The sequence below is a fragment of the Dioscorea cayenensis genome, chromosome 12, assembly GCF_009730915.1.
Source record: "Dioscorea cayenensis subsp. rotundata cultivar TDr96_F1 chromosome 12, TDr96_F1_v2_PseudoChromosome.rev07_lg8_w22 25.fasta, whole genome shotgun sequence".
NCBI lineage: Eukaryota > Viridiplantae > Streptophyta > Magnoliopsida > Dioscoreales > Dioscoreaceae > Dioscorea > Dioscorea cayenensis.
In genome coordinates, this window is record NC_052482.1 from 8788295 (window position 1) to 8860383 (window position 72089).

Here is a 72089-nt window from a genome sequence, read left to right on the forward strand (position 1 = left end):
ATAATACTTTATACTTTCTAGACACTACTGATGAAATTGATGATGAATATATGCAGGAAATGTTCAACCCAGATCTGTATAAAGGATTGTTCGACCAAGAGGAGGGCAATGAAGAAGTATTGATGCTTGGATCGACAGAAGAAGTACCATCTACTCCGGGGATCTTAAAGAAGGTACTCCGAAAAATGAAAAGGGCTAGGAGACGCCACCGGAAACGTTCTAAGGCTGTTGGAGACGTGCGTGAACCAAAGAAGATGGATGAACCATTGCTCGGTGGTCCCAAGCCTGATAGTACACTGATAAGTTCTTGTGTGATATGAATGCGAAGCATTCTTTCCTTATGTTGAGCATTACTTTTCTCAGGTTTTTACATTAATATGTGTGTTTTTATGTTACTTTTATGCAGGTATGGTTGTGAGGCTGAGTATGAAGGATATAGGCCAATGTGGATCATAATGCACCTATTTTGGAGAAGATCTTGCTAAGGTTCAAACGCGAAGACATAGGACAGGTGTGAGATGCTAGAGTGTGTGCCAACCTCCTCGCATTCGAGTGAGTACATCCATTTGGAGGGGCACAAAGGCAGTCACACTCGAGCATTCCGTCCACCAACATATATATCATTGAAGAAGCAAGTGATCCACGACTTGAACATGTGCCCGTTTGCGTTACCCCGATGAAAATATGGAATTGGGAATTATTCAGGTCAAAGACTGTAGCAGAACAATGTAGTAACACTGTAGTAAGTATTGTAGCAGCACTGTTTACAGCCGGCCGAGAAACCAAAGAAACAGAGAATCCACACGGGCGTGTGGAAATTATCCACGCCCGTGTGGAAATTCCGCATGGGCGCGTGTATCGTCCACGCCGTGGAGTTGCCCGATTCCAGCCCTATTTAAAGCCGATTCAGCCCCGATTTTTGTATTCTTTTCTCCATCTTTTCCCCCACTTGCGAGAGGGCTTTGGCTAGGGTTTCGAGGGGTATTGGCTAAGGTTTTGGAGAGGTTCTACAGCTCCGATATTGTGATTCCATTAGGAAGAAGGTTGGTAGGGGAGCTTCGATCGAGGCGTATCCTATACCGGACGAAGGAATCCTTGGACGACGAGTAGAGGACTTTCCACAAGACCATCGACACGGCCATCGAGGGGGTTTCTTTATGGATTCATTGCTTTTCCATTCAATTTCTTTGATTGTACTTAGCTCCATGGAGAGCTAAACCTCTAGTGGGTACTTGGGTGATTGTGAACCCTATACGATGTATTCGTTTCATTGAACTTCTTTATTATGCTTCCAATAAATTGATGTTTATTGTGAGTTCCAACCTTGAATGCTTGATTGTATGAACATTTCCCCTAGAGTGACACTAGGGTTGAGAGTTCTTATCGGTAACCTTGTGAGTGAGTGACACACCACGAGCGTTAGACAAAGCTAGGTTGGAGAGGGTTGAGAGGGTGAGTCGAGAGGTACAGGAGCGTCCCCTTTCCCCTCCGATGTGATAGATTCTACCTCCGTTCCTCGAGTTCTCTGTGGCCATAATAAAGTGAATGGTCTAAGGAATGAACCTCAGCTGGGGCCTAGTTGCGAGTGCAATGGAGTGAAGCGTTGAAAGGATCTTAGTATCTATGGCTTAATTGTGGCTAGGGACCTTCCGCCTAGACCAAACGGTTAGGTCTAAATCTAGGAAGAGATTTATCACTTGGAATCCTTAGAGCTCATTGCAACTCTATGCGAGGGCGAGGTGTTGAGATTGTTCGATTTCTACTCGGGGACATGAATTGAGTTAGGCATAGTTGATCTTAGATTTGGGACTATGTATGTAAGGATTTCCACGACTCACCATTGCATCGATTAGGAAGCATAATAGAGGGTTCTTGCAATTGAAATGATTATCCTAGGTGAAGCATTATCCGAGTACCCCATCTTTATCGATTGCCTTGCCTCCTCCTTACTTTTGCTCTCTTACTTGTTGCTTTTAATTTCTGAGAATTGAATCATTATCACACTTATCATTGTTGATACTCCACATAGCTGAGAACCGAATTAAGTGTCTTTACTCCCTACTCCCTGTGGATTCGACCCCGCTCACCCGGGATTTTTACTTTGACAAACCCGTGCACTTGCGGGATATAAGCAAGGGGACCTTGTCAAGTTTTTGGCGCCGTTGCCGGGGAATAGGCGTTTAGAGATACTTTGCACTTTGTTTTCTTAGCTATTTCACTACACATTCTATTTCATATCTTCTTATTCTATCATCATTCTGATTTTCTTTTTCCTTATTTTTGGTGCAGCTCCAGGTTATGACCTGAGGGAATCCATCAATACTGATTGAAGAAGACCCTGAGCTTGAACGTACACTTCGAAGGAAAGGGAGAGAACCTGTAAAAGAACAACCTAATCCAGCTGATTTGGAAGTAGAAGGATCTCAAAACATGGCAGAACAAAATGAGCAACAACGAACACTATCCGATTATGCCAGACCTTCAGTGTTGGGGACACAATCAAGTATTATGCGTCCCCCAATTATAGCTCAGAATTTTGAGCTAAAGCCGGCATTCATCCATATGCTACAGCAGTCCGCACAATTCAACGGTTTGGTCGATGAGGATCCAAACAGTCATATAGAGAGCTTCCTCGAGGTGTGCGACATGCTGAAGATAAATGGTATGACGAATGATGCCATCAAATTGAGAGCCTTCCCTTTTTCCTTAAAGGGGAAAGCGAAGCACTGGCTATACTCATTACCTAGAGCATCAATCACTACATGGGAGGAGATGGTAGAAGCTTTTCTAGCCCGTTATTTCCCTCCCAGAAAATCAGCAAAGCTTAGGAATGAGATCTCATCCTTTATGCAATTGGAATTGGAGTCTCTATTTGAGACATGGGAAAGGTTCAAGGAACTCCTGCGAAAGTGTCTGCAACACGGATTCCCGGAGTGGATGATTGTTCAAACCTTCTACAATAGTTTGAACCTGAGTACAAGGCAACTCTTGGATGCGGCGGCAGGAGGTACCTTAGGTAGCAAAACCCCCGACGAAGCACGTCAATTGATTGAAGAAATGGGGTTAAATAGCTACCAGTGGAACGCTAGTGAGAAGAAAAAGGTGGCCGGTCTCCATGAAATTGATGCGGTAACTTTATTGGCGGCCCAAGTGAAGAGTTTGAGTAAGAAACTAGATCTTATAGCTTCGAATAGAGTTGCTGCCGTGACCAATTGCACCGGTTGTGGTGGAGGACATGCTACCTCCGATTACCCAATCGTCATTGGTGATGTTTCTTCAGTTGAGAATGTTGACTTTGTAGGTAATGGAATGAGACCTCAAAGGAATCCATATAGCAACACCTACAATTCATATTGGAAGAATCATCCCAACTTTTCATGGAGTAATCAAGGACCACAGAAGACCATGGGGCCATCGGGGTTCCAACAACAACAACAAGTCCCTCAAGTGGAAAACAGAATTTCAGGTTTGGAAACACGAATGACAGATTTATAGAAGCACTTGGCTAGATTTGTTCAATCAGCAAACACAAGGTTTGAATCAGTCGAGGCTACACTTCGCAATCACACCGCCTCCTTGCATAATCTTGAAAATCAAGTGGGACAAATTGCGAAGTCTCTCTCCGAAAGGCCACATGGGAGTTTACCAAGGAACACGGAAACCAACCCGAGAGAACATGTGAAGGTGATCGCTTTGAGAAGCGGTCGTGAGGTTGAAGGGAGGCTTCCGAGTGAGAAGCTGAAAGAAGACGCACCCGAGGTTGTAGAGGTTGAGAAGGGAGCAAACAAAGAGAAAGAGGTGGCACCACCACATTTCAAGCCAAGAATCCCTTATCCCTCTAGATTGAAGAATGACCAAGGGGATGAACAGTATAAGAAGTTCCTGAGTTTGTTCAAGCAACTCCACATCAACATTCCTTTTGTTGAGGCTTTGGCTCAAATGCCTAAGTATGCGAAGTTTCTGAAAGACCTATTAACCAACAAGAGGAAATTGGAGGAGAGTGCTTCAGTGGTACTTGATGCTTCATGCTCGGCGGTGTTGCAAAAGAACATGCCAAATAAGAAGAAGGACCCGGGAAGCTTCATTATTCCGTGTAACATCGGCAACTTAGGTGAGGAAATGGGATTGGCGGATTCAGGGGCAAGTATCAACATCATGCCATATACTTTCTTCCAAAAGCTAGGCTTGGGTGAGCCTAGGCCTACTCGGATGACTTTACAATTGGCGGACCGAACGGTACGACATCCGAGAGGCATCATTGAAGACGTGCTTGTCAAGGTGGACAAGTACATTTTTCCAGTTGACTTTATAGTGCTAGATGTCGATGAGGATGCTGATGTACCCTTGATACTTGGAAGACCATTTTTGCGGACTTCCAAAGCATTGATTGACATGGACGGCGGAGAGCTCACATTGAGAGTCGGAGACGATAAGCTTATTTACCACCTTGCTGAAGCCATGCGGCATTATCTCAATTTTGATGACACTTTGTATTTTCTAGACACTACTGATGAAATTGTTGATGAATATATACAGGAAATGTTCAACCCGGATCCGTATGAAGGTTTGTTCGACCAAGAGGAGAGCAATGAAGAAGTAATGATGCTTGGTTCGAATGGAGAGGAAACATTTACCCCGGGGATCTTGAAGAAGGTGCTCCAGAAAATGAAGAGGGCTAGGAGACGCCACCGAAAATGCCCCAAGACCGTTAGAGACGTACATGAGCCAAGGAAGTTGGACGAACGATTGCTAGGTGGTCCGAAGCCTGATAGTACACCCTCTACCCTCAAGAGACTTTGCTCATCATGCTTTCAAGTTATGGGTAAGAGGGCAACCTTCATTCATGAACCCCCGTGAGGTAAGAAAGATACGTCAAGCTTAGTGACGTTAAACAAGCGCTTCTTGGGAGGCAACCCAAGTGTTTACTGTTTTCGTACCTTTTAGTTTAGTTTGTTTGCATGAATAAATTGTTAAGTGTTGGTGTTTTAATTTTTGAGTGCTTGTGATGTGATTTTATTCTGGGTTTTTAAAAGAATTCATTATGTGTTTTGTTGTGAATTGGCGAAGTTTGGTCGTTTGAGCTCTATTTTGTGTTTTTATCTGGTAAATTTTGCATAATAGGGCAGGCTCTGAGTGTGTCAACATGTTCAGAATATTTCTGCAGAGCCTGCAGGTTTTTCTAAGTCATCCAGAGAAAACACACGGGCGTGGGGACTTTCCGCACGCCCATGGATGTGTACTGTAAACTCATCCAGAGAGGGCACAGGGGTGTGCGGCTACCCCTGTGGATGACCATGCGACTGGCGCACGCCCGTGGGTAATTTCCGCACGGGCGTGTGCCTTCCTGCAGAGTTGGGCAGATTTTCCCGAGAACACACAGGGGCGTGGACTCGCCCCTGTGGGTGACCTTGTGAACCACACACGGGCGTGGATAATTTCCGCACGCCCGTGCGAAACTCTGCAGGTTGCTCCCTCCATCCCGAGAAAACACAGGGGCGTGCGGCTGCCCCTGTGAATTGGGCTTGTGAATGTCCACCCCCGTGTTGAATTTCCGCACGGGCGTGTGGAAGACTTGATGTCTTTCTCGGGTGTCCAGGGAAGCCACAGGGGCGTGCGTCTGCCCCTGTGGGTCTGGCGCACGGGCATGGATATTTTCCGCACGCCCGTGTGATATCATTCTAAGTCAGTGAGAGTTTTTCCCGAGAACGCATAGGGGCGTGTGTACGCCCCTGTGGAGTTTTTGAAGTGAGACACACGGGCGTGGGGAATTTCCACACGCCCGTGTGGATGCACATAACATCAAAAGTCGCGAGTTTTGTTTAAAAGAGGATGATTTCTCTCCCTCTTCACGACTCCTTTTTCACTTGAAAACACTCTCACAATACTCTCCTAGTCCATTGCGCCAGTTTGGTGTGATTTTAGCAAAGTTTTCCGGCCGAGTCTTCATTTACTCACTTCTCCTCGTCGGTAAATCCTTTTTCATCATCTTCTTCGCCAATTCATGATTTCTATTGATTAATCTGGTCAATAATGCTTCGTTTCTTCAATTGGAACAATGATTTATGTTTAGAACGAAGTTAGAGATATTATTGAGTTATATTTTTGGATTGTTGATGCCTGACCGTGCGGTTCTCACGCCCCGTGAATCTACACGGGCGTGCGGAAATTCCACACGACCGTGTGGCTTTCTGCTGTATTGTTTTATCAACTTGTTTAACTAATTTTGTTTAAATTTGGCAGATCATGGCACCTAGGTTAAAGAAGCAAGCTGATAAGAGGCCACGTGAGTCATCCTCTGAGTCCGAGGGCATGCGATTTGCGATTCCCGAACATCAAGTCCGTTATGAGCGCTTATCGAGACTCCGCTTCGGACAAACTCGATTCCTGGACACGACTATACTACGAGATCTTCAGCAGGGAGATGAGTTCGCTGATGAGGTTGAGGACCTTGTTTCAGATGGTGGTTGGCGGCAGTTGTTGATGATTAGAGAGCCAGCCATCTGAGAGTTTGCACTGGAGTTGCTCTCCTCTTTTGAGTTTGATAGAGCGTATGCGAGCTTCAACAGTTTGGGCACCATTCAGTTCAGAGTGTTTGGACGCCACCATAGCTTGAGCATTACGCAGTTTTCCGTACTACTTGGCTTATACGAGGAGGCATTCACAGATACAGAGGAGTATGCACAGTTGTCTACTGATTATCCTGGAACCTTGACCCCGCAGAGAGCTTAGAGAGTGCTATGTGGTCAAGGTCAGTACGAGCCAGGGGTATCCAAGGCCACGTGCCGTTCCAAACCTACCTACAGATATTTGCACGCCATCATGAGTAGGTCGGTGAATAGCCGTGGCGACAGTACTGGTGTCTTGAGCCGTCAGGAGTTGCTGTACTTGTACTCGATGGTAAAGTATGTACCGATCCACTTAGGGCACATCTTGGCTGATTACATCAGACATCAGGGACAGTATGGTAAACTGGGAGCGATCTTCTCGGGCCCTTACATTACGAGATTAGTGCTGGGCATGGGTCTCTTGGATTCGATTCGCGGTGCCGAGAAGATGAGTGTACCTGCTACCCTGGGCCTAGAGACGATGCGGTTGATGGGCATGGTCCGCAGGGTTCGGACAGGGGTTTTTGCGTTAGTCCTACCAGCCCCAGAGATAGCTGAGGATGAAGGTGATGACGCCAGAGCATCTCAGCCCGCCCCCGAGCCTCAGCCTGCATCGATGGAGACCGAGGCACCTCCAGCGGCCGAGGAACCATCCCGAGTGCGTATGTTTTCACCATCTCGAGCCAATGATCACTTTGAGAGGCTCGAGAATGCTATAGGAGTGGTCCGAGCCGAGGTTGCCAAGATTAGGGCTACGCAGGCTACTCAGTACACAGAGTTCATGGCACGTTTCGACATATGACAGCAGATCCTAGATCGAGATGTTGCCTTATCATTTGTCCTACAGCCGAGGACTCTTCAGGCCCTCTCAGTTTCTCCAGCACCTCCCTCATCGACCCCAGCACCGGAGGACCCACTATATGCTTCCACTTCAGCAGCAGCAGCAGCGGAGCCCAAGAGCGACTCCGACACTTTACCTTTCTTTTACTTTCATGCATTTTACTTTATCTTATTTTCTTGTTTTTAGACTTGTTCACTCAGAAGGGATTTTCCTTCTGAGTTTATGTTATTTTGCATTATCGAGTTGTATTCATTGCTTCATCTTTTATACACTCAAGTTATTTTTGTTTTTCTTGAGCTTCACTGAAACCCCTCGTGTATGCGTGCAGATGGTCTTGTCTTCCTGGAAATTGAGACTTAGTCATGGGCACGGTCAAGGTGGTTTGGCACTTGACCGTGTGAGCTTCACAACCCGTTGGAACACTACTGCCATGGAATTTGCTTCATCAAACGCAACACTAGGAGTTAGGGTAGTATTGTTTTGATTGTTTCTCCCACATCTATTTTTGAATGATATATTTTGAGTGAGCTTGCATGAGTACATTGAGGACAATGTACAACTTAAGTGTGGGAGGAAGTTTCATAGTGCACACATCTTGTCTATTGTTCTTGATTGTTATATGCTCAAATAGCCAATGGCAGTTCACCTTAGTTGCAATGTTTGTATTCTTAAGTCTAGGAGAATTGTTAACATTGAATGTTTTCATGCTTGAAATTTTAGGAATTTTTGCCCGATTTACACTTAGTGCACTACTCACTCTTTGAACTCTACTGGAAACTCATGTTTGATGTTAAAGGGACTAGTTAGGTTTAATTTTTGTGTTAAACTCTGAAAAAAAAATGAAAATGAAAAGAAGGAACAAAATAGTTTTATTGTTATTTGTGTTTGTTGGGTGGAAAGAGCTACCACCTATGAAGTATGAAGCTACTCTCACAAGTCGGATACTAGTTATGCCCTAATGAGAGAAAGAGCTATCTCATAGGATGAGTGAAAGCTACCACTCGGGTAGAAAGAGCTACCACCTCGAAAGTGTGAAAGCCACCTTAGCGGCCGCTTTGGAAAGGGCCACCTTAAAGGATGTGTGAAGCTACTACCATCTTTTAAAATTTTTATCACTTTTGTAGATAAATAAGTCCCTTGTACTTAGAACTTTTAGGAGTATAACTTGGGTTGTTTTCAGTGAGTTCACACACTTGCACGAATTTCGGGTTTGTTGTCCTTTCTGATTCAAGTTTTTAGGTAGAGCATTGATTTTTCGTATTTAGTGTTGAAATTTTTCTTACTTGTAGAATGCTATCTTTGTATACTTTGGTGAACCTAAGGCCAAGCACTTTTAATATTTTCTTCATTGATGCACAGAATGTTTAATTTTTGCTTGAGGACAAGCAAAAGCTTAAGTGTAGGGGAGTTTGATAAGTGCTTGTGTGATATGAATGCGAAGCATTCTTTCCTTATGTTGAGTATTACTTTTCTTAGGTTTTTACATTAATATGTGTGTTTTTATGTTACTTTTATGCAGGTATGGTTGTGAGGCTGAGTATGAAGGATATAGGCCAATGTGGATCATAATGCACCTATTTTGGAGAAGATCTTGCTAAGGTTCAAACGCGAAGACATAGGACAGGTGTGAGATGCTAGAGTGTGTGCCAACCTCCTCGCATTCGAGTGAGTACATCCATTTGGAGGAGCACAAAAGCAGTCACACTCGAGCATTCCGTCTTATGCATATAAGAACAGGAGCTCCACCAACATATATATCATTGAAGAAGCAAGTGATCCACGACGTGAACTTGTGCCCGTTTGCGTTACCCCGATGAAAATATGGAATTAGGAAGTTATTCAGGTCAAAGACTATAGCAGAACACTGTAGAAACACTGTAGTAAGTATTATAGCAGCACTGTTTATGGCCGGCCGAGAAACCAGAGAAATAGAGAATCCACACGGGCGTGTGGAAATTATCCACGCTCATGTGGAAATTCCGCATGGGCGCGTGTATTTTCCACGCCCGTAGAGTTGCCCGATTCCAGCCCTATTTAAAGCCGACTCAGCCCCGATTTTTGTATTCTTTTCTCCATCTTTTCCCCAACTTGCGAAAGGGCTTAGGCTAGGGTTTCGAGGGGTATTGGCCAAGGTTTTGGAGAGGTTCTACGGCTCCGACATTGTGATTCCATTAGGAAGAAGGTTGGCATGGGAGCTTCTGTCGAGGCATATCCTATACCGGACGAGGGAATCTTTTGACGACGAGTAGATGACTTTCTACAAGACCATCGACACGACTATCGAGGGGGTTTCTTTATGGATTCATTGTTTTTACATTCTATTTCTTTGATTGTACTTAGCTCCATGGAGAGCTAAACCCCTAGTGGGTACTTGGGTGATTGTGAACCCTATACGATGTATTCGTTTCATTGAACTTCTTTATTATGCTTCCAATAAATTGATGTTTATTGTGAGTTCCAACCTTGAATGCTTGATTGTATGAACATTTCCCCTAGAGTGACACTAGGGTTGAGAGTTCTTATCGGTAACCTTGTGAGTGAGTGACACACCACGAGCGTTAGACAAAGCTAGGTTGGAGAGGGTTGAGAGGGTGAGTCGAGAGGTACAGGAGCGTCCCCTTTCCCCTCCGGCGTGATAGATTCTACCTCCGTTCCTCGAGTTCTTTGCGGCCATAATAGAGCGAATGGTCTAAGGGATGAACCTCCGCTGGGGCCTAGTTGCGCGTGCAATGGATTTAAGCGTTGAGGTGATCTTAGTATCTAGGGCTTAATTGTGGCTAGGGACCTTCCGCCTGGACCAAAGGGTTAGGTCTAAATCTAGGAAGAGATTTATCACTTGGAATCCCTAGAGCTCATTGGAACTCTATGCGAGTGCGAGGTGTTGAGATTGTTCGATTTCTCCTCCGGGACATGTATAGAGTTAGTCATAGTTGACCTTAGATTTGGGACTATGTATGTAAGGATTTCCACGACTCACCATTGCATCGATTAGAAAGCATAATAGAGGGTTCTTGCACTTGAAACGATTATCCTAGGTGAAGCATTATCCGAGTACCCCATCTTTATCGATTGCCTTGCCTCCTCCTTACTTTTGCTCTCTTACTTGTTGCTTTTAATTCCTGAGAATTGAATCATTATCACACTTATCATTGTTGATACTCCACATAGCTAAGAATCGAATTAAGTGTCTTTACTCCCTACTCCCTGTGGATTCGACCCCGCTCACCCGGGATTATTACTTCGACAAACCCGTGCACTTGCGGGATATAAGCAAGGGGACCTTGTCATACACCCTCTACCCTCAAGAGACTTTGCACATCATGCTTTCAAACCATGGGTAAGAGGGCAACCTTCATCTATGAACCCTTGTGAGGTAAGACAAGGTACGTCAAGCTAGGTGACGTTAAACAAGCGCTTCTTGGGAGGCAACCCAAGTGTTTACTGTTTTCTTATCTTCTTGTTTAGTTTGTTTGCACGAATAAATTGTTAAGTGTTGGTGTCTTGCTTTTTAGATACTTATGCTGTAATTTTATTGTGGGTTTTTAAAGGCATTGTGTGTTTTCATGTGGATTGGCGAAGCTTGGTCGTTTGAGATCTATTTCATGTTTTTCACTGGTAAAAATTTGCATAATAGAGCAGGCTTTGAGTGTAGAAACACGTTCAGAAATTTTCTGCAGAGCCTACAAATTTTTCTAAGTCATCCAGAGAAAACACACGGACATGTGGCATTTCCGCACACCCGTGGATTTGCACTGGGAGCTCATCCAAAGAAGGCACAGGGGCATGCAGATGCCCCTGTGGATGACCATGCAACTATCATATGCCCGTGGATAATTTCTGCACGGGCCTGTGAACTCCTGCAGAGTTGGGCAGATTATCCCGAGAGCACACAGGGGCTTGGAGGCGTCCCTGTGGGCGACCTTGTAAACCACACACCGGCATGGGTAATTTCCACACGCCCGTGCGAAACTCTGCAGAGGAGTCCTCCCCATCCCGAGAAGCCACAAGGGCGTGAGGCTGCCCCTGTGAGTTGGGCATGTGAATGTCCACGCCCGTGCGGTATTTCCGCACGGGCGTGTAGAACACTTGGCATTTTTCTCAGATGTCCAGGGAAGCCACAGGGGCGTGCGGCTGCCCCTGTGGGTCGGGCGCAGGGCGTGGGTATTTTTTGCACGCCCGTGCGAGAGCAGTCAGAGTCAAAGAAGTGTTTTCCCGAGAGAGCACAGGGTCGTGGGTACGCCCCTGTGGTTCTCTTATAATGAGGCGCACGGGCGTGGGTAATTACCGCACGCCCGTGTGGATGCACAGAACGCCAAGGGTCACGAGTTCTTTTTAAAAGAAGAATAGTTTCTCTCCATGGTCACAACCTCTATTCGTCTGAAAACACTTTCACATCATTCTCCGATTTTATAGCGCCCATTTGGTAGGACTTTTGCGAGGTTTTCCGCCCGGTTCTTCATTCTTTCCATCTCATCTTGTCGGTAAGCCCTATTTATCGTTTCCTTTGCCAATTCATGGTTTCCATCGATTAATCTGATTAATAATACTTTGATTCTTCAATTAGAAAGATGATTTATGTTTAGAACGAAGTTAGAAGTATCTTTATATTGTATTTTTGGATTTTTGAAGCACGGTCATGCGGTGTTCACGCCCCATGCATCCACACAGGCATGCGGAAATTCCACACGACTGTGTGTATTTCTGCAGCGTTGGTTTATCAACTTGTTTCATTGATTTCGTTTCAAATTTTGCAGATTATGGCACCTCAGTCGAAGAAACAAGCTGATAAGAGGCCGCGTGAGTCATCTCCTAAGACCGAGAGCATGAGTTTTGTGATTCCAGAGCATCAGGTTCGCTATGAGCGCTTATCGAGACTCCGTTTCGGGTAGACTCAATTTTTGGACATGACTATACTGCAAGATCTACAGCAGGGAGATGAGTTCGCCGATGAGGTCGAGGATCTCGTTGCAGTAGGTTGTTGGCGGCAGTTATTGACAATTAGAGAGACAGCCATCCGCGAGTTTGCACTGGAGGTGCTATCATCATTTGAGTTTGACCGGTCGTACGCGAGCTTCGATAATTTGGACACCATTCAGTTTAGAGCACTTGGACACCGCCATAGCTTGAGCATCACTCAGTTTTCAGTTATACTTAGCTTGTATGAGGAGGCATTAACAGACACTGAGGAGTACTCTCAGTTACTAACTGATTATCCCGGAACCTTGACCACGCAGAGAGCTTACAGAGTGCTATATGGTCAGGGTCAGTACGAGCCGGGGGTGTCCAAGGCCACGTGCCTTTCCCGACCTACATACAGATATTTACATGCCATCATGAGTAGGTCGGTGAATGGCCGTGGTGATAGCACTGTTGTTCTGAGTCGACAGGAACTACTGTACTTATACTCGACGGTGCAGCATGTACCGATTCACTTAGGACACATCATGGCCGAATACATCAGACATCAGGGGCATTATTCTAGACTGGGAGCGATCTTCTCGGGCCCTTACATTACGAGATTAGTGCTCGGCATGGGTCTCTTGGATTCGATTCGCGAGGCCGAGAAGACGAGTATACCTTCTCCCCTAAGCCTAGAGACGATGAGGTTGATGGGCATGGTCCGTAGGGTTCGGACAGGGGTTTTTGCGTTAGTGCTACTAGCTCCAGAGATAGCCGAGGATGAGGGTGATGAAGCCGGAGCATCTCAGCCCGCTCCCGAGCCTCAGCCAGCACCGATGGAGACCGAGGCACCTCCAGTGGCAGAGGAACCACCTCCCGTGCGTATGTTTTCACCATCTCGAGCTTATGATCGCTTTGAGAGGCTCGAGAGTGCTTTGGGGGTGATACGGACAGAGGTAGCTGAGGCTCGAGCCGAGATTGCAGAGATTAGGGCTACGCAGGCCATTCAGTACACAGAGTTCATGGAACGTTTTGACGTATTACAGCAGATTTTAGAGCGAGACGTCGCCTCATCATTTGTCTTGCGGCCGAAGACTCCTCAGGCCCCCTCAGTTCCTCCTTCATACCCATCCTCTACCCCGGCACCGGTAGACCCACCATGTGCATCAGCACCGGCAGCAGCACCAGCACCAGAGCCCGAGGGCGACACCGACACCTGAGTTTTATTTCTTTTTCTTTTATGCATTTTATTTCAGACTTGTTTACTCAGAAAGGATTCTCCTTCTGAGTATATTTTCATTTTGCATCTCGAGTTGTATTCATTGTCTATCTTTTATATATACTCGAGTTATTTTGTTTTTATTGAGCTTCACTAAACCCCCTCATGTATGCATGCAGATGGTCTTGTCTTCTTGGGAATTGAGACTTAGTCATGGGCATGGCCAAGGTGTTTCAGCACTTGGCCGTGTAAGCTTCACAACCCGTTGGAACACTACTCCCATGGAATTGGCTTCATCGAACGCAACACTAGGTGTCAGGGGAGTATTGTTTTAATTGCTTCTCCCACATCTATTTTTGAATGATAGACATTTTAAGTAAGCTTGTATGTGCACATTGGGGACAATGTACAACTTAAGTGTGGGGCAGAGTTTCATAGTGCACACATCTTTTCTATTGTTCTTGATTGATATATGCCCACATTGCAAATGGCGGTTCACCTTAGTTGCAATGATTGTATTCTTGAGTTTAGGAGAATTTCTAACATTGAATGTTTTCATGCTCTAGTTCTTGCTTGAATTTCTAGGAATTTTTGCCCGTTTTACACTCAGTGCACTACTCACTCTTTAAACTCTATTGGAAACTCAAGTTTGATGTTAAAGGGACTAGTTATAGTTGTTTCTTGTGTTAAATTCGTGTTAAATTCTAAAAAAAATGGAAAAGGAAAAGAAAGAACAAATTAGTTTCATTGTTTATTTGTGTTTGTTGGGTGGAAAGAGCTACCACCTATGTAGTATGAAGCTACTCTCATAAGTCGGATACTAGTTATGCCCTAATGAGAGAAAGAGCTATCTCATAGGATGAGTGAAAGCTACCACTCCGGTAGAAAGAGCTACCACATCGAAAGTGTGAAAGCCACCTTAGTGGCCGCTTTGGAAAGGGCTACCTTAGAGGATGTGTGAAGCTACTACTATCTTTTATATTGTCGTCACTTTTGTAGATAAATAAGTCCCTTATACTTAGAACTTTGAGGAGTATACCTTGGGTTGTTTTGAGTGAGTTCACACACGTACACAAATTCAGGTTTGTTATCCTTTTTTATTCAAGTTTTTAGCTAGAGTATTGATTTTTCGTATTTAGTGTTGAAATTTTCCTTTCTTGTAGAATGCTCTCTTTGTATACTTTGGTGAACCTAAGGCCAAGCACTTTCAATATTTTCTTCATCGATGTACAGAATGTTTAATTTTTGCTTGAGGACAAGTAAAAGCTTAAGTGTGGGGGAGTTTGATAAGTGCTTGTGCGATATGAATGCGAAGCATTCATTCCTTATGTTGAGCATTACTTGTCTCGGGTTTTTACACTAATATGTGTGTTTTATGTTACTTTTATGCAGGTAGGGTTGTGAGGCTGAGTATGAAGGAAGGAAGCCAATGTGGATCATAATGCACCGATTTTGGAGGAAATCTTGCTAAGGTTCAAACGCGAAGACATAGGTCAGGTGTGAGATGCTAGAGTGTGTTCCAACCTCCTCGTACTCGAGTAGGCACATCCATTGGGAGGGGCACAAGGGCAGTCACACTCGAGCATTCCGATATTGCACATAGAACAAGAGCTCCACCAACTTGTATATCATTGAAGAAGCAAGTGATCCACGACGTGAACTTATGCCCGTTTACGTTACCCCAATGAAAGTATGGATTTGGGAAGTTATTCAAGCCGGACTGTAGCAATATTGTTCAAAGCCGGCCGAGAAAACAGGAATCCAGAGAATCCACACGGGCGTGTGGAAATTATCCACGCCTTTGTGGAAATTCCACAGGGGCGTGTGAAACATCCACGCCCGTGTGGTCACCCGATTCCAACCCTATTTAAAAACGATTTAGCCCCGGTTTTAGTATTCTTTTCTCCATCTTTTCCCCAACTTGAGGGAGGGCTTCGGCTAGGGTTTTCAGGGGTATTGGCTAGGGTTTTGGAGAGGTTCTATGGCTCTGACATCGCGCGTCGTTTGGAAGAAGGTTATTGGGAGAGCTTTCCTCGGCATCGATCCGGCGAGGTGTATCCTAGGCCGGGCAAAGGATCCCTTGCGATGAGTAGAGGACTCTCCACAAGACCATCGACACGACCATCGAGGGGGTTTCTTTATGGGTTCATTGCTTTTACATTCTATTTCTGTGATTGTACTTAGCTCCATGGAGAGCTAAACTCCTAGTGGATACTTGGGTATTTGTGAACCCTAGGATGTATTCATTTCATTGAATCTCTTTATTATCTTTTTAATTAATTGATATTTATTGTGAGTTCCAACCTTGAATGCTTGATTGTATGAACATTTCCCCTAGAGTGACACTAGGGTTGAGAGTTCTTGTTGGTAACCTTGTGAGTGAGTGACACACCACGAGCGTTAGACAAAGCTAGGTTGGAGAGAGTTGAGAGGGTGAGTCGAGAGGTACAGGAGCGTCCCCTTTCCCCTCCGACGTGATAGATTCTACCTCCGTTCCTCGAGTTCTTTGCGGCCATAATAGAGTGAATGATCTAAGGGATGAACCTCCGCTGGGGCTTAGTTGCGTGTGCAACGGAGTGAAGTGTTTAGGTGATCTTAGTATCTAGGGCTTAATCATGGTTAGGGACCTCCCACCTGGACCAAAGGGTTAGGTCTATATTTAGGAAGAGATTTATCACTTGGAATCCCTAGAGCTCATTGGAACTCTATGCGACTGCGAGGTGTTGAGATTGTTCGATTTCTCCTCCGGTACATGTATAGAGTTAGGCATAGTTGACCTTAGGTTTGGGACTATGCATTTAAGGATTTCCATGACTCACTATTGCATTGATGAGGAAGCATAATAGAGGGTTCTTGCACTTGAAGTGATTATCCTAGGTGGAACATTATCCGAGTACCCCATCTTTATCGATTGCCTTTCCTCCTACCTTACTCTTGCTCTCTTACTTGTTGCTTCTATTGTTTAGAATTGAATCATTGTCACACTTATCACTATTGATCTTCCACATAGCTAAGAATCGAATTAAGTGTTTTTAACCCCTACTCCCTGTGGATTCGATACCCGCTCACCCGGGATTATTACTTCGACAAACCCGTGCACTTGCGGGATATACGCAAGGGGACCTTGTCAGTCACACTCGAGCATTCCGACTTATGCACATAGAACAAGAGCTCCACAAACTTGTCTATCATTGAAGAAGCAAGTGATCCACGATGTGAACATGTGCCCGTTTGCGTTACCCCGATGAAAGTATGGATTCGGGAAGCTATTCAGGCCGGATACTGTAGCAAAGTACTATAGCAACACTTTTCACAGCCGGCCGAGAAAACAGGAATTCAGAGAATCCACACAGGCGTGTGGAAATTATACACGCCCGTGTGGAAATTCCACATGGGCGTGTGAAATTATCCACACCGGTGTGGTCGCCCAATTCCAGCCCTATTTAAAGCCGTTTTAGCCCCGATTTCAGGATTCTTTTCTCTATCTTTTCCCCAACTTGAGAGAGGATTTCGGCTAGGGTTTCGAGGTGTATTGGCTAGGGTTTTGGAGTGGTTCTATGACTCCAACATCATGATTCCTGAGGAAGAAGGTTGGTAGGGGAGCTTCCGTCGAGGCGTATCCTATACCAGACGAGGGAATCCTTGGACGACGAGTAGAGGACTTTCCACAAGACCATCGACACGACTATCAATTGGGTTTCCCTATGGATTCATTGCTTTTACATTATATTTCTTTGATTGTACTTAGCTCCATGGAGAGCTAAACCCCTAGTGGGTACTTGGGTATTTGTGAACCCTAGGATGTATTTGTTTCATTGAATTTCTTTATTATGCTTTCAATTAATTGATGTTTATTGTGAGTTCCAACCTTTAATGCTTGATTATATGAACATTTCCCCTAGAGTGACACTAGGGTTGAGAGTTCTTGTTGGTAACCATATGAGTGAGTGACACGCCACGAGCGTTAAATAAAGCGAGGTTGGAGAGGGTTGAGAGGGTGAGTCGAGAGGTACAGGAGCGTCCCCTTTCCCCTCTGATGTGATAGATTCTACCTCCGTTCCTCGAGTTCTTTGCGGCCATAATAGAGTGAATGGTCTAAGGAATGACCCTCCGCTGGGGCTTAGTTGCGCGTGCGACAGAGTGAAGCGTTGAGGTGATCTTAGTATCTAGGGCTTAATCGTGGTTAGGGACCTTCCACCTGGACCAAAGGGTTAGGTCTATAATTAGGAAGAGATTTATCACTTGGAATCCCTAGAGCTCATTGCAACTCTATTCGAGTGCGAGGTTGAGAGGTTATCTAATCTTTCCTCCGGGACATGTATAGAGTTAGGCATAGTTGACCTTAGATTTGGGACTATGTATTTAAGGATTTTCATGACTCACCATTGTATTAATTAGGAAGCATAATAGAGGGTTCTTGTACTTGAAACAGTTGTCCTAGGTGGAGCATTATCCGAGTACCCCATCTTTATCGATTGCCTTACCTCATTCTTTACTCGTTCTCTCTTACTTGTTATTTTTACTCTTGAGAATTGAATCACTGTCACACTTATCACTACTAATCTTTCACATAGCTAAGAAGCGGATTAAGTGTTTTTAATCTCTACTCCCTGTGGATTCGATACCCACTTATCCGAGATTATTACTTCGACAAACCCGTGCACTTGCGGGATATACGCAAGGGGATCTTGTCAGACACTTAGCCCTTTTTACTAAGAGATTCCAAGAAGAGCACGGTCTAAGCACGACTGTGTTGAGACCGTGTCAATCCCGAAAGCTCCTTTTTTTAACTCCCAGATTTAGGGGTTCTTACTATCTTTTGTTTGGGAGTCTTGTTCTCCAGTATGGAAGCTCTCAAGAGAACAATGATCAGCCATCACCACACGAGCTAAGGAGATCAAGCGTGAGTTAGAGATGCCGGGGAAGTTGAGTTACCCATTCCATGGAGTTCTTGAAAGACATTTGAAGAGATCATGTGAAAGGGAGAAGTCTAGATATATCCCTTCCTTATGTTTGTCCTCTTCTCTCATTTATATGAATTCATGAGGGGCTAACCATTCCATGGTGCCCGGGGATTGTGAACTATGTTGTCTCTTATACTTTGACTACTTGAGTTTTTAATACATATAGAGTTCTATTGCTTTCTTGTGTTAATTCATGTGTTGCATAACTTGGCGTGCTTGATTTGCATAAATGCTTGCATAAAACTTGGTGTGTGTGGATTACCGTAGTTTTTATTACCTAGTGTAGTTGCAAAACTTGGCATGTATGAAGCATGTAGTTACACTTGAAGAACTTTGGGTATTTGATAGCGGTAGATATAACAAAGTTTTTGAGCACCCACAAGGATCTTAGATTGTACCTTGGTAGGCATTAGACTCAAGTCGGTATTTTGAGCACATAGGAATTTTCTTGGGACATTGCTCTCTTGTTAACCCTAATCTGCCTGGTTCTTCCACCCCTTTGTTCCTTAGTCTTGTTTAGTAATTAACTCTTTTATCACCCTTTCGGTTTGACTAGACATTAGAGGATCAACTAGTACTAGAAGTCCAACCCCTTTGGTTCGACAACCCTACCCCATTGCTGGTAATGATCCATGCACTTGCGAAGAGTACATCACCAAGAAAGGACAAATGGCAAGAGGATTGAGCTACGCTAACTCAATTAACATAATCCCTTACCAAACACAATATAGTAATATGAAAAAGTAGCTTCTCCATTCATTTGTGAACTACTTTGTGATGGATCTTTAGAGTCTACCTACTATTCCACCCACTTTAGAAGAGAACAAATAGGTTGAAGTCATGTTGTTTATAGGTTATGTTAGGGAATATTTCCTCAATTAGTCATTTTTTATATTGGTCATATCATTTATTTCTTTATTTATTTTTTATTATTTTACTTTGTTCTTTTATGGCATGGCCATTATATTAAAGGAAATAGATATTGTAACTTAGAGGAATAACACGAGGAGAGGGTATATAATATATTTTAGAGTGTCATATGTCACGCATCAACTCACAAGTTGAGGACATAACTATTAAGAGATGTTACAAAATTATACAAATAAAAATCAGATGAATCCGGAAGCAAGGAAATTTAATGACATCAACTAAATGATTTAATGAACACCTTAATTTAAATAATTTAATAAAATATAAGTCTGAAAAATTACCTCTGGATGTACTAAATTTGTTCCTTGGATCATCCTAGATCTTCTAGTGTCAAACAAAGGTCCCATTCCTCTAGATCACATGTAGAATTTCAAAAACAATCTCTTCTTCTTTTCTAAAATAGTGAGGATTAGAGATGTAGAGAAAAATTGTTAATTAATCTCACAAGAGAATAGAATTGTTCATCTAGGGTTAGAGAGGAGTCATATATATAAAATTCATAAAACATTATTAACATTATCCTATTATGAAGTCATGTTATAAATATGAGTCCTGAAGCAACTAAAACAACTTTTGTCTTCAAACTTTTATAATTCTGATTAATTATTTGACTCCATTAAACTTTAATTAAAATTTAAACTTAAAACAAAACCCTAGACAAATTTACAATTTAACTTCATCCGATGAAGTAAAATTATAAATTGAAAAATTTATCCCTATACTCAAAACGATACTAATTCTCAATTATTTTAAGGTGACTCTCTAGCTTTGTCCCTATTGGTAATGGGAGAAATACCAAAAGAAGTACATGACACCTAAACAGCCCTATGGCCCATTTCGTAGCCCAATCAACATGAATGAATAGATCATTCATATATGTATAAACCCTTCGCTCTTGTATTCCAACCGAATGAGAATCATGGTAATCGTCAAACTCACTAAACTCGACATATGCAAATAACTATACTAGAGTAAGATTACTAACTACTCTTTGTGTCTCACACAATTAATTTAACTACCTTCAGCAAGGTTATCTAATCTCACCTACTCATGATTGTATAGGATACTAACACATTTACTTCCGATATAACAAATTCTTTCTTAGTGATCACTCACAATTGTTACTTTTTCTACCGACGGATGGTTTATGTGGTGTGTGAATTATGCAAATATAAATATGCAAATAATATTGCAATTGACCCGTTAATACTGCAAGTGTACGGATCATCAAGTAATACCTCGTGGGTGAGCGCGAGGGGCGTATTTCCCCAGGAACGGCGAGAGTCTCCTATTACTTCTTTTTTACTCAATCAATAGCCTAAACATTTATGTTCTTTCTTTAATCTACTTCTACAATTTATTACACAATACAATTGGAGAATCGTTAAGCGCAATTGGAAGGAGTTGGGTGGTTGTATGGCAGTTATCTTGATTATTACTTATGGTAGGCATTGAGTGTGACAATCATGTTTTAAAATTGGACCGGGGGAATTCAAAGGCCTACTAGTCCCAATCTCTTGGCAACCAGATCTAAATCACTAGGAACTTAAGGTGAAATCTCTTCCTACCCCAGCCTCCTATTTTTGCCTTAAGTACAAGAACTCCTCTAGAAGTGGCAAATCAAACCCTAAGCCTAAAGGGTAATCGATCCCTAATCTAGAGATCTAGCAATAGCTAATCTCTTAGAGCATGCATAGATCTAGTAGAGCATGGGTCTTCTAATATGGGGGCATATCTTCCTCATCCACATTAACAAGAATATCATTCAAGCAAGAATTCAATGATTCATGAAAACTAGAAAGATTTATTGAATATATCAATTAAGGTTATAAACTATAGTTGTAATACCTAGACATGCAATTCCTCTCGAATTGGGGTCCTTCAATGGATGTAAAAGAATATAAATCAATTTATATCAATCATCCATAGGAAAGTATATCAAAAGAAATCCTAGACTAACTCCTTCCAATAGGTCTACAAAGGTTGAGGGTGAAAGGATCCCAAGATTGACAAGATGACGGTGAACGGCTTCACGCACCCTCCTCTAACAATGATCGTTTAATTATCCTTGAAAAACGCACTTGAATTTGTTGGAATATGGAAGAAACTCATCTCTAGCCTCTTAGATCTCCAGAACTCTGGCCGCCCTACCTTATTCAGCAAAAAAATCTCCCAAATTTTGAGAAACCTAGAGTATTTATAGGATCAAGTCCGCCACAACCTCACCACGGGCGTTGTGATACCCATGGTGAGTAAATTATTACTTGGGCTCCAAGTCATGTCCGAGCATGACACTCTGGGTGTTGTATGGCTTGATCACAGCTGTTATCACTACAAGAAAGTAACCATTTACCCACGGACAATTTTGTGGGTAACACTATAAAAATCCCTGGGTAAATCTGTTTACCCAGGAAATACCCAGGGATTTGAGACCCTAGCTAAATCGCTCGTGGGTAAAACATTACCCACGGAATTTCATATCCCTAGGTAAATTACCCACGGATCAATCTCTGGGTACATAATTGATATCCATAGCTAATTAATTCCTGGGATTTAATAAAATACCAGGAATTACCCATGGATTAATCCCTGGGGAATCTCTGGGTAAATGTCCCCAAGAAACATCCCTGGGTAAGTACTAGGTAAGTATATCTTTAAAAATAGAAAATCCCTGGGTAAACCCTGGGTAAATATCCTATTAATAATATAAAATCCCTGGGTAATCCCTAGGTAACGCTTTTGTGAATTATAAAAATTCCCTGTGTAATACCTGGGTAATTTTAATGTTAAAATTTTAAAATTCCTGGGCATTCAATAAACAATTAATTGAACATACATCCATTCAATCCCAAATTCAATATAATTTAAAAATAGCAATCTCTAATATTTTTATAAATTATACTATAAATAAAATATAGCAATCCATAAGTATTTAGGATATCAACAATACCACTACATAAGAATGTAAGACATCAACAAGTAACAATACAAAAAAAATACCCAAAGTTAGACAAGCAAAAAAAAGTAGCAATTAAAGCACAAATATTTATAAAAGTCCAGGATCTTCATCACCATCTCCATTTCCATCTCTTGTGCCTTCACTCTCCTCTGGTTGATTGTTACTTGAATTTTGTGTTCCATGTAGAGGAGGCATACCAATGTGATTACACAACATCTCAATTGTTCTTTTCAAATCAACTATCAAATTATCTTGAGCCTCTATTTTCTTCTTCATAGTTGCTAACTCAGTTTGAAGCTCCTCTTGATTTTGTGATTCAAAAGAGCTAGTACTTGATTTGCTTGCATTTGTATTACCACCACAATAATAAGATGCTTGAGATCCAAGACCATACACCCTTCTCTTTTTCACCACCAAGCGCCTCATAATAAAGTGCGACCTCATCTATTGGTTGAGAATTATCATTTCTAGATCCGAAATTGTTTTGATGTGCCTCTCTCAAGCTCAATACTTTTATCCTATATGCATAATATAAAAATATGTAAATAAATAATTACAAATAAACTATGAAAAAAATGAAAAAAATCTTAATGATTTAAAAGACTTTAAAAACTTACATTGAGTGATTTAGACTTTTCATCAATAAAAGTTTGTCCATCATGCTTCTTAGTGTGAGTAAAAAGAAACAACTCATGTGGTGTAGGCATACGGCCTAATGAAGATGCCTATAACACACAAAAATATACGCTTTTAGCTATGATTATTTAGTTAAGAATAAAAAAACATATGAAATTTTAGATATTAATAAAAACCATATGTAAACAAGGTTTGTCATCATGCTTTTTTTAGTAGTAATAAATATAACCACTCATGGTGTGAACACATTCATCCTAATGAAGATGCTTATAACGTTGATAACATATACATTTTTCACTAGATATAATCATTTAGTTAACAATAAAAGCAAATGTAATTTTTAGACATAAATAAAAAAATATAGTACTTTTACCTTATACTACAACAATCGTAAACTCATATAGCATGCAAGTTAATTTTATTATATTGCATTCATTCATCATACAAATAAATTCTATTTATACTTACTAGTCTTTTGCCATGTTCAACATTAGATATTGACCCTCCAGTATGAGATGATGGTCCTGCAATGCTCCTTCTGTTATTTGAATTTTTTTCTCGTTTCATCTTAAATTCAGGTTTATCCCAAGAGGCTTTCCAATGTCTCCAAACATCATCAGACATGTATTCTAGTTTCTTTTCAGAATTTCTTATATCTCGCAAAAAATCACTGTATCGTTGTGAAGCTTTGATAACCCATGCCACCTTCACTTGAGCCTCCATTGAAGAATCCCACACACAATGATTCTGCAAAACAATAAACTTGTTGATATTCAATAATGAAAATAGAATGGAATAAATAACATGAATTCAAAATAAAAATACCCTAAACTCCTCAAAATAAAAATCTTTTGTAGCTTGTGAAATTGTTTTCCATATGTAGCCATTAGTGTCCACCTTTTGCTTGAACACCTTTGTTATCACACGTGAACATTTGCTAGAGGGTTCTAACCTGTTATAATTATAAACATGTAAATGTGTTCATATATTATAACATATAATCATATTATAAAAAAAAAATACTTACAATCCATTCACAACCACGATGCGAAGTCTACCTCCATTAGCTATTGCATCAAATGGATCATTACTAGCTTGGGATATAGTAGGAGTTGAAATTGTATGATTTGGGTCATTGTTTGCAATATCACATGATGCATTTGTGGGATTAGGGGCCTCAGTTGCTATATCATTAAGTTGAATGGCATTTACAGGATTTGTTAAGTTCTCTTCATTTGTAGGATTAGTGTACATCCCGCAAGACCTTTCTCCTCGATATGGCCCAATCCTTCCTTTACCTCTAGGCATGTCTACAAAAATGACTAAATTGACATAATAACAATAAACAAATTCAAATAAAGCATTGCAAATACATAATAATATCATAAAGAAAAATTTAGAAAATCCTACATAAAGTTAAAAGCAATATACTCTGTAAATTAAAACATAACATAGAAAATGCTACATAAGGTTTAAACCAAATTATACTCAATAGATAAAATAAAACTTGACTTGAAAAATGCTACGTGAAGTTAAAAGCAAAGTATATTTAGTGCATTAGAACTAAAATAACACTATTCACTATCAACAGACATGTCATCATCTTCAGCATCTTCATCATCTTCCATTTCTGTTTCTTGTAAATTAGGTTCAGCGGCATCTTCTAAGTTAACATCATCATGTCCATCATCTACATCAACAAAAGCACCATTTGAATCATTTAAAGGTATTATTGCATCATCAATCATATCAATCGAATGTACTTCTACTTCATCATCTTGGAATGGAAAATTAGTTATAGGGATCTCAATAACTGATCTTGATTTAATTCTACACACAACCCACCAATCAACTTTGTCACGCTTCATACTTGGATAAGGTGCATAATAGACTTGAAGTGCTTGTTCCGCCAAAATGAAAGGTTCATATTTGTTAAACCTTCTTTTATGGTTGATATCAACAAGATTGTAGTCCTTATGAACTTTCTTCCCAACATTTGGAGTTGGATCAAACCAATCGCACTTGAAGAGGACAACCTTTTTAATTAGAAGTGCTGGATACTCTAATTCGATAATTTCCTTTAAAATACCATAATAATCACTTGATAGCTCACTATAATTAGAACCTTTGATGCAAACTCCACTGTTGATGGTTGATTTTCCCACACTATAATCGCTTGTATGGAATTTAAACCCATTAACAAAATATATAGGATAATTGATCACATTTCTTAAAGGCCCCAAAGCAACATCCTTGATGATTTGACTAGTGACATTATTGTTTGGATCATGTACCTATTAAATAAATATAAAATTAATATCCTGAAAACATAAAAAAATAATAAAAGAATTATAAGTTACTTACATAATATCTAAACCAATTGGCAAATTCAGTCTCGAGCTTCATATCAACTTGCTCATCAATCATATTTGGCACATTTACCTTTAATTCTTCCACAAATATCCTTCAAATTAAGAATCTTAATTAATAAGAATGAGTGTAATAGAATTATATGTTTATTAAATTACTGCTAAGAAGCTTACTTGACGTAATGTTGAATCTCATCACAATTTAATAAGACATAAGTTACTGCAGCATTATACTCTTCATCAGTCAACCATCTTGATTTCTGTCGTCCATAAGATCGACCGGGATAAGTAAATATAGAAAGATTTCCTTCACATGTTTCCATCTCACCTCCGTCATCATTACGAGGTACTTTTCTTAATTTTGTGTTAATGTGAGGCTCAAAGTAATGAGAACAAAAGGTAGATACTTCTTGAACCAAGTATGCATTGCAAATTGAACCTTCAACCCTTGCTTTATTGGTTACTTTTAACTTCAATTGCCGCAAGAACCTAGCACATGGTTAAAAATGTTTATTAGTTCAAAAATTAACATTTTCATAAATAAAAATGATAAATTATTAACTTTCACATACCTTTCAAAAGTATACATCCAACGATATTGAACAGGTCCCCCAACTCTTGCTTCATAAGGTAAGTGAATAGGAAGATGCTCCATAGAATCAAAAAAGCTAGGAGGAAATATTCGTTCTAGTTTGCACAAAATCATAGGAATATTTTCTTGGAGTCTAATCATATCTTCTTCTTTAATCACAGTGCATGTAAGGTCTTTAAAGAACAAGCTCAACTCAGTTAATGCTTTCCACACAGACATTGGCAATAATTCACGAAAAGCAATTGGAATTAACTGTTGCATAAACACATGGCAATCATGACTTTTCATCCCAAACAACTTATATTTGTGCATGTCCACACACCTTACCATATTTGAAACATACCCATCTGGAAACTTGAGTTTTGTCACCCAATCACACACAACCTTTTTTTCTTGTGTGCTCAAACTATAACAAGCTTTGGGATATTTACCCGTTGAATCATTTTTCTCCAACTCCTTATGCTTGCAATAAATTTTTATATCCTCTCTTGATTTTGCATTATCCTTTGTTTTTCCTTCAACATCCATCACTGTATCAAACACATTCTCAAAAACATTTTTCTCGATGTGCATGACATCAAGATTATGACGGACCAGATTAGTACTCCAATATGGCAAATCCCAAAAGATACTGCGTTTGTTCCAACCACATGACTTACAAATAGGAGCATTCCATTGTTCAACACCAAGATCTGTTACTTTCTTCAATTTTAAATCCTCAATTTGCTTTAAAACTTGTTTTCCAGTCAACATAAGAGGAGATGGAGAATCTTCAATTCTATTCTTCATGAAATCATTTTTATTTCTTATAAAGGTATGATGTTCTGGTAGAAATTGATGATGACAATCAAACCAAGAAACTTTTCCACCATTCAAAAGGCTAAATGCTTTTGATTTATCCATACAATATGGACAAGCTTTTTTGCCTGCTGTACTCCACCCAGACAACATTGCATATGCTGGAAAGTCACTAATGGTCCACATAAGTGCAGCTCTCATTAGAAAATTATGTCTCTTAGAAACATCATATGTGAGAACACCAACTTCCCAAAGATCTTTTAATTCTGCTAGCAAAGGTTGCAAGTACACATCTAACTTCTGTTTCGGATTTCTTGGGCCAAGTACAATAATAGTCAAAAACATGTAAGCCTCTTTCATGCACATCCATGGTGGCAAATTATATGGTGTCACAATAATAGGCCAACAAGAATATTGCTTCCCTGATTGTCCAAATGGTTGAAATCCATCCGTACATAATCTCAGTCTTACATTTCGAGCCTCTAATGCAAAAGATGGATTTGTTCGATCAGATGGATGGCACATAACACCATCTTTTTTATTGTGTTCATCATGCCACCTCATATACTTAGCTGTCACTTCTGAAGCATACAATCTTTGTAGTCTGGGTGTAAGAGGAAAATAGTACATCTTTTGATATGGTATATCAATTTTTCCTCTTGGAGATGCTCTTTGTCTATTTTTATATCGAGGATGATCACAAAACTTGCAACTTCTTCTAATAATATCATTATTCCAGTATATCATGCATCCATTGATACAACAGTGGATCTTCTCACAAGGAAGACCTAACTCTGCAGCAAACTTCTTTGTTTCATAAAAACTACCAACCAATTTATTATCCGTTGGTAATGCTTCATTCATTAATTGCAATATTGCATCATAACACTTCTCAGACATATGAAACTCAGATTTGATATTCAACAATCTTGTCATAGCTGACAACTGTGAGTGCTTAGAACAACCTGCCCACAATGGCTCATCGGCTGCTTGAAGCATGGCATATAATCTTTGAGTTTTTGGATCTGGTGTTTCCTCCTCATTTTCACCATAATTTGGGTCAAAATTAGAACCAATGGCACCCATGACCATGTTGTGATATAGATTTGATCCTTCTACTTCTCCTGTAAAAGATGAATTGCATTGTGTTTGCATAGGATTTGATATATCTAAAGGTTCCCCATGGCAAACCCATTGATAGTAATCCTTGACAAATCCATCTCTAGTAAGGTGCAACTTGACTTCATCAGTTAAAAGATACCTTCGGTTTTGACATTTACAACAGGGACACCTTATTTTATCACAATCCATAAATGCTGGTTGATGACAAGCATATTCAACAAATGTCTCAACTCCAACCAAAAATTCAGGATTAATGTATCTACGCCCATCTACAAGTCTATTATACATCCACTCCCGATCAGTTCTCATTTTATGTCTTCTACAAATAGGATAAAAATCAACATAACATTAGTCAATTCCCTCCTAATAATGAAAACCAGTCCTTATGTCAATCATCTAAAGATAGATGCCAAAAATACATGAACATAGCATTAATTAATACCACTTTGATTATCAATTGGGTCCATGTATAAATTTTGTACAACTGAATGCGCTAGGGTGGCAATTATTGATTCCTATCAAAATATTACCCTTTATTTTTTATGATTATTTGAAAATTAATTAAATCTTATTGGCTGGTAGAGTATTCTTAGGACAAATCAAAATGTATAGGTCCTTTAGCTTATCTCAATCTTGTATAATCTGTTGCCCCTAAATAGACATGACTAGATGAATAAATAAGCCCATCTAAATAACATAAAAATAATAATTAATTATTTTACTTTTTTTTCACAAATACATCAATGATATATATAGTCAGAGACATGCCAACAATTGGAATTAATTTTTTAATACAACTCTCATATTGATTGCTCCAAAGAAAGAAAAAAAAAGTATATTTTCATTTGAATCAAATTAATAAATGAACATTTTTTTTAATCTAAACAAATGTTAGATCAAAATAGATTGGGGGAGTTGTTCTCGACCACGACAATCTTCAATATTATCATCTTGTTAGCATATTTAGCATGCAAGTTTAGACCATTTAGTACATCTGTTTGAAGAAACATCTACAAGATAAAAACAAGATGAACTAATTAAGTGCATGGTTTTAACTGTGCCTTTTCATAGAATACTTATGTTGATGAATAATTTTGACATAAATATATTTTGGTAATTAAAAAAAATAAGAGGATTATATCAAGGAAAAAAAAGCTGGATGCAAATCATACATATATAATAGTGCTACTTTCTTCATATCCAACCAAAAGGTGCAATTTTTTTTGTCAAAGTGTCATGAATTTAAGTAGCCCTTTCCATTAAGCAACAAACAGTGGCCTTCTTCCCTAAATCCCCCATAAAAATAAAAATAGGGTTAAACTTAAGCATGATCCAACCTTTTTCCATGTCAAATCATATTAACTAATTAATGTACTTAAACGTTACAATTTACAATAGATATTGATCATCTTATTCAACTTCAAATAGAAATACAAAATAACCTGTTATATGTATTTTATGGGAATGACAAATTTTGAGAGAGTAATTAATAATTATAGATCTTATTCATGAATTGTATGTATTTGTCATGCTCTCTAAAGATTCACAAACTGAGTTGGATGTAAATGTATTACCATATAGAAGCAAGAGGAAAAACAAATTAATGATATGACAAGGAGATCATAGCAAGGAATTAAAAAAAGAAAGGAATTTTGGAATGTCATTATTATAACCCTATAAAGCTAATTTGTATTTTTTTATGTAAAATTGATTAGTCATTCCTTACTAAGTGTCACATACATTGGCTTCTCATTGAAATAATGTATAAATCAGGGGGGGAAAAAGCAAATTGATGCCAAATGCATCCTTATCATTTTGGGCCGCTGATTTGGATCCCATTGAAATAATGTATAATTTATGAAAACAACTTGGTGTACTTTTACAAAAAGCTATGAGCATGAATGAAATAATAATAATAATAATAATAATAATAATAATAATAATAATAATAATAATAAAAAAATGATGATGAAATAAAATGGCAAGATGAGAATATACGGCACCAACCAAGATAGTATTTCATTCAATTCCAAATCAAAGTTTTATCATGATCTGCAAAATAAATTAATTGTTTTATTTACATCACAACCAACGAATTATTCTTTTTAAAAAAATTAATTTAATTATTTCATTGATTAGGACTAGACTTTAAAGTTTCAAACATGTAACAAAATACTCGCCATCGTTTTCTCCGTCCTAAAAATGAAGATATCCCAAAGATTGTTCTTCGATTCATAGTCGAAGCCAATTATCATGAATTTTGCATGCATATTTCCATTGATACATATTCAAACGGACTTAAATAAATAAACCTCGCATGAAGAGTGAGTTGAGGCAGGTGGTTCTCACGTGGGATTCCCGTGCGTTTTTCCTACTTAGCCTATCCAATCCAATCCAATCCAATCTTAAAACCCACTTAAATTATTAACCATGTCTCTTCCCAAGCCATAACACAAGTAGGCCAAGCAGGGAACCTGTCTCCTCAAACACTCATTCTTCATTAAACTATTTAAATAAATGCCATCTCAACAACTATTTTTTGTAAAGACATTAACTACAACCCAAAACCTTAATAAACTTAATAAATATAAATAAAAATGTAATATTAAAAAAAGTACTACTATTGTAACAATAGACCTAAAATTGGTTCAACTTGTTTGATTGCACATCAACATAGAGAGCAATTCTTTTTTAAAAAATACAAAAATAATCTCTAAATTATAAAAAAACAAATGAATAGTGGTGAGGTCTGTTATATATTGTTATTATCATCATTGTTTGTTGACTCTTTAATAACCGCTACGCTAACTATTTTGAATGGTTCTTAGGCATAAAGATCCAACTAAATAGTAATATCCATAAATAAATAAAAAAACTCTCACCAAACATAGGAGAAAATCATTAAATAAAACAACTAACACATCAATCAAGTTTAGTAAGATGAAAGAGTAATTAGAGAAGCTCATAAGAAAAGCAAAGCCTTTGGAAAGCATGCATAATGCTTTACCATATTCTCTTTGAGAATGGAAAGCTAAGCAAAGTGGGGGGAAGATTACAAGCTTAGGAGCCAAGCATGCTTATTCTCTCCAATGAAGCCAAACACTTAAAAATTTATAGTGACCCACTTCCTCTAACAAAAAGGAAATAGGCCACACACTATGTCCTCTATTCAATCATGGTCTAGGATTCCTTTCACTAGAGAGGTTCATTAACACAATACACATAGCCTTGAATTCAATATCCTATAAATATCTGTTGTTTGGCTGGCATCCATATTTGTTCAACGAGATTAAGCACTAATTAGGAGAGCTGAACTGAATTCATTTGTACAAATGCAAATGCTAATAATAAAAAGGAAAAAGAAAACAACTTCAATTGTTTATTGGCCAAGCAATTCAAAAAAGGTCAATTGTCTGATTGACAAGCTGCTATATTCTTTGCTTCTTGCAGGTGATGGGATGTGATATTTTGCTGGGAAAAATCAGCTGCAGCTGTTCTACTATTCTTAGCTAATAATGGAAAGATTCAAGCTAATATATTATTTTCCATACCACTAATACTCTAATCATTCTCAGCTTTTCTCTTTTAATGTCAGTATCAACTAATGTTGTGAGCAAACAAAAAGAATATATAGGTTGAGTGAAACTAAGCACTAAGAATTCCTAATCCTTTGTGCACAAGAAAGAAAAGAAAAAGTCTTATAACTTTTGTATCTAATCAAGTAGGCATGAATTTGAGATTTGATTGGTCATCCCTTTCAAAATATATCAGGGTCAAATATGCAAATCGCCGGCATAATATAAAAAAAATGATCTTCTCTTTAAATTAAGGAACAAATGGACAATGTCTGGAATTTTTAATAATAAACACATCAAAGGACCAAAGAGGACAGTGAGGCAAGTAAGGCAATTAAAAAATAAAAAACAATTTCTACATGCAAGGCCACTAATTTCTTTGTGATTCTATTGCTATCATGATGCAGCTAAACTTAGGTTGAGGATTTCTTATCAAGTCAACTTTCTCTAATTCCTCATGTTTCAATAATAGTTCAGTACACTTGGGCAAGTTTCTTCTACATCCTAAAATAATAGAAGACATGACTTATTTCATGCAGTCACTATCAACTACTGATTTTTTGTTTGTTTTGCAAGAGATGCCAGATTATTCAGCTCAAGATGTTTGCTAATGTTGAATGGATAAAACAATTGAAGGAAACTTAAACATAATGATGCATATAAATAAAATAAATCGCAATTTCCAAGTAAAAAAAGTTGATTGCGATCTAGATATGAAAGGCATTATTCTATGGTCTTCATTGCTCAAATCATTCATATATATAAAAAAAAAAAAAAGGTGTATACTTGATGAAGCTTCATTGTATGCAGTCCTCTTCATGACAATATTGAAACATCCGAAATGATTCAGTGTTGATCAAAGCTAGGAGATCACCTAACTCCACATACACAAAACTACAAGATGCTACTAATAATGGGATAAAGAAAAGAGTTGTTTTCACCACAAGTTTCATAAACCATACACAGCTCACCAAATCAAAAGGAAAACAGTAAATACAACACCCCCAAGATTCAGATCAAAACTACCCCAACGCATAAAATTCATTAATCAACAAACCAAGACAAACCTCGCCAATTTTAACAGATCATCAGTTTCATTGCAAAATATTTCTTCTTGTCGTTGAGTTCATTCATACATTAAGCACTGTTGTGGAGCTTCCAAAGCTGATTGAATGAAAATGAGAAGGATTGTGATCTCACCTGTCACGACCAGTGACTTCTCAAACTCCGATGAACTCCAGTCCTCTCCGCGTCTTCTCAGTGATAGTGAAAACTAAATGAATTGCTAGGTTAGTTTAGGGAATCGGCGCTGAAGAAAAGAAGAGATCAAGGAGAAAGTCATACCACCGAAGCCGATGAAGTACAAGAATCGGATGAGCTTTGAAGCAATGTTTAGGCACGAGGCAACGCCGGAGAGGTTTGAGGCGGCGGCAACGCCGGTGGTGACTCCTGTGAGTCCTAAACAGAGAGAGGAGCCCGGTAGAGAATGCGACAATGAGGGTGAGCGGCAGAAGCGACGCAGTGAGCCAGAAACAGCAATGGTCTTCCCCGAGGATGACGAGGCGGCGGCCGAGCGACGCTCCGGAGAGAGAGAAAAGGCGGCAGCAGAGGCGACGCAATGAGCCGAAACAAATGAGCCGAATTAGGGGATTTGAGGATAGTGTTTTGTTGGGGGTTAATGAACTTAATAAAAAAAGACAAAAAGTGGGTTATTTTGTTAATATGACCTCCTAAAAATTCACATTTTTATCATGGACTTTTTTTCTTTATAATTAGATATATATATATACACTTTTTAAGATTCAAAATTTGAATGAGTATATTTATTTGTTGTTTTAAAATTTTAATTTTAATTTAATTTTATTTTTTTATGGTATTTTAGAATTTTATTTTTTTAATTAAAATGTGTATTAATTTTTGAAATAAGTATTTAAATCAGTATGTTTTATTATAAAATTTTTAAAAATTTAGCATTGGTTCAAGAAAATATTTGATTTTATAAATAGAAGGGGAATGAAATACTACTCGGGTCGATTTTGAAAATAAAAAATAATTATGAAATCAATATTATAAGAATATTCTTTTAGATTAAAATGTTCCAAATCGGGAAACTTATAAACAAATATTAGTTTACTTTCTCAATATTTATTGTGATTTTTTTATATTTTAAAAAAATTTAAATATTTTTGATTCTATTTTTGTTAAATATTTACTATTTTTTTGTTTTTTTAATTTGAATCATGAAATTTATATTATTATTTGATATGCATAATAATTATAAATATTATAATTACAATAATTTTTATTTATTTATTTTTTTAACCCGATCTCGATTAAAAAAATATTATAAAAATTAATTAAAAATAAAATATTTATTGGCCAAAAAAGAAAAACACATTCATTATTTTGATAATGTTAATAGTGAATATTAATATTTAAAAAAACCTATTTTTAATACATAATTATTTATCTTAAATTATATAATCACATAAAAAACTTATATGTAATAACTTGATTTATATAAAATAACAAGTTGATTGATTTCATTCGCATTTATTTAGGACTTAACTCTATTTTTTTTTGTTTATATATGTTTAACTATCTTGGTTTTTGTTTTAATTTTTTTCATATATGTACTATTTATATTTTATATAGTTTATCTACTGAGATTTTGAATAGAATTGCAAATAATAATCTTATTTGTTTGTAAATTAAGGAATTCTCATAAGTTTGTAAATTAATTGATTAATTTAGATATCCAATTGAATTTTTTTTATCATCTTATTTTTCATGATGTTCATATAATTTATAGAATAAATTATTATGACATTATTTATTTATATTTATTTTATAATGTTTAATTTTTTAATTTAATTATGATTGTTAATATAAATCTAAAATTCAATTTTGATAATATTATTTTAAGTCAAATATAAATATAACAATTAAATAAAATTTGAAATAATATATTAAGAGAAAATATGTTGATTAACCAGGGATTACCCACAAATATGTTACCCACAAATAACATGTTTGGGTAATTTGTGGGTAATATTGCAAAGTTAAATTCTTTTTACTTTACCCAGGGATTACCCACCACTATAATACACACAAACAACTTTGCTAGGTAATCCGTGGGAATATTATATTTACCCACGAATTACCCATGAACAATTCTCCCACACAAATATTCTCTGGGTATATCGTGGGTAATTTCCAGGCACGAACTACCCGCATTATTTACCCACAAATTACCCAGGGATGTTTATTACTTGGGTAAATCTGTGGGTAAATCCCAATCTATTCCCTGGGTAAATTTGATATATTTTATTTTATGAATTCCTTTCTATTCCGTGGGTATTCTCTGTGTATATACCCACGAAATATGTCACTGGGTAAATTGCCGTGGGTAAAATGAAATTTTTCTTGTAGTGTATGGTTTTCACAATGGCTGTTATGAGGTCATTGTGTCTTTTGTGTTGCTTCTAGTGGTTCCACGCTTCCACGGCTTGATAACGGGAGTAGTAATTGTAGACAACGGGCGTGGTACCTTGTCACCACGACCGTTGTGAGCTGTGGTAAAGCTTCGATTCAGTAACTTGGCCTATTTTGCTTCAAAACACGGCTGAATTCTCTTCTTTTCCCCTAAAATAGAAATAAAGACAGCGGTAAACAAAAGAATGAAATTTTATACTATTTAGGTAATAAACATGTCAGAATTTATGCTGGATGCAGTGTAAATGATGAGAAAACATGAACTATTTTTCACTTATCTCCTACATAGTCATACTTCAAGGTTAGCCCTACCAAAGTGTAAGCTGAGTCTAACCACTTTAGTAACAGAATAGACATCATAAGTACATCATGATCATGATACCTTAAGTCTAAGGTCCACTCATATGATCATAATTAGCAATACCAATTATTGACGGTCAAAGAATAAAAACCATGTGATTGGATTGTTATGAGTCATATTCGAATACACCAATACCATCAATGTATCTATGGAATATGCTCCCACAATCCCCTACTGTTCAATTGGCACTCTTTGTCAAAGCATATACCATACAAATATGTACAAATCTTTAACCCCTAATTAATGATTTTCTTATTTGCAAGTTATTTAAATGTATAAGTAGTAAACTCTCCTAGTGCTCTTCTCCTCATCCCATAAGGAGTAGAATATTTAACTTAATACACAAGGAATTTAATGTTTAGAACTAATTAAAATGTCATCACAAAATTTATAGAACATATATAAAAAAAATACCTATCATTAATAATAAGAATATATAATACAAATAAAATGCCCTAATATAAGTACTCTCATTGGTATTCAAGGGCATACTCCTAACAGTAATAACCACCATAATATATCAAAATAGGCAATGTGCACATCCACCTCACTCCAAGAAAACTACAAGGCTTGTGGTACCCTATATACCATTACCGTAGATGATATACATACATGCTCATTTAAACCAAATAAGCCAAGTAGGATTCATGCAAAACACAGAAATTTATAAAGTTTAAGAATAATAAATGTTCGACAAAAATCCATGAGTTACACACTAGTGGATCTATCCTATTGCAAGACCAAACATTTAACAAAAGCCAAAAATTAGCAATACTAGAGGTTTCAGGTAGAATAAGGAAGCCAAGCACAAAATCCTAACACACAACTATGCTAATTACCACTATCTACCCAAAAAAGTAATAAAGATGATAAGTAACAACTTTACTTGGTGAGTGGATAATGCAAATTTCAAAAGGGGTAAGTCAAAGGAAAAGTGCGCATCAAAATTCTAAGTTCGCATATTTTGTAAATGATTCACAATATGAAGTCATTTATAAAACAAAAATATTAAACAAAATAAACAAATTCAAACATAAAGTTTAGAGCTGACACATCAAAACCAAATTAATGTTCTTAGCTAGAAATTATCCCAAAACTAACAGTGCCATTGGCTGATTCTAGGTTCACCGTGACTATGTTACACTTATAAAAATGAGGATGAAGCCAAAATTACCTCGGCATTGGCCTTTGGGTCCATTCATGTGGTGAATCACGGTACCCCACCACACATGAAGGTGCCCATCCAACTCCCTATTAGGTTCTCTCCACACCTTGTAATGAGAGAAACATAATCTGGCAACCCATGCCACCTCTTAATAAGCCTGTCTATGGAGACCGCTATTACAGTAGTCGAGTTAGAGATTCACAGTCATCTTTACAACCATCAGCATAAATATGAAAATACAATATGTAACATTTTTGACATATGAATACATATGATTTCACATCCATGATGACATTTCCACTCACATGTAGGAAACATCACTAACGATGATTGTCATGGGAGCTAAAGAAAATGAGTCATAAAAAATTTCAAATTTAGCAATAAACCCATTATAAATTAGTTAAAAAAATTTTATAGAAATAGTTTTCCCAAATTAATTTATGAAGTTAAAATTATCCATGACTGTGCTTAATGGGTAGTTAAAAGAACATGAACACAGTTACTCCTCCACAAGTTCTTTACCCCTAACTAAAGTTTTCAACACCTATCAAATTTTGACTCAGTATGAATTAATCCAAGAAACATGCACACCTTGAGAATATGCATCTCTAATCCTATATCCAACGCTTGATAAATTAGATTAACTATTGAGGCTTTTCAGACTTAATTAAATCAACTATAAAGAAACAAAACTCCACTATTCTCACTCTAATTAACATTTCTCTAAGCAAGGAATAGAATTAAATTGAATGATTTAAACAATCAAGTCCCACTAAATCATGGCCCAAAAGAAGAGGTATCCCATATCCCTATTATTTTAGCATAATAGCCAATTTAACTCAAATAAGATGGTCCCAAGAAATATTAAGAATAGATAAACAACAATTTAATTAGAGAGATTGAAACAATCCAAAGAGATGTTTTGTTGAGGTAAGGAAAAATTCCTTGGTGGCATATAGTTTTTAATCAACATAAACTCATAGCACAATAGGATTGACAATGGTAACTAACTACAAAATTTAGTTTAAAAAAATAATTTAAGCATACATGATAGTTATTCAATCATCAAGTAACAATGAAAGAAGATCAAGTATAGCAATAGAAAACACAAATTTTGTAAGATTTGCAATAGGCTATCTAGATCAGAAACTTGCTAGAATTAAACTACAAAGCAAATTTTCTTGAATTAAGAAAAATTGAAGATTTTACAAAAATCTTACCTATTTGCGAGAGAGAGAGAGAGAGAGAGAGAGAGAGATCTAAAGATCTAAGATTATGTAATTTTAGTTAATATCATACTCTTTAATCCCATATTTCTTAGGTTCAAATTTCATATTTTGTATTTTTGTGATCATATTGTAGTATTTAATATATCTTCACTCGGTTCATGTCTAATCAAATCCTCTTGAAAAATATGTGCTTTATAACTCGATTAGCATGTTGCAAACATAATTTTAATATGGGTAAGATCTAATTATATCTAAAGTAAGCAAAGGATAATTAATGTTCTTGATTATTAATTATGTTGTCAATTACATTTTTTTTATTATAATTCTCAATGTTGCTAAGCACACAATCCATAAATAGTTTTTATTTTGAGATCTAATGAAAGCTTGTGTAGAATATTGTTACTTAGATATATAATCGTGTAAAATTTTAAGGCTTTAGAACTAGAATAAAAATAAATCAAACAAACTATCAAAGGCACACATTGTTTTAAAATAATTTAGGCCATCCTTGGATAGTTTGAGCGTCTAATTATCTATATTTTTTTAATCTACTACATATTTCCTGTTTAAACCTTAAAATAGTAAAGTTTCAACTCTAAAGGAGTAGTATTTTTTATTTTGACTTTAAAATGCATTAATTTTCCCTATTGAAACACCGAATGATGATAAGCTTACTTTTTTCAAGAGAAGATAGAGATAGTATTAGCAATAAAAATGGTGATTTCACCAATTTAGTAGTCTTCTTAGTAGGTAATTATTAGAAAAGAAAAAGTGTTGAAACTCACAACCGAATAATTATTAAGCATCAAATCAAAAGGTGAAATCTCTAAGTTTAGGGTGAGAAAAAAATTAAATTTTTTTAGTGAACTTAACTCAATACAAAGTCAAAGACAAAGAAATAAAGTTTAATGGTGGGGAAGTTTGAATAAAAGTTGTAGTATTGTAGATAACAAAAAATTAAAAAAAAAAAAGATATTTTCATAGTATTAGCATCATCTTAGTTTTGTATGTAATTTTTCATTTGTGGCAAGGAAGTACTTTGAGGGAGAAACTTTGTTGTCCTATAGTTCTACATGGAAATAATCTTTGTGTTATTTATATCACAAAGTTTGTCAAACAAACAAGCATGGACTCTTGATTAACTGCGCATATACTCACATTGTTCTTGATTATTTATTTTATGAGGGAAAAAAACAAATTAGACAAATGAGGAGTTTATTGGATTAAAACCTCCAGCCAAAATATAGGACAAGACGTCACAAAACACCCCAAGATCCTAAAAACACCTAGCTTTTATTCAAAGAGCTTAATAGGATGCCTTACTGAAAAAACCTGCCACAACGTCCTTTGGCAAAAGCCCACAACTCTTTAGTAGAGAGCTAGGTGCTATAGCTAACTTAGGATAGGTGGTGTGGCACCCTAACACCAGTCATCTAAAGAATAAGGCACCCATCTAAATGCATCATGTATCCCCTATCATCTTGTCCCAATCATGAATTAATTTTATGATGCTTATCGAAATTTAGATTTCCAAGTCAATCCTATTTCTAGACATTTGTCAAAGAGATCTATAAATAATATTGTTTATGGGAAGAAAGAAGGGGGAGAAAAGAAGACTTATCCAAAATTAGGAAGGATTCGGTAGTTATATGAAAAAGACGTGATAAGAGTCTAAGGTAGTGTTTGTTTTGAAGTATTTGAAGTTACATTGTAACTTCAAATAACACATCTAAAAATATTTTATTTGGTTTGAGGGATTTTAAAATACCAAGGTAAAACCAAATACTCCAATAGATGTATTTGGACTTACATTCAAATTGGGCGTAAGTCAAAATCCCGGGAGTTGAAAATCCTTAGGTGATGTATATATATATGTATATACATATGCATACACATATAATGTATATATACATACATATACAAAAATATATACATATACACATACACATAGCCATCCATATATACAGAAATATATACATATACACATACACATATGCATAATACACACATATGTATACTTATACACATACATACATATATATATATAAATTTATATATTTATATAAACATACATAGGTATTTTTACATATGTATACATACATATATGTATGCATATATGCATATATACACACATATATATATATGTATGTATATATATGCATACATACACAAATATACATATACTCATATGCATCAATGTATATATATGCATATACACACACATATACATGTGTATATATATATATATATGCATATATATACATATATATATTTATGTAAACAACACATAGATATTGTTAGAAATGTATGCATACATATACATATGCATATGTGCTTATATACAAACACATACATATATGAAAATATATGTATGTATTTATTTATGTATAATCATATATACACATACATACATATACTTATACAGATAAATATATATACTCATATATATATATATATGCATATATACACGTGTTTTTCAATTCCTAATTTACAAATCCTTCCAAATAAACGTAAAATCTTATAACACAGTAATTCCAGTTACATTCAACCCAACAAAAGATTTAACAGTACTGTATTTTAAAAACCAAGTATTTTCAGTTAAATTGTAACTGAAAATCCACTGCATTTAGAATTACATCCAACCAAACGGCCCCTAAATGTATGTATTTATACATAGGTTTTATACATGCTACCATGCATTTTTTAATGAGTCAATACCCCTTTTACGCCTAAATTGGTTGGATGTGACTGCCTTTGTGCCCTTCGAACTAGTGAATTGACTTGAATATCCTTGGAAGTTGGCACACATCTTCACATTCACGAACTCCTCTAGTTTCTTTGTCTTTGAATTGCACAAGAACTCTCAACATTGTTCCTTTATAACCTATCTTTGCTCCCTTTTAATTCTTCAAGGCATTCACAACCTAATTGCATAAAAGAACACCAAATACACAATATGAAACATAAACTATGGTAAAAATGATGCTCAATGCATGTAAAACATATATAAAAATATGTCTACTCAAGAACTTATCAAACTCCCCCACACTTAAGCCTTTGCTTGTCCTCAAGCAAAATTAATCATTAAACTCATAGAAAGAAAAGAGAAGTGCTTGGCTTTAGGTTCACCAAGAGGGTACAAGAATAAAATTCTAAAGTTATGGAGAAAATAAAACACTAGACAAAACAATCAATGCTCTAGCAAACAATCCAATCAAAAATGAATGTGATGAAGTCCAAATACGTGTGTGTGCGTGAAAAACTCATCTCATGTCAACACTATGTCCAATACAAAGTTCTTATTAACACGGGACTTATTTATAAACAAACAAAATAGGTAGTAGCTTCACGCAATCGTCTAAGGTAGCCTTTCCCCAAGATTCCTCCCGAGTGGCTTTCACACTTTCGAGGTGGTAGCTCTTTCTACCAAGGGTGGTAGCTTTCACAAATCCCATGAGATAGCTCTTTCTCTCATTCGGGCATAACAAATATCCGACTAATGAGAGTAGCTTCATACATCATGGGTGATAGCTCTTTCCATCCCCTATGTACAAACAACAAACAATTTCCAAACTTTTTTCAATTTTTCTGATTTTTTTTTTTCGAAGAAAACTAGCACATTAAGGTCCCAAAAAATAATGAATTTGAGTTTTCATAGGTCTAATGAGTGAGAAAAGTGCACAAAGAGTAATCGGACAAAAAATATTCAAGAAAATTGGATGAAAACTAGAGTATGATAAAATCTAATGTTTACAACCTCCAAAAACTAAGAATTAAACTCTTAATCCTAAGATGAACCTTCATTGGCAACAAGAGCATGCTCATGAAAACACAAGTATATGACATGTATAAGGTGACCCCTCCCCCACACTTAAGATGTACATTGCCCTCAATGTACACATGTAAGTACAATAAAGATAGAATCACTGGAAGCAAAATGTGTGTGGGAATGCAATTAAAACAATACTCCCCTGAATTCCTCATTAAACGGTTGGCAAAGTCTAACTCAAGGGCATGTTGTATAAGTTGTGAAGCTCACACGACCATGTGACAATGCACATGATCGTGTCTATGACTAAAACATCATCAACATTACTCTCAAGGCCATCTGCACAGAATACAAGGGGTTTAGTAAAGCTCAACCAAAGATAAACGAAACACAAGTTCACAAAGATAAAACAGTAAAGCATCTACTCGCAAGAGAAATAAAAACATGAAGATAATTCTCAGAAGGAGAAACCTTTCTGAATACAAAAGTCCATAAACTACTAACAAAACAAATAAAGGCATAGAAACTAAGAGAAAAGACTCCTGGGTGTGATGCCTCAAGCGTCGGTATCTGGTGCTGGTGCTGATTCGAGCGCGGGTGCTGGTGCAGTAGCAGATGACACCTCCTTATTAAGGGTCTGCTGAATACGATCAAGTCACTCTATAATTCGCTTCTGGTTCTCAACGGTGGTAGCAAATTGAAGGCATGGAAGGCATGGAAGAGGTGGGAGAGGGTGAGGGCTTACTAGATCAAATTGGAGATGGAAACTCGATGAAAACTCCAGCAAAACACGTCAAACCCTCGAAGGAGTTGAAGAAAATTGGTTTGAGAGATTAATACTTGGGTTTTATAGGAGTGAAAGAGTGGGAGATAAAGCGGCTCTTTGAAGAGGAATGATGATGAATAGTGCCTCTTCATCTTCATATAGGCACATGGGGGTGTGGAACCGTGTGGGTATGTACACGACCGTGTGAAAATTCCACGCGGCTATGTGGACTGCATAATTTCTGCAGACAGTCCATATAAGGCCCAAAACTCCAAATTAACACTAATTTCTTCACTATACACATCAAATTCACCCTAAACCATGTCATATACATGTAAAATAATTCAAATCACTGAAGAATTCCATCAAAACACCAGCGATCAACTAAAATTAATCAAGACGCACACTCATGAAATTATTACTGCAGAATTAAAATTCCAAGACTAAAAACTAACTAAAAACTTGGGTTGCCTCTCAAGAAGCGCTTGTTTAACGTCACTTAGCTTGACGTACCTGTCCTTAACTCATGGTAGCTCATAAAAATGAAAAAACCTCTTTTTGTTCAATTTGCACATCTCTGTTAAAGTAGAGTTTTAATCTGTGCCCGTTTACCTTGAATGTTCCTTTCTCTTGATGAGTGATCTCGACAGTGCCGTGTGGGAATACTTGAGTGATCTTGTATGCTTCTAACCATCTTGACCTTAATTTTTCCGGAAATAAATTCAAACGGGAGTTAAAAAGTAGTACTTGATCATCTACTTTGAATTCTCTTTGCAATTTAATGTGTTTGTCATGCCATAGACGGATTCTTTCTTTGTAGATTCTTACATTTTTATAGGCTCTCAATCTCCACTCATCTAACTCATTCAACTAAAGCTTTCTTTGGTTACCGGCCGTGTAAGACTGAAATTCATTGCCTTAATTGCCCAAAATGTCTTGTGTTCAAGCTCTACCGGTAGATGGCACGCTTTTCCATAGACCAAATTGTACGGCGTGGTTCCCATTGGAGTTTTGTATGATGTCCAATATGCCCACAATGTATCATCTAGCCTTCCGACCAATCCTTTCGATTATGTTCCACCGATTTTGATAGAATTATTTTTAGTTCACGATTAGTCACCTCCACTTGCCCACTTGTTTATGGATGATACGGAGTAGCAAGGCGATGGTTAACACCATATCTTTTCAGAATTTTCTCAAGTTGGACATTATAAAAATGACTCCCTCGATCACTTATGATGATCCTAGGAGTCCCGAATCGATTAAACAATCTTTTGAGGAACTTGACCACTGTTCTCGCATCATTTGTAGGAAAATCATGAGCCTCAACGCACTTAGATATGTAGTCCACTGTGACTAATATATAATGATTCCCATTAGAACTAGGGAACGGTCCCATGAAATTGATGCACCACACATCAAAAACCTCACATAATTGCATTGGGTTTTGTAGCATTTCATCACGTCTAGACATATTTCTTGCTTGTTGGCAACTATCACAATTTTGCACAAATTGTCTCACGTCTTGAAATATATTTGGCCTGTAAAAGTCCACTACTAAGATCTTTTAAGCTATCCTACCTGAAGCATAATGGCCCCCAACCGGGCCTAAATGACAATGACCTAAAATATCCCATCTTTCCTCACTCGAGACACACCTTCGCACTATATGATCTGCATACATTTTGAAAAGATAGGGATCCTCCCAATAAAAATGCTTCAAGTCAGCAAAGAACTTTTTCTTTTGTTGAAAAGAAAGTCCTCTAGGAAAAACTCTTCCCGAAAGATAATTGGTGAAGTCGGCGAACCATGGAGTGTCAGCTTTTGAAATTTCCTGCAAACTATACAAGTGTTCTTCAGGGAATGCGTCATTAATTTTGATTGTCCATGGCCCTTCTCTAAACCCTCAAGGAGAGAAAGATGATTTGCAGCCACGTATTCTCCCCCTTTTTGTCCCTAATTTCAACATCAAATTCCTGCAGTTGCAACACCCAACGAATCAACCTTGGTTTTGCATCGGACTTGTTCATTAGATAACGTAGCACCGAATGGTCAGTGAAGACAACCACTTATGAAAGAATGAGGTACAATCTGAATTTGTCAAATGTAAACATTACGGCCAGCAATTCCTTTTTAGTAGTAGTGTAGTTCTCTTGGGCACTTGTCAAACTCTTGCTTGCATAATAAATTGGCTGAAAATGTTTATCTTTTCTCTGCCCCAAAACAGTCCCCACGGCATGATCACTGGCATCACACATAAGTTCAAAAGGGGATTCCAATCCGATGAGATGAGGATAGGTGCATGTATGAATTTTTCAAGCAAGCACTCTTTATCAAACTCAAATGGGGCGTCTTTCTCCAACAACTTGGTCTTTGGTTAAGCTATCTTGGAGAAATCTTTAATAAATCAGTGATAGAAACCTGCATGCCCCAAGAAGCTTCTAATTTCCTTGACATTAGTTGGAGGATGTAGTTTTTCAATGGTTTTGATTTTTGCCCGATCAACCTAAATTCCTTGGCTAGAAATTTTATGACCAAGGACAATCCCCTCTTGGACCATGAAGTGACACTTCTCCCAATTTAGAACCAAGTTTGTCTCTTCACACCACATAAGTACTTTCTCAAGATTCTTCAAGCATGTTTCAAAAGAATTTCCAAATATTGAAAAGTCACCCATGAAAACCTCCATTATATCTTCTAATAAATCATCAAAAATGGCCATCATACATCTTTGGAAAGTAGCCGGTGCATTGCAAAGTCCAAACGGCATTTTTCTATATGCAAAAGTCCCGAATAGGCAAGTAAAGGTTATTTTTTCTTGATCTTTAGGGGCGATTGGGATTTGAAAATACCACGACCCTCCATCAAGAAAACAATAGAATTTATGACCAGCTAATCGCTTCAACATTTGATCAATGAATGGCAATGGAAAATGATCCTTTCTTGTGGCATCATTCAATCTCTGATAGTCAATGCAAACACACCACCTCATGACCGTTCTCGTCGGAATCAACTCATTATGCTCATTCTTCACCACTGTCATACCGCCCTTTTTAGGTACCACTTGTGTTGGACTCACCCTAGCACTATCCGAAATGGGGTAAATAATCCATGCATCAAGAAGCTTCACCACCTCCGCTTTGACCACCTCTTTCATGTTTGGGTTCAATCTTCATTGAGGTTGAATCATAGTTTTGTAGGTGTCCTCCATTAGAAGGGGTTGATTCCCTTGATATCTGAAATTTTTCAAGCAATGGTTGTTTTGTGCAACTTTAACATAACGACCAGCTGTTTTTTTTGTTCCGGAGAGAGATTTGAAGCAATGATAACCAGCAACTTTGATCCTTCGGCCAGAAAAGCATACTCCAAGTGTTCCAGTTGTGCTTTTAGCTCTAACTCAGGAGGTTCTTCCACCGAAGGTCGTAGTCGATTGCCTTGTTTCCACTCAATTTCTTCAAACCCCTTAGAAGTATCTTCTAACTCTTCCTCGAGTATCTCTTGTTCTGGTTTGTTTACCCCCAAGGATATCCAAACTATCTTCATCTTCCACTTGATTACTCAAACCACACACTTCAATTCAAGAGATTGATTCAACACAAATTATGGCCTCATCTTCTTCATCTGACTCAGATTTACACCCAACACATTCCGTTGTGAATGCCATTGAAAAAGATGAGGGAATTTCCTTCGACAAAATTTCAGCCCCATTCCTAAAAGACATAAATGCATATTTTTCAAAGTATTCCAACAATGTAGACAATTCAGCCCCCTAATATTGAATTCCACACTCCTCATTCATCATTTGTGGCTCAATTATCCTTAAACTCAGCACCTCATCGTGTTGCTTACCAGAATCTAATTCTGCCACAAATTGTTCCATTTTCCTCTCATTAGATGCCATCCTATCCTTCAATGCCCCCATAATTGATGCTTCATTGAACATAATCTTGAAATGGAAAAGAAACTAGAAATTACTGTTCACCCAATACAAATAGGAAAAGAAGAGATAGATGGAATGAAAAGAATGGCAAAAGATAGAAATATGAAGTAGAAATATAAATGAAAATGTGAATGACTAAAGTAACATAGTCCTAGTGTTCCTAATATCCCGTTCCCCGGCAATGGCGCTAAAAACTTGACACGCGCTCGCATTGTGTATAAACCGTAAGTGCACAGGTGTCGAAGTAATAATTACCCTGGTGAGAGGGTAGTCGAATCCACAGGGAACAAAAGTATTAGTATTAACCACTTCTCAGTTATCTAGTCAGAATTGATGAATGTGATCGAGTGAACTAATTGCAAGAAGAGTTAATAAGCAAGCAAACAAGCAAGGAAATAGAGTAAAGGAGTTCTCAATCACTAAAGATGAGGTACTCGGGCGATGATCTCCTAGGATCTTCCATGAAGTCCAAGATTCACTAAATGCTTCTAAACCGAGTCTAATGAGTCGAGGTAAATCAAGAACAACCGGTCCTTGTCTCCAAGCAACCGGTACTAGTCCCCTATAAGGTCTCGGTGGAGAAATCACTCAATCTCAACACCTCACACCCCATATGGCCGTAATAAGCTCTAAGGATACCTGAGAGTGAAACCAATTCCTAAAGATAGATCCAACCCTAATTCCCAGTAAAGGATCCCTAACCCTACAAGGTCCTTGCGGAGAAATCTCTCAGTCTCACGACGCACACCAAATTTGGTTGCATAGAGTCTAGAGAATACGGAGATAGGAAACACTCAATCGGAAGAGAAAGGGGACGCTCCACTATCTCATAACTCACCCTCTCAACCCTCTTTAAACTTGAAGTTCTAACTCTAATGGAGTCCTCTCACATCAAAGTAACAAATCAGGCATTGTAAATCAATCACAAAGATAAATAACACATGCAAGTAATGAAATCACAAGGTCAAAACTCAAATCAACTCAGATTAACTAGAAACATAAAGCAAATCAATACAAAAGTATGGATCGTAGGGTTCACATGTCCAAATACCTACTAGGGTTTAGCTCTCCATGGAGCAAGTTACAAAACAATAATGAATACAATATAAAGCAATGGAATCCATAAAGAAAAACCCCCTTGAATTCGTAAGGATTTGCCTTGATGGGTAGTTCAACGTCTTGAAGGATTCCTCTCTGAAGCTAAGTCGCCAATGGCTTCCCAAGTGCTATGACGGAGAAGGAAACTATCAAAGTTGATGACGAACTCCCTCCAAATTGGCAAAGACCTCCTCCTCAACTCCTAGCCGACTTGCTCTCTAAGTATTCACTCAAAGCTCCGCAAAATGTCCCTCAAAAATAGGGCAAACGGCGTATTTATAGCTCAGATTCGCGTCTGTCGCATGCCCTCATGCGCCTGTGTGGATTTTCCATGAGCCTCTATGGGCTGTAGAAATTTCCACGCGGGCTCGTAACAGTAACTTTGCTACTGTAAAATTGCTACAGTACTTTGATACTGTGATTTCACAAACGTGATCTAACCATTCTCCTCTTGAGGCCACATAATCGGGCACACGATCATGTGGTAGGCTATAAGACTTTTCTTCATCAAAGCGTCTTCGAGAGATCTTGCAATCTTCACAAAGAGAAAGAACATAAAGATGTGATTGCCTTTGTACCCTTCAAACTAGTGAATTGACTTGAATCTCCTTGGAAGTTGGCACAAATCTTCACATTCATGAACTCCTTTAGTTTCTTGGTCTTTGAATTGCACAAGAACTCTCAACATTGTTCCTTTATAGCCTATCTTTGCTCACTTTTAATTCTTCAAGGCATTCACAACCTAATTGCATAAAAAAAACACCAAATACACAATATGAGACATAAACTATGGTAAAAATGATGCTCAATGCATTTAAAGCATATATAAAAATATGTCTACTCAAGCACGTGAAGAAATCAAGTCTCGCAGGAAATGGGCTGTAAACCTCACGGGCTCCCACAAGAAGCACGTGAGACTCACTGAAGAATTCCCACGCGCGGGGGGGAGGTAGGGCCAATACTGTAGCAAAATCACTGCAGGAAAAGTACTGTAGTTGGTCGATGTAGCAAAGTACTGTAGCACCGACCCGGTTTCGCAAGCAAAAAGACAGTGAGCCTCACAGGCTCCATGCAATCCGTGAGGCTCGAGCGGAACTCTTTAAAACCAATTCTAGGGCATCAGAGAAAGTGTCTTTTGGCCACTCTTTCTCTACCCTCATCACCTAGGACTTCAAGGCAAGGGGAGAAGGTAGATCTAAGATGCAAATCTAAGGGGAGAAGAGGAGTGCTATTAAGGAGAACATCAATGAGCTTGCTGGTGCCAATCCAACGAGCTCTCATCACCATCTCTAGTCAACATTTCAATGGAGTTTCTTTGGTTTTATTGATATTTCATTTATATCTTGAGATCTCTTTTTTATTCATGTTGAACTAGACTCCTAAGGTCACCAGGCATCAGGTGAACCTTGGGATGAACTTGCTTGTACGGATGTTGTGATTTACTTCAAGTGATTTTTGTTTGGTTCATGGTTTAAGCTTTGTAATCTTTGATGTGTTGATTTGTATGAGAACTCTGCGATTCAACTTCTGGGTTGTACTTGGTGTGTGACCAACGCCCTTGTACTAGACACACTTAGCTTAATGGGGATTCATGTATGAGTACGCCGTAACCATCGGGTACTTATACCCCTCCTACTATTATGCCTGGACCTAGGTTGATTATCGGCCCTAATTAGAGATTTTCCTATGTGTATTGCAATCGTTGGAGAATTTGTCCGAAAGAGATTCCGAGCCAATACTTGTATGAGATTAGGGATTACGGCCATAATTATCGGGGTAATCTACTTTCGGATTTCTCTTGGCCTGAACCACCATTATCAATGTAATTCTAGCATCCTTCTAGCTTTAGTAGTTCCGAGAGGATCCTTGCCTGGGCCTCGCACATCCATTGTTATTCACTTCTTTAATTTGTTCATGTGGTGTGCCTTAGTCTAACTTATATATAATTATCTCTCTTGTTAGTTTTCTTATTTTCTTTTAAACCTACCTTTGTTAGACTAGATAGTGCTATCTAAGGGGAAGTAATAGCAACTCTTGGGACCCCAAGGAATACTACCCTCTCATGTTTGCACAAGAGGTATTACTTGATGATCCGTGCGCTTGCGTATCTCAATCAAGACGCGTTAATCCTTGAGTTTGTTTATTTATCATATATCAGATATGAAATTGCCCTCTTCTTTATTTGCTTTTATCTTTATCATGAAGGGTTTTTGTTCAAGATATGGGTTGCAAGTAACCTTATTATCTAATGCAATCTTAAAGTATTCTTCTGTTTTTTTAATCTTATCTTGTGGTTCTTGTATTGGCTATCCAGTTTTGTTATTATGGCCTTAGATGACTGACCGCCCATAAGTGATAAGGTATGCATAAAGGAACATACGAGAGGACTCTAGAATTTGAATAATATTTGGTCAACCTATAGCTTAATGTCATAGATTGATTTGCTTTATTGGATAGGGATATATCTGCAAAGCATGTATAATTAACGATCACTCTAAACTTAATAAACTAAGCCCTCAACAATTGCGACCATAGGAACAACTAGAAGGAAGGTGCTTATAATTTTAAATTGGTTTATTAGGTTTATTGTTTCTATAACTCGATGGAGGGGAGGCTTCAAATAATAAAGAACTCTCAGTTAACAACCCATCCATTAACACAAGATAGAATTCCTTACCTTGATTAACTTTGCTTCTTTCTCATAGATCCTCATTCTTGGGGGAAAACTGAAAGGAAGCAACTTTCAGTTTAACACATGATAGCAAAATAAACATTGGAAAGGAAAAAAAAGATAAGTTAATTTCAATTAACTAATCAAAAAAATATTGAGATATAAAAAATATTTGAAACATTTAAGACTTCAAACCCCTACCCCGCGTAAAAAGAGGAGATAATAATTTTTTTCTAAATTTGAGTTGAATATGATAAATCTTTACAAAGTTTGAATATTTGAAGTAATAATATAAAAAACAAATGAAGGCAAATGTTTAACATAGACAAAGACTTTCAAATATAATAGTAATTAATTAAGTATTACATACCTATACATACTTCTCTCTATATATATAAACATGCACACACATTTATATTCATTGATTAGGTAAGAAGTTATTTTTGGTCTTGTAATATATGCATGTTAACTATATATCAGTAAGTTTAGTTCTAAATATTGCAACACATGAGATTGCTTATTATTCCTATGGCATTCGTATTATTCCTCTACCTTAAAAGATGTAATTATAAATTACCTTTAATTTCATATTATATCTAGTTGCACTTCACTATTGCAAGGAAGTGTATATTTTCCTTTTTAAAAAATTTTAAAATTATCTCTATGTTGACAAAGGTAAAATAAAAAATTTTATATTAAAAAAATATTATGTATAATAAAAAGGAATTATTAACAAAGTTTGATTTAAATTTTACAACCTATATAACAAATTGAAAATTTTAATTCACATATACTATTTCTCAATGCAAGATGCTTGTTCAAGCTCTTCGTTAGTATATCGTCCTATTGTCTTCTAATTCTGCAACATCCCATCATGATCACCATTATCATATATTCAAACCCCACACAAAGACATCATTAATTTAAAAATTATAAAATAATAGTATATGTTATACATTTAAGTGAAAAGAATGACTATTGTGGGAAATCATAAATATTCTTGATTAAGTACTTGTCATAAACATAGACTTGCAACAAGATTGAAGGTTATGATTAAAATAATTTCTATAATAATAGTAAATGAAGAAGGGATTATTAGATCATAGCTAAATTGACTAAATTTCAAAATCTAGAGCTTGTAGCTAGTAACTTTATTATTTAACATTCCTCAAAAATTATAGATACCATGTTCTCATTTTATCTAACATGGGCATGTAGCAATGTCCAATGCGTAAGATTGGCATGGGTACAACTTCAACAATGGAATTCACTGCCTCTACCATCTTTATAAGTTCAAACATGTTGGCATAATTTGTTTCGATTTTCAAGACTTGCATATTTAGGCTTGATGAAGGTACACTACTCTTGTACCAATTAGGTTTTTCAACTAGATCTCAAAGTATGATTAGGAATAGAACTTACAGTAAATCTTTTAGTAACATGTTCTCTATTATGAGTGCAGGCAATTAATTTTGCTTGATAAAGGTTAGATGTTCCTCCAAACAAGAAATCTATAAATGGAAATAAAAGATTTTAAAAAGAAGGAAAATATCATTGTTTCCCAAATAATGCACTATAATATAAAAACACCTAAAACTTAATTAAATAGCAAGCCAAAATATTGGCTGATATGAAAAAAAACTAAAGAAGTGTAACACAACTTTTTATTACCGTATGAGCATAGAAAAAGACTCGACTTATAGCAGCCTAAGAATTAAAATATTTTAAATTGATATTGTTAGTTCCGGCGATGTGGTTTGTGGTTTAGTGAACACTCAAAACACTCAAAGAAAAAAAACTCACACAAACCAAGCAAGAAGGAGACACACAAGATTGGTAACTCAGTTCGGCGTCATCTCGCCTACGTCTGGGGGGCCAAGCCCGGAGATAAACAATCCACTAAAAGAGGTAAAAAATAGATGAGTACAAACACTTGTCACTCACACCTCAACAATAAAGATCACTACCCTCTCTAGATTGTCTGGTGCTCTCACACACTCTCCTCCAAGAGTCACCCAAAAGTCACTCAAGAGTCACACCTACAATCTACGAGCAAGGTAGCTTATATAGACGCCTCAACATCCCAAATATAGCACATACCTCTTTTGGAATCTCCGCGGCTACTAATTTAAAAACCTTCCGAAATTAGCTGTTGCAACTCCTGTTGTAACATAAGTTGCAACATGGCCCTGACTGCTGACTTGACTAAGTTTTGGTTACGTTGCGGACGACCTCAAGACCCATCAACCTCCCGGTCATGCTTAGTCCGAGTCGATGCAGCCAAATCTCCCTATCCCGACTGCCGGCAACTAGCCTACCTCCTTAGTTCATCATCACGCAGTCCCCTCGCAAGGGGCGCACGTCCTTGTGCGTCTTCACGAAACTTGCCAAACTTAGTCTTTAATTCACCTAAATTTGGTCTTCAAAGATTCTCCAAACTTGATCTTTAATTCACCCAAGTTTGGTCCTCAAATCTTGCCTTCAATAGACTTCAATCAATCTTCATCATATCTTCAATTAGTTTTCATTCACACCATGAATAGATCTTTCTTTAATTAAGCTCTACCATATTTAGTCTTCAATCATATCTCTCTAAGTATGGTCTTGATATGATCTAGTCTCCAAAATGTAATGCATTGCCAAAAATAACTCCACCAAGATCTTTAAGATAGCTTCACCATGATCTTCAAGATATTTGCCTCCATGTTATAGACTTATTAAAAATAGCTCCACCAAGATCTTCAAGATGTTTTGCCTTGCACCCCAAGTCTTCTTGCCATGTCACCATACTCTCCATGTCATCAATTATGCCTTGTCACCATGGTTGCCACTTCATCCTACCTTGGTGTTAAATCATGCCAATTAAACAGTGTGGTTTCACTAATAGATATTTTTATACTTTTATTGTTGCGAAGAGTACCTACCCACCTATTAGCAATATGATAGGAGAGCGTCCTTCATGACGACCTAGAGGAGACCTTAATTTGTTGGCAATGAGCAAGAACTAATATTTATCATTATGATGAACTCTTTGTAAATGCACGAGTTATTATTAATAATAAAGTGGTACCCCACTAGGAGGTAAAATTGTCAAATCTCAGGGACTGAACTTCTAGTACTAGTTGATCCTCTAATATCTAGTTAATTATAAGGATGATGAAGGTATTAACTACTATGAGAATAAAAATTAAGGGTGGAAGAACTAAGTAGACTAGAGTTAAGTGTCAATAATAGAAGGATAATGCCCGGGATGATCCCTAAGTACCTAAAATACTAACTTAAGTCTAATGCCTGCCAGGGTACATACTAAGATCCTTGTGGGTGCTCAAAAGCAATGTTGCATCTATGGTTATCAAATACGTCAAGTCCTGCAAGTATAACTACGAGCTTCATACACGACAAGTTTTGCAACTACACTAGGTAATCGCAACTATGGTAATCCACACACACCAAGTTTGCCACAAACATCTACGCAAATAAAGCATGCCAAGTTATGCAAACAGATGGATAAACAAAAGAAAATAATAGAACTCCATAGGCATTAAAGCCCAAGTGGTCAAAGTATCAAAAACAACATAGTTTACAATCCCGGGGCACCGTGGAATGGTTAGCCTCTCATGAATTCATACAAATGAGAGAGAATAACAAGCATAAGGAAGAGAGACATCTAGACTTCCCCCCTCTTTACAAAATCTCCTTAAATGTACTTCAAAAGCTCCATGGATTAGGCAACTCCACTCCTCCAACGTCTCTAATTCACCCTTGGCATCCTTAGCATGAGTGATGGCAGTTGATCATCATTCCTTTGAAGGTTCCTCCGCTGGAGGAGAAATCTCCCAAATAAAAGATGTTGAGAAACCCTAATTATGGGCATTAAAAAGGATTTTTTGGGCTCGACAAGGTCTAAGAAAGGTCGTGCTTAGACCGTGCTCTTCTTGAAGCTTCTGAGTGAAAAGGGTAAGTGTCATCCAGAGGGAATCACGGGGAGAGCACAATCATGCTCCACCGGTGCTTATCTTGAGCACGCCAATGAAAGGAGCACACATACCGTGCTTCCCCTGAGGGCTTGCTTGGGAGAAGGTTTTTGGAGGTATTGTAAAGTAAGGTTATCTACCAAACCTTGTTTGGATCTAGGGTTATATGGAGGGTAGGGTATGAGAGGGTTAAATGAAGGGTTGAGAAACCTCCATTTACCCTCATTTCTCAACCCTCCAAATTGGGGGGTTAGCAAGGTTTTGAATTTTTCTTGGACCAAAATGCCCTCAACTTTTCCAAACAATTACATCTTTGTTTATTTAGGGTTAAGAATTTTTCAAAAATGCCCCAATCTCAACTTTTCTGGACAAAAATGCCCTCAACTTTTCCAAACAATTAAAAAACTACCCTCAAATTTTTTGGAAAAAATGCCCTCAATCTTTCCGAACAATTACAAAAATACCCTGAATCTTTCCAAATAATTTTGAAAAATCATATTTATTTTTTTAAAAGCATATTTATCGTAAGAGAATATTTATAATATTTTTTTTAATATGTCTTTTTTTGTTAGCAGTTTATAATAATATCTAACAATCTCATTACAACATACTAAAGGGTATTTTAGTAATATTACCATAAAACCTTACCATCTCTTGCATTCAATCCAAACATTAGAAAGTTTGATAACTTCCATTTACCTTATCTTAGCCCCAAACAAGGTATAACTTAAAAACTCCACTTCCCTTACTTTACCCTACTCTACCCTCCTTTATAAACCCCTCCTTCACCTCTTCCAAGCAAAGCCTGAAGGTATAGGACATTCTTTTCCCAAAGAAATCATGGGGAGAAAGCACCCTCGTACTTTGCCCGTGCTCTCACTGACAACCAGGAAAATCTCAAATAGAGGAAACCATGGGGAGATGGCACACCCATGCTCTGCCCGTGCTTGCATTGCACACATAGAAGAATTGTCTTCATTGGTAGATTTTATCCTTGATTTCACTTCATGTGTGTTATAAGCCCTAAAATCCTGCAATAGAGACAAGCATACCCATAATAGAATCATTTATAGACAAAATACGCTAAAAGACAAGCGAAGAAGTGCATTGGAGATATGTAAAATATGATATAAAATGCACTCATCAAATACCCCCACACTTGAATCATTGCTTGTCCTTAAGCAATTTCAGCTCAATATAAATGAAACGATGAGTGCATGACCTCTGATCTCAGCACAAAAGAAAACGCTAAAGTTTATAGGGATCAAAGGTAGTTAAGAACAAGATCACAATTGCTTAAATAAAACCCCCACTCTTGTTTTAAAACTTAATAAGTGTGTATACCATTGAGTTGGGTTCCCCATGTGCCACTAGGTCAACAGAATAGACAGAGACTTCAATTCTTACTAAACTAATAAGGTAGTAGCTTCATACTCTCTGAAGGTAGCCTTTTCTCCAGGTAAGTCATCAAATGTACACTTGTAATGCCCAAAATTAGACTACTCAAGAACATTTTTCACAGTTTCGAGGTGATAATTATTTCTACCAACTATTTACAAAATAAAGAGACCAACCGGTAGCGCATTCCACAAGGAATCTGACTTCCCACTTTTTTTAACACAAGGAAAAATGTCTCACACAAAAATTTAACCCAAATACGTTACTCCACAACTCGGGTAAAGAGAATTGATCTAGGTTTCCAACACAAGAATGAGTAAACAATTTGGCTCATAATAAGGACCTTAACATGCACAATCCCCCCTAAACTTAATATTTTCTAACAATAACAATCATACATCATCCTAAGTCATATAATCACCCCTAAAAATGAAACAAGAACCCTCCCTCACACTTGAATGGTGCATTGTCCTCAATGTACAAATATAGGCAGTAAAAGATAAAGATTAGGAACTGAAATAAAGAGGGAGGTTCATACAACTTTCCTGAACATGCAGAGTGATGTTGCCGCTCTCAACATGCATTCCACTAGCCAATCCACCATAACCATTCCTAAGATGAGACGAGAGACGCATAAGTAGAGCTCAATATTCCAAACATCATAATATAACAAAAATGAAAATTCAGAATGAAAGTACATCAAATAAACAAACCAAAATGTTAGTTTAGTAGGGAATATAACCTTACGAATTGAACACAAACAAGTCTGGTAAAATACGAAAAGAAACACAAGTCCCAATACAGAAAACTGAAAAGAAAAGTAGCTATGCAATGATCAAAATGGAACGCTCTCAGAAGAAAAGGAAGCAACATCATCAGAAGAAGAGGCAGAATCCTTGGCCCTAGCAACATCATCTGTCCCTCCCTGAGGTGGTGATCTGATGGAAAAGGATGACTCAGTGGACAGATGAATCCCCAAGTGCTCAGCAATCTTGGTGACACTCCGCTAAAGATAACAAAATACCGAGGCAGAACAAATAACCTAATCATTATGGCTCGAGGAGGAAAGCGAGGGTCTCAGTGGAGAAGTAGCAGCAGAAGTAGGGGGAGGAGCATGGGTAGCATCAACGTGAACCCGCTGTAATGTCCCCATTGACCTCAAGGTCTCGAGGGATATGGGGGCAACTCTGCCTACCACTCACATACGGTCAATCCCCTCGAAGGATACATATCCCCCAGATCAGCCTAGTGATGTATGGGCCCACAAAGAATGACCCGATCCGAGGATCTGTCCCCTGATGGGCAATGGAGATGGCTACCTCGTACCCCAAATGCATCTAAAACCCGTCAAGCATGGACAGCAGGAAGTCAAAATCCCGTTTGCTAACCACTACCGTGCTATCACCCCGACTAGTCAAAGTGTGGCTAAGTACAAAATAAATGTACCTCAGGGTCGAAGAGCGGAGTGTGAAGCCTTAAATCGACGCGGTTCATAGGTGGAGGCAGTGTTGAGTCTTCTCCAAGCATCCTCCTGAGACTCCCCAACTAGCCAGGAAATTACTAGCGAATAATATGCAAGAGTTTGAGTGAAATCCGCATCATACAGTCCCAGCCGAATGTAGAACTCAATGAGACTCATCCAAGGTAATATACAGTATACCTGAAACTAGATCGAGCTTCCATGATGTAAAGATATGGTGCCGCAAGACAGCTCAAACGTAGCTAACACCTAGAGCGCCAACTACTCGTAAGTGTTGTCGGTAATATGAAGAGCTACCTCCAAGTTCCAGCACTAAGCATCTGCTAGATCTCATCTTTTAGTCCAACCTTACATATCACATCCCAATCTATCTCCCTCAATTCACCAAAACAACATCGAGAAAGCGTGTGTAACAGTCCTGGTACACCTGAGAATGGAAGGTAGGTGTCAAGTCAGTGGACAGGGTTGGCTCCTCGCGTTGAGGCCTCTTCGACGATGATGGCCCAGATACGGTGAGTTTTTCTCGGCATAATCTGTAAAAGAGACAGTTCAGATAAGTTCAATAATCAAAGATTTCAGGAGGAACACGATCATTGACATAACCCTTTGCGTGTGTACCGCAAGTGAACGGGTTATCGAAGTAATAAAAGTGCCTTGGTGAGTAGGTAGTCGTATCCACAGGGAATAGTAATCAGAAACACAAAAATTGCTATTTAACTATGGTAAAGATGAATCAAGAGTGGTGTGAACAATATCAACGCAAATAAAAATAAAGAAAACAAGAGAGAGACGCAATAAAATTATAGGAGAGGCAATCGATAAAAAGTGGGGCACCTGGACATTGCTCCCCCTAAGACTATTGTATCAAGTGCAAAACCAACTATTATATCTCTTAACTGATGCTTAATAAGTCATGGAAATCCTAAAATACACGGTCCCAAACCTAAGTTCAACCGTGGCTAACCTTATACTATGCTCCAGCAAAGAAATTACTCAATCTCAACACCTCACACTATGTATAGCTACTTAAAGCTCTAGGGATTCCAAGTGATAAACCCTATTCTCTAATATATATCTAACACTTTGGTCCAGCCGAAAGACCCTAGTCACAATTAAGCCCCAGCGCTAAGGATTACTTCAATGCTTCACTCTATTGCTTGCACAACTAAGCCCCAGCGCAGTTCCTCTCTTAATACTTTACTCTATTGTGATTGCAAAGAACTCTTGGAACACGGAGGTAGGATAAATCACATCGGAAGGAAAAGGCAACGTTCCACTACCTCTCAACTCACCCACTCAACCCTCTCCAATCTAGCTTTGTCTAACCCTCATGGTGTGTCACTCATCCACAAGGATTACCAAGATGGATTATCATCCCTAACGTCACTCTAAGGGAAAATCAACTCAACAAGCATTCAAGATTGGAACTCAACTAAAACATCAATTAAAGAAAACATAATAAAAGGTCAATGAAACAAAATCATCCTAGGGTTTACAAGTTCAAGTACTCACTAGGGGTTTAGCTCTCCATGGAGCAAGATACAATCAATAATGAAATCGAAAGTAAAAACATGCAATCCATAAGTAAAACCCCCTAGTAGTCCGTGTCGATGGTCTTGTGAAGTAGCCTAATCTTCTCTAAGGGTTCCCTCATCAAGTCTAGGGCACACCTCGCCGAATCGATGCTGATGAAAGCTCCTCCAATAACTGTCTTCCAAAGAAATGCGGTGTCGAAAGCCGTATAACCACTCTAAAAGCCTTGCCAAAGCCTCTTAAAACCCTAGCCGCAAGCGCCTCCAAAGATGGGGAAAAGATGGGAAAATGATCCTTTAAAATGGCTAAAATCGTGACTTAAATAGGGCTGGAATCGGGCATCCACACGGGAGTGTGGAATTTCCACAAGCACGTGTGAATCTTCAAGAAAGAAATTTTCAGTGTGCTGTGAACAGTAACTGCTGTAGTGATTTGCTGCCGTGAACTTTTACAGTACTTCACTAAAATACTCCCGAATCCACACTTTTCATCGAGGCAACATGAATGGGCACACATCCATGCGGTAGATCGCATTGCGTCTTCAATAAAATCACATTTGACAAAGATCTTTCTAGTGTTACACAAGTTAGAACACATGAGCGTGATTGTCTTTGTGGCCCTCCAATTTGCATGTTCACTCGAGCACAACGGAGGTTGGCACAAACTCATATGTCTTTAAGCACAATTTGTGTCTTCACATTTGTTCACTCCTAGATTTCATCAACAAATTGCATCCACGATCTACTTTTGGTTTCTTTCTTTCATACTTATCTCCACAACCCTACATCCAGAAAAGAACACAAATACACATGCATAAGTGATAAAACCAGAGAAAAGCAATGCTCAATATAAGAAGAGAATACTTCATATTACTATTACACAAGCACTTATCAATCATGTTAGATACACACAGACCGTGCTCTTCTAGGTTACAGGGCATGCTCCTGCCCCTGTTAAACTCTGAACAAATGAGAGCATGATCATGCTCCACGATGAGTACAACCATGCTTCAGGGTAATCTTCATCCTTGAAAAGCCCTAAGGACTAGCATGCTCATGGGGAAATCGATATAAAAAAATGCATTCATTTTACGCCAAACAATGTACATAAAGCATTTACAAGTATAGGGAGCATGAAATCATTTAAACCAAGGCCTCAAATGAAAATAAAGAGCTTACATGAGTCGAGAGAGACACACGAACAAGTGAGAACAAAATGATGAACGAACAGTGAACACCGACAATACTCTCAAGAAAATAAGTGCTATAAGGGAGAAAGAGGGGGCACAGGAGAAATGACCAGTGACGGTTGCACCGAAACCATGCTCACTGGTAAGCACGCTCATGCACGCCCCGTGCTCACCCTAGAATGCTTCCTAAGATAAAAACCGAAAAACCATGCCATGAGCATGGGCATGCTCTACCCGTGCTCGGCCTTGAACATCCAGACTCTGGCAATCTCTGATAAGTGCTTGTGTGATAAGAATACGAAGTATTCTTTCCTTATGTTAAGCACTACTTTTATCAGGTTTTAGTGCTAATACTTGTGCATTTGTATTACTTTCATGCATAAAGGGTTGTGAAGCCGAATGTTAAAGAAAGAAGCCAATGTAGATCGTGAACGCACTATTTGGAGGAAATCTTGAGAAGGATCAAACGCGAAGATATAAGTCGGGTTCAAGATGCGAGAATGTGTGCTAACCTCCTTGTATTTAAGCTAGCACAATGATTTAGAGGGGCACAAAGCAAGTCACATTCGAGTATCTCGATTTGTGCATTGATAGCAAGAGCTTCACCAATGAGGTCGTTTATTGAAGAAGCAAAAAGACTGTAGCAGGTAATGTTTCAGGCCCATTTATAGCAACATGTGCCCATTTACGTTACCTCGATGAAAACATGGATTCGAAAGTGTTTCAGGCCGATACTATAGCAGGTACTGTAGTAAAAACACTGTAGCAGGTAATGTTCACAGCTGGCCGAGAAATTGAATTTCAGAGAATCCACACGGGCGTGTGGAAATTACCCACGCCCGTGCGAAAAATCTACAGGGGCGTGTGGATGCCCGATTCCAACCCTTTAAAAGCCGATTTTCAGCCCGATTTCAGCATTCTTTTCTCCATCTTTTCCCCAACTTTCAAGAGGGCAACGGCTAGGGTTTTGAGAGATATTGTCAAGGGTTTTGGAGAGGTTCTACGGCTTCAACATCGTGCTCCACTTGGAAGAAGGTTATTGGGGGAGCTTTCGTCGGCACCGATCCGGCGAGGTGTGCCCTAGGCCGGACAAGGAACCTTTGGAGGAGACGAGGCCACTCCACAAGACCATCAACATGACTACCGTGGGGGTTTTTCTATGGATTACTTGTTTTTACATTCGATTTCATTGTCGAGTGTAACTAGCTCCATGGAGATCTAAACCCCCTAGTAGGTACTTCGATTTGTGAACCCTAAGATGTATTTGTTTCATTAAACCTTTTATTATGCTTTCCTTAAATGATATTTTAATTGAGTTCCAATCTTGAAAGTCTGATTGATTTAATTCTCCTTAGAGTGACACTAGGGTTAAGAGTTCACCTTGGTAACCCTTGTGAGTGAGTGACACACCACGAGAGTTAGACAAAGCTAGATTGGAGAGGGCTGAGAGGCTGAGTTGAGAGGTAGCGAAGCGTCCCTTTTCCCCTTTAACGTGATTTATCCTACATCCATTTCCTTGAGTTCTTTGCGGTCATAGTAGAGTGAACAGGATAAGGGATAGCCTTCCGCTGGGGCTTAGTTGCAAAGGCAACGGAGTGAAGCGTTGAAGTGATTTTAGAACCTAGGGTTTAATTGTGACTAGGGACCTCTCACCTAGACCCAAAGGGTTAGGTCTACATCTAGGAAGAGAGTTTATCACTTGGTATCCCTAGAACTCCATGCAATTCTATACAAGTGTGAGGTGTTGAGATTGTTCGATTTCTCCACTGGGACATCGTATAGAGTTAGTTACGGTTGATCTTAGATTTGGGACCGTGTATTGAAGGTTTTCCACGTCTCATTAATGCATTAATTAGGAAGCACAATAGTTGGTTCTACACTTGAAACGATTGTCCTATGTGGAACAATATCCGACTACCCCATTTATTTCGATTGCCTTATCTCTCATTTACTTGTACTTCTCTTTCTTGTTTCTATTATTCTTGTTTACACTATATCTTATCAACACAATCATTGTTCATTTTCACTTGGTTAAGTAGTAATTTAAGTATTCTTATTTCCTACTCCCTGTGGATACGATACCCCACTCACCTAGGATTATTACTTCGACAAACCCGTGCACTTACGGGGGTCCTTGTCAATCTCCCTCAAACTTTACAAGGTCAAGCAACAAACACAAGAAAAAGCCACAAAATGAACAATTACCGAAGAAACATCACTTTAAAACTCGATCATATGGAAAAAAAGTGGCACATCCACAAATCATTTCAAAACCCCGAAGAGAGACAAAACTAACTAAGGGCAAAAACAAACACTTGGGTTGCCTCCCAAGGATCGCTTGTTTAACGTCACTAACTTGACATACCTATACGCATCAAGAAGGTTCTTGAAATCGAGACCTCTCATGGCCACCTGAAAAGCAATTGTATGCATATGGTGCTAAGATATTAATTAGATTGATCTCACCAAGATTCAGAGAATATGACCATGTTACTTCTTGTGGTGGAGTGGGTAGCTTCCTCTTCTTCGGGATCACTTGCTTCCACCACCTCTTGGCACGGGAGAATTTTTTCTCTGATGGCTTGCGAGGCAAGGGAGGTCCCACAAGTACCACATTTTGATAACATACTTCTCCCACAAACTCTTTAGATTCATCATCCTCAGGGGGGCCATTTTCCAATAGCTCCAAGAGTTCATCTTTCATGAATGTGTCTGCACATACTCAGAGACAAAATCATCAATAACATCAACATAATAGAAAATATTATCAAAATCCATAGTGTGTCTCATTGAGTCTCGAAGCTTGATAACGATTTCTTCATCCCTTACTTCGAGTGCCATTCGACCGTCCTTGACATTAATTAGGGCTTTTGAGGTCGCCAAGAACGGTCTTCCTAAAATGAGGGGGACATCAACCTTTTTGTCAATATCGAGGATCACAAAGTCTACGGGAAATATGAAGTTGTCCACCTTGACTAAAACATCTTCAATTATTCTTTTTAGTTGTCGGATGGATCTATCTGCCAACTGTAATCATTGTCATAGACTTTAGTTCCCTGAGCCCTTGTTTTTGGAAAATTCTATAGGGCATCAAGTTGATACTTGATAAGTGCTTGAGTGAACATGTTTTTATATGTGTTTTACATGCATTGAGCATCATTTTAAATGTAGTTTATGGCTCATATCGTGTATTGGGTGTTCATTTATGCATATAGGTTGTGAATGCATTGGAAATGCAAAAGGAAGCAAAGATAGGCTATTAAAGCACTATGTTGAAAGTTCTTGTACAAATCAAGGACGAAAGCACTAGAAGAGATTGTGAATGAGGAGATGTGTGCCAACTTCCATAGATATGCAAGTCGATTCACCATTTGGAAGGGTGCAAAGGCAGTCACATCTTAACATTCCTACTCTTTGTGAGGATTTCAAGATCTTTCATGACGCGTCGATGCAAAAAAGTCTTATAGCCTACCACATAATCGTGTGCCCGATTATATGGCCTCAAGGATCGCGTTTATGGAAATCACTATAGCAAAGTACTGTAGCAAAAGTAATGTAGGAATTTTAATGTAGCAGTACTTTAGCAAAAATTACTATTCACGTGCCCCGCATGGAAATTCCTGCAGCCCATGCAAGCGTGTGGAAAATCCACATGGTTGCGTGGGGGCACGTGACAGACGTGGTCTTATGCCTATAAATAGCCGTTTTGCCCTATTCTTTCTCATCTTTTGTGCGACTCTTGAGAGGTGAGACGGCTAGGGTTTGGAGAGGAGGCCTTTGCTAATTTGGAGGGTGTTCTTCACCAACTTTGGTAGTTTCCTTCGATGTCATAGCACTTGGGAAGCCACCGGCAACCTAGCTTCGAAGAGGAATCCTTCAAGACGTTGAACTAACCCACCAAGGCCTATCATCACAAATTCAAGGGGGTTTTCTCTATGGTTTTTGTTGCTTTTCATTGTATTAATCATTGTCTTGTAACTTGCCCCATGGATGACTAAACCCTAGTAGGTACTTGGGAATGTAAACCCTAGGATCTATTCTTTTGTATTGATTTGCTTTATCTTTCTAGTTAATCCTGGTTGATTTGAGTTTAAACCTTGTGATTTCATTGCTTGCAAGTGTTATTGATCTTTGTGATTTATTTACATTGCTTGATTTGTTACTTTGATGTGAGAGGTCTCCATTAGAGTTAGAACTTCAAGATTAAAGATAATTGAGAGGGTGAGTCATGAGATAGTGGAGCGTCCTCTTTCCCTTCTGATTGAGTATTTCCTATCTCCGTATTCCCTAGACTCTATGCAACCATATTTGGTGCGAGGCGTGAGATTGAGAGATTTCTCCGCAAAGACCTTGTAGGGGGTTAGGGATCCTTCACCGGGAATTAGGGTTGGATCTATCTTTAGGAATCAGTTTCACTCTTAGGTATCCCTAGAGCTTATTGCGATCATATGGGGTGTGAGGTGTTGAGATTGAGCGATTTCTCCGCCGGGACCTTGTAGGGGACTAGTACCGGTTGCTTGGAGATGAGGACTGGTTTTTCTTGGATTACGTCGACTCATTAGAATCGGTTTAGAAGCATTTAGCGAATCTTAAACTTCATGTTAAATCTTAGGGTAGCATTGCCCGGGTACCTCATCTTTATTGATTGAGATTCTTCTTCCATTTCACCCTTGCATATTCGTCTCTGGTATTCATTTCTTCGCACATTAGATCACCACACCTTTCCATTTATCATTAGGCTAGAAAACAGAGAAAAAGTTAGTACTAGTAGCCCTGTTCCCTGTGGATTCGACTACTCGACTCACTGGGTATTTTATTAGTTCGACACCCGTGCACTTGCAATACACACACGCATATTCGGATGTATCAATACTCGCTCCAAGGTTGGCTAAAGTTTCTCATCCACAAGCCCTCTAATAGTGCAAGGTATGATAAATCCCCTGGGGTCTTTTTCTTTCTTTGGAAGCTTGCTGGTGATTAGGGCTGAGCACTTTTCACTAAGTGTCACATAAGACACTTCATCAAGCTATCTCTTGTTTATGAGCATCTCTTTCAGGAATTTTGCATATCTTGTCATTTGGGCAAGAGCCTTAACAAATGGAACGTTTATGTGCAAGGTCTTAAAAACGTCAAGGAACTTCTTATACTGCTCTTCTTATAGGTATTTTTTTGCCTTCACAGGATAAGGGAGTTTGGGTTGGTACTTGGGTAACTCAGTTTCTCCCTTTTCCTCTTCTTTCTTCTCAATGTCAACTATGGTCTCCAAATTAACACTCCCAGATTGCCTAGCTTCTGACTAAGGTTCATTAGGTTTTGCAAATGACCTCTACAAAACAGGGTTGGGAAGTTACTTACAACTTCTCAATGTTACGGCCTTTAGAGACTCCTTAGGATTGACCTCCGTGTTACTAAGAAGAGAACCCAGAATTCTCTCCTCAATTAGCTTCAACATTTGGGCCATATAATGATTTAGATTCTCACTGTGGCATTGGTGTTTCTAATCATTTCTCTGTGCCCTGAGAGATTGATTTGGTTGTCCTTGATATACCGAGTCAACAAAACTATAAGCTCATTAGAAGGTCCCGGTGGAGAAAGAGTTGACTGAACACCCTGTTGAGGAGGTCTAGGATATTGTGGCACTTGACCCTATCTGGGTTGACTCCAAGAAAAGTTTGGGTGAATCCTCTACCCCGCATTGTATGTGCCACTGTATGGGTTATTCTGATAATATCTATTCTGCCCAACAAAATCAACTTGCACAGCTTGCCCAGTACCCATATCAGAACAAGAAGAAGAACTACTAGGTTCACTGTGAGACCCCCAACCATCAATGGAGGTCCTAAACCCAAAGAAAGTGACTACATGTTGTCCAACCTCTTTGTGATAGCTACAACCTATGCAGCAAGAGTAGTAATGGCATAAACCTGATAAATATCGGCGGCCTTTACTAGTTTGTTCCTCTTAGAACTCCACTAATAGTCATTGCTTGCCATTTCTTCGATCAAGCTATAAGCGGTACTTGGTTGTTTGATGCAAAGAGACCCACCTAAGGCTGCATCAAGCATCTGCTTCGTGGCGCAATTTAGCCTGTTGTAAAAAATTTGGATTTGCATGCATTCCACTATTTCATATTGTGGCCATTTCTTCAGCATCTCCTTGTGCCTTTCCCAAGTGTCATAAAAAGATTCAGATTCCAACTGAAGGAAGGAGGAGATATCATTCCTCAACTTGATAATCTTCGCAGGAGGGAAATATCGTGTGAGGAAAGTCTCGGCAATCTACTTCCATGTAGTGATAAACCCTTGTGGCAAGGAATTTAGCCATTGCTTGGCCCTTTCTCACACTGAGAATGGGAAGAGTCTAATGCAAACAGCATCTTCAGACACGTTGTTTGCCTTGAAAGTATCGCAGATTTCCAAGAAATTCTTTAAGTGCTCATACAGGTCTTCGTAATAAAAACCTTCAAACTGGCACATCTGTTGCATCATCTGTATGAATTTTGGTTTCAACTCAATATTGTTCGCCATAACAGGAAGACAAACAATACTAGACCCTACTAATTCCAAGTTTGGTTGGGCAAAATATGATATACCTTGTTGCTGATTATCGACCATGTCTTCCCCTGGTTTACCTTAATAATAATTTCCACAAACTCGGCTTCGATTAAATTGACTTGCCTCAATCTCCTTTGAAAATTTCTTTCGATCTTAGGATTAGGGCTTGCCAATGGAGTTGAAGTGCACCCTCGGGTCATACAAGTGTTCCTTCACAAAATGAGTTGAGGTAAAATCAGCTCATGATTCAAGAGTAGAGTAAGAAAAGAAAAGATAAGAAGAATGATCAAACCAACAAAAAGAGATATTCACAGATATGAACAATATAAACAAACTAGATCATCAGAATCCTAATTTTCCTAAAACTTGCCAGTCCCCGGTAACAGTGCCAAAAACTTGATGAACTCTCCGCAAGTGCATAGATCATTACTAGTAATAAAGTGGTACCCCTTTAGGGGGTAGGGTTGTCGAACCTAACGGACTGGACTTCTAGTACTAGTTGATCCTCTAATGTCTACTTAACTGAAAGGATGATGAAGGAATTAACTACTATGAGAATAAAAACTAAGGGTGGAAGAACTAAGTAGACTAGGGTTGAGGGTCAATAACAGAAGGATAATGCCCACGATGATCCCTAAGTGCCTAAAATACTAACTTAAGGCTAATGCCTACTAGGGTACATTCTAAGATCCTTGTGGGTGCTCAAAAGCAATGTTGCATGATAAGTTCTTGTGTGTTAAGAATGCGAACTATTCTTCCCTTATGATGAGCATTATGTTTATTAGATTTTAGCGCTAATACATGTGTATATGTGTTCTTTTGTGCATGTAGGATTGTGAAGCTAAGTATGAAGAAAAGAAGCCAAAGTAGATCATGAATGCACTATTTGGTGAAACCTTGGAAAGAACAAACGCGAAGACACAAGTTGGGTTCAAAGATACGTAAATGTGTGCCAACCTCCATGTATTCAAGCAATTACAATGATTTGGAGGGGTACGAAGGCAGTCATGTTTGCATATCCCAACTTGTGTAATGATAGAAAGATCTTCACCAATGAGCCGTTTATTGAAGAAGTGATGCGATCTACGGCATGAACATGTGCCCGTTTATGTTGCCCCAATGAAAAGTGGATTCGGGAGTGTGTTTGGCCGGTACTGTAACAACTACTTTAGTAAATTACTGTAGCAATTTACTGTAGTAGTTACTATTCATATTCGGCCAAAAAATCAAAATTCCAGAGAATCCACACGGGCGTGTGAAAATTCCACAAGGGCATGTGGAAAATCCATAGGGTCGTGTGGATGCCCGATTCCAGCCTATTTAAAGCTGCGATTCAGCCTGATTTCAGCATCCTTTTTCCTATCTTTTCTCTAACTTTTGAGAGGCCCGCAGCTAGGGTTTAGAGAGTCTTTGGCAAGCCTTTTAGAGTAGTTCTACAGTTTTGACACCACGTTTCTCTTGGAAAATAGTTATTGGGGAGTTTTCGTCAGCACCGATCCGGCGAGGTGTGCCTTAGGCTTGACAAGGGGACCTTTGGAGAGGACGAGGCCACTCCACAAGACCATCGACATAAATACCGAGGGAATTTTACTATGGATTGCATGTTTTTACTTTCGATTTCATTATTGATTGTATCTTGCTCCATGGAGAGCTAAAACCCCTAGTGGATACTTGCATTTGTGAACCCTAGGATGTATTTGTTTCATTAACCTTTTATTATGCTTTCCTTAATTGATGTCTTTAATTGAGTTCCAATCTTAAATGCTTGTTGAATGATTTCTACCTTAGAGTGACACTAAGGTTGAGAGTCTACATTAGTAATCCTTGTGAGTGAGTGAAACACCATGAGGGTTAGACAAAGCAAGATTGGAGAGGGTCGAAAGAGTGAGTCGTTAGGTAACGGAGCGTCCCCTTTCCCCTCTGATGTGATTTATCCTACCTTCATGTTCCAAAAGTTCTTTGCGGTCACAATAGAGTGAAGGGTTAAGGGATGAACTCCGCTGGGGCTTAGTTGCGCGAGCAACAGAGTGAAGCATTGAAGTGACTTTAACACCTGGGGCTTAATTGTGACTAGGGGTCTTTCACCCTGACCAAAGGGTTAGATCTACATATAGGAATAGGGTTTATCACTTGGAATCCCTACAGCTTCTTGCAACTTTACACAGTGTGAGGTGTTGAGACTGGTTGATTTCTCCGCCGGGACATAGTGTAGAGTTACTCACGGTTGACCTTAGGTTTGGGACCGTGTATTTAAGGATGCCCACGAGTCATTAAGCATTAGTTAGGAAGCATAATAGTTGGTTTTGCACTTGAAGCAATAATCCTAGGAGGAACAATATCCGAATACCCCACTTTTATCGATTGTCTTTCTTCTCATTTATTTGTGCCTCTCTTTCTTATTTTTTTTAGTTTGTTTGCATCGATCTTTATCCACACCATCATTGTTTTATTTCCACTTAGTTAAGTAGCAATCTTGGTGTTTCTATTCCTTATTCCCTGTATAAACGATACCCCACTCACCTGGGATTTATTACTTCGACAAACCCGTGAACTTGTGGGTCACACGCAAGGGGCGTTATCATTGCATCTATGGCTATCAAATACACAAAGTTCTGAAAGTATAACTACGGGATTCATACATGTCAAGTTTTGCAACTACACTAGGTCATCGCAACTATGGTAATCCATACAAGCCAAGTTTTACACAAGCATCTACCCAAATCAAGTACGCTAAGTTATGCAAACACATGAATAAATACAAGAAAACAATGGAACTCCAAAGACATTAGAACCCAAGTGGTCAAAATATCAAAAACAACATATTTCACAATCCTGGGGCACCTTGGAACAGTTTGTCCCTCATAAATTCATACAAATGACAGAGAATAACAAGCATAAGGAAGAGAAACATCTAGACTTCCCCCTCTTTACAAAATCTTCTCAAATGTACTTCAAAAGCTCCGTGGATTGAGCAACTCCACTCCTCCGGTGTCTCTAACTCACCCTTGGCCTCCTTAGCTCGAGTGGTGGCGGCTGATCATCATTCCTTTGAAGGTTCCTCCACTTGTGAAGAAAACTCCCGAACAAGAGATGTTGAGAAACCCTAATTCTGGGCAATAAAAAGGACTTTTTGGGCTCGACAAGGTCTAAGAAAAGTTGTGCTTAGACCGTGCTCTTCTTGAAGCTTCTGAGTGAAAAGGGTAAGTGCCATCCAGAGCGAATCACGGGGAGAGAATGATCGTGCTTCACTCGTGCTTAGTTTGAGCATCCCCATAAATGGAGTATGCGGACTGTTCTTCCCCTGAAGGTATAGGACATTTTTTTTCCCAAAGTAATCACTGGGAGAAAGCACCGCCATGCTTTGCTTGTGCTCTCGCTGATAATCAGGGAAATCTCAGACAGAGGAAACCATGGGGAGATGACATGCCCGTGCCCTGCATGTACTCGCATTGGACACTTAGAAGAATTATCTTCATTGGTTGGTTTTGTCCTTGATTTCACTCTATGTGTGTTATGAGCCCTAAAAACCTGCAACAAAGACAAACATACCTAGAATAGTGTCATTTATAGACAAAATGCGCTAAAAGACAAACGAAGGAATGCATTGGAAATATGTAAAATATGATATAAAATGCACCCATCACATTAAGAGAAGAAATGGACCTTCATCTTTGGGAAAGGAGAGAAAGGAAAGGGGGAAACAAGAGAGATTATTTATGCTAACAACTTGAAGAAAGCATTCTATTAGGAGAAAGAGGAATTATCATTGAGAAACTCAAAGAGAGGGGCTTTATTAGAGATGGTCTATTCCAATAGTTCTAGCACAACATTGGCTACAAGTACGTCATCCATACCAGAAGAATTAGACTATAAATGGGAACCCTTCTTTTCAACATGTTTAATGTAACATCACTATGATGCTTTCTATTAGGGAACCCTCAGGAGGTGGCATAGGTTTTTCTTGCACTATCACTGATTATTTTTTAGAGACATAAGTGTGTAGCCAAATTCAAAAAGGTTTCAACCACCTTAACCATTCTTAGAAGACCATCATAGCTTCCATTGTTGGATGAATCATCTTCCTCATTCTAGATCGATAAGACTTCTTCGGGCGATTGACTATAGTGTTTTAACAAGTTTCCTTCCACTTACTACATTGTTGTCTTCTCAAAATGTGCCAATTTCAAAAATTCTAATGTTTCCTTATTCATTTATAGAGTATTCATGGCTAATGCCTTTTGTTGGATGGAATCTTCAAGAAGTATATATTATTGAATGATATGTCTTTGTAGAGCCATCATTACATAAGAATATTGAAGGCTTCTATAAATATCAACACAATATAATTGTCTTACATTTCAAAATGAGATGCATTAACAATTTGCACTTACTTCGGTACCATTAGAGATTGAAAAGTCTTAACCATAACTCTCTATATTGACCAATTGGATTGGCGCACACCATGGAGATAAAAACCTTGTTCATCCTCAAAGTAAGTTAGTGAAGCCATTTAATAAAAAAATAATGGAAGGTCAAAATATAATAAAGTACCTCACATAAAAGTATACTATTAAACAATCTAATAAATATATACACTTAAAAATCAAATAGCTACCTAGGATAATAAGCAAATAGAAATAATCTTATGCATTTTATCAAAATGATATTTATGTAACCATAAAGTTAAGGCTTTGTTTGGATTGACTTTTAAAAAAAGTGCTTTTTTTCAATTTGGTAGAAGGACTTATGAAAAAAGTGCTTCTCAGAGTAAGTTAATTGCTTCTCTATATTTTGTGTTTGAATATGTTCATGCAAAAGTACTTTAATATTTGTGAAGTTATTTGGATGTACGTTCATAGAAGGATTTTTAGTAGTAAATTACTAAAATGGGTATTCATTGAATTATAATAATATCCCAATTATTATGCATTTATCACACGAGGTGGACACAGGAGTGGACGGGAGGGGAGGCCTTCCGATCTTAGAAGCAATAAAAATTGGATGATGATGATGATGCAAAAATCTCGGAGAGAAATCTTAAAATCCTAGGCCATTTTTTTATTTCATAAGGGTAGTTAAGTAATTGTGTAACCCCAAAACTACTTCTAAAAAACTATTTTTTTTCATAAGCATCACATGACTAGCTTAAAAAGAAACAATATTTCAGATTTTTTATAGCTTCTGCTTCTGCAGAGAGGCTAATATAAACAAATTTTTTTAACTCCAAAAGTGCTTAACTTATAAAAAAAAACTTTTTGACTTCCCAAAAGCTAATCCAAACAAGGCCTAAATTGTTTCCCAAACAATTTAAACAACTAAATATAGTATTACAAACAACGCTAATAAATTCAATCCACTAAAAAGAAATTTAAAGAATCACTTACTTCACTAGTTTATAGAGAATCCAAGTCTGATTCAAATGTCAAAGGCTTATTGCATGGATGATTCTCTTAGTGATGGCTCCACAGGTGAAAACTATGTTACACTTTATTCCCTCTTCTTACCCCATATGTCACACCCACCCCTTCTACCGCGGTAAATGTGGCACCCATCAGTTAAAAATTCCTTTTTAACTGGAAACCTAACACCTCTCAGAAACCAAATCAGACTTACAAATTACAATTTACAACTTTACACCAACTATAGTATTCAAATACAAAAATACAACAAATATAATAACTTAAATTTGCGGGTACAACCGCTACAAGGTCACGATACCAACAAATATAAAGAAAAGTATGGGACCCACTGCAGTCTTGGACTTAACCCTGACTAGCTCTAAACTTGAACAGACAATCTAGGTCTTGCTCCTGCAGTTACAGCACATTCAGTTGGTCGGTAGTGGCTCAATAATTTTAAATAATTAAATATAGTGTATATAAAGTATATAAACATCAATTTCTCAAATAATTTTCCCAACTCCCGCAAATATCAGAATTCTAGCAAAATACAACTTTT

At 38.1% G+C, this 72089-nt stretch overlaps 1 protein-coding gene and 1 non-coding gene across 2 annotated transcripts; both read right to left on the reverse strand.

Moving 5' to 3' along the window:
- Nucleotides 1-2820: 2820 nt before the first annotated feature.
- Nucleotides 2821-2927, reverse strand: LOC120274233. Its single transcript, XR_005540766.1, has one exon. It is a non-coding gene; the product is annotated as a small nucleolar RNA R71 (small nucleolar RNA).
- A 21648-nt stretch (nucleotides 2928-24575) lies between these two features.
- LOC120273141 lies at nucleotides 24576-28243 on the reverse strand. Its single transcript, XM_039279785.1, has 4 exons — nucleotides 25995-28243; nucleotides 25597-25911; nucleotides 25418-25517; nucleotides 24576-25347 (listed from the first exon to the last, which is right to left on the reverse strand). Exons 1-4 carry the CDS (start codon nucleotides 28241-28243, stop codon nucleotides 24628-24630), a joined length of 3384 nt encoding a protein of 1127 aa, XP_039135719.1. The 3' UTR covers nucleotides 24576-24627.
- Nucleotides 28244-72089: the final 43846 nt, after the last annotated feature.

What these genes read in the sequence shown, in the direction of transcription:
- LOC120273141 (XM_039279785.1), bottom strand. Translation starts at nt 28,243, where the DNA reads ATGAGAACTGATCGGGAGTGGATGTATAATAGACTTGTAGATGGGCGT. An exon ending in TGGATGTATACTTTTGAAAG is followed by an intron (nt 25,912 to 25,994) that starts GTATGTGAAAGT and finishes ACCATGTGCTAG; the next exon opens with GTTCTTGCGGCAATTGAAGT. An exon ending in GAGATTCAACATTACGTCAA is followed by an intron (nt 25,518 to 25,596) that starts GTAAGCTTCTTA and finishes CTTAATTTGAAG; the next exon opens with GATATTTGTGGAAGAATTAA.